At 36.6% G+C, this 72089-nt stretch overlaps 1 protein-coding gene and 1 pseudogene across 1 annotated transcript; both read left to right on the forward strand.

Moving 5' to 3' along the window:
• The first annotated feature begins 8215 nt into the window (after nt 1–8215).
• On the forward strand, nt 8216–10517 carry LOC132060704 (cytochrome P450 71AU50-like; annotated as a pseudogene).
• Nucleotides 10518–22852: 12335 nt separating this feature from the next.
• Nucleotides 22853–24642, forward strand: LOC132061173 (uncharacterized). Its single transcript, XM_059454031.1, has 4 exons — nt 22853–23258; nt 23476–23688; nt 23895–23978; nt 24023–24642. The coding sequence occupies exons 1-4, from the start codon at nt 22853–22855 to the stop codon at nt 24640–24642; spliced, it is 1323 nt and encodes a 440-aa protein (XP_059310014.1).
• The last annotated feature ends 47447 nt before the right edge of the window (nt 24643–72089 follow it).

Below are 72089 nucleotides of genomic sequence, written 5' to 3' on the forward strand. Positions count from 1 at the left end.
GGTTAAGGGACTGTGAGAGTTAGTTCCTAGGTTGCAACTATTATAAGGGTGAGGGATTATAGGAGTTAATTCCTAGTTTGCAATTGGTTGTAATCGGAAGTTGCTCGGTTAGTGGAGTTGAAATTTTATTGGGATAGGTCGTGGTTTTTAATCCCTTGAGCAAGGAGTTTTCCACGGTATTGTGCCTTCTTTGCTTGCTGCACTGCATAAGGGAACTGGTGAGCAACCAGGTCTCTCCGTATTGTGTCTGGTGGACGCACAGCCTACAATACTTGGTATCAAAGTAGGCCCTTTCTAAAAGGTTAACACCTAGAAAGGTTCATTCTAATAGCTGTCTTATCAAACGAAGAAGGAGAATCCAGCTCATCAAGCCTCGGAGCAAATGTATTTTAAAGGAATTAGGGATGCCGTCAAATGCTCTCCTCAAATATGACTTTTTTTCGGAATGAACGTTGGCGGATCAGTTCATGACATGCATACTAGATTCACCTCAATCATAAATGAACTTCACCCTCTGGGGTCAATCATGGAGACAAGGCTTCTGGTTCACAAACTACTTGATGCACTTCTAGAATCTTGGTTGAACCAGGTGAATATCATTACTGAAACCAAGGATCTCCAAAATCTGACCATTGAAGAACTCATTAGCTACCTCAAGATACATGAGCTTACGAGAAAGTCAGATTTGGAAGAAAAGGAGGCAAAGTAAGAGAAAAAAAATGGTCTGGATAATGAGAGTAGAAGAGATTCAAGCTACAATGATGGAAGAGATTCAAGCTACAATGATGAAACAGAAATGGAGTATCTCACTTGCCGGTTTCAAAGATTGATTCAAAGAAGTGATAAATCTCTGAAGAGAAGAAACCATGGCAAAGATCTCAAGCAAAATCACCATAAGGACAACAGTGAAACTTCAACGGATGAGTCAAACTATATTTCAAGTGAACAATCTGACACTAGAAGTAAAAGAAAGAAGGTTGAAGTTAATCCTTTTGATGATCAAGTGAAGACAAAGGGATGTCCCCATAAGATATTAGTCTCCTTGATAAGAAATTTTTAAATGAGCATCATGAACTCATTGAAGAAAAGAAGGAGATAACTAAAACTCAACAGTTCCGAGCAAGAAAAGGATGATATGGTGGTGTGCATTATAGATCTGAGAGAACAATTTGAAGAAGCTACAAGAGAAAATCAACTCCAGAAAAGCCTGAACAAGGTGAATATCTTGCAAGAGACCCGTCCCTCAACCATATCTATGGATCTCTTGAGTACAAAAGACGGACAAGGGCACGGACTTCAGAAGATTGGCATCTCCAACTATCTACACAATAAAGACACTGCCAAATAGAAATTGGGAAAGGAGGAATTCTTGCTGCATCAAGAAGTAGTAAAATTCCCTGAACAAGAAAAGAGGAGTTCAACTCACTCCACTCATTATTCCAAGGGACCCAATCTAGAATGTGGTCCCAAGCTGAGTCAGTACTTGTAATGGAAGGCTCGAGTGTGAAAAGGGGAGGAGATCAACAAAAATGAATATTGTTTTCTCACTCAAGTAACTGCCAAGAAGAGGGTGTGTCACTGGAATTAGAAAACATAACAATACACCCTTTGTGATTCAGAACACAAGATACTTCTAAGAGAAAATGCGGAAGTATTCTCAGTAGATATAGAGCAAAGCTCCAAACGTGTGTCGTTTGAATGCAGAAAGAGCGTTGCTGAAAATGGCTAGGTCAAAAGGAGTGGTACAATCCTGTAAAAAGTGTTTTTAGTGATATCTAACTCACTTCTATACTGTTACAGGTATACACACATAGATGTCTCAGAACAACGTAAGCAGAAGTGACATGGCACAATTCGAGCCTTTCTTGGAATAATCTCGGGACTGTCTCTATAGCCTGTGTTAGTAGCCTTTTCAGCATTTATATAAAATTAAAAATGTCTTTTAAGTGCCAAGTCAGCTTTCTGAAAATCCTTCCCAAAACGCTACACCTTCTCTATATCGACTCGACGCATTCGTCCCTGTTCCTTCTTAAATACCAACGACTGCATTCCCCTTCTCCTCACTTGAAATTGAAAATCCAAACATATCTTCTCACCTCTCCTCTTTGATTGCAAACCTGCTCTCTCTCATTCTCTTAAAACTCTTCCCATTCCTTCTCAAATCAAACCAACGATAATGTCAAGAGAAGGATTCACCATTCAAAATCCTCCTGAATTAAACTAGCCCATGCTCTACTCTAAATCCCAAACCTCCATCAATATAAATCTTGGTACCTCCTCCTCAAAATCTTCTGTCTCCAGTCAAACTCGCAGAAAAATTATACCCTCTTCAACCACCTATGTCCAAATTGAAAAACCTGACTCCGTTAGCAGTGGGTATACAGTATCAGTGTCTAAGTACCTTCAAACAAATGACGAAAGTGAAGAACAGGACAATGGTATAAAATTTACTAGTCAACCCTTCGAGAACACAGAGAAATTAAATCAAGCTAAATAGGACCTGGTCTCTTCAGGGTCCGTTGAAGGAAAAGCTACGCTTGACAAAGAGGAACAAACCACTCGGATTGACAAAACAATGTGGAAAAAGGTAACCCTTTTCTGTTGATCTTGGTGAAGGAGTAGAGGAGTCAATGGATGAGTCTCTCATAAAAGTAGATGGTACTATTTCTGGGATTGGTCTGAGATATTTTTGTAGGATGAGTAGTGATGTTGCAACTTTATGGAAGAACTTGCTCAGACCATGTGTACCATGAGCGAGTTAGAAAATGTCAAGTCTTTACAAGAAACAAATAAGAGACCAGTTCCCTCTTCACGAGGAACCCTTGAAACTAGACCTATTACAGCTCTTGTGTGGGATGAGGCATCAGGGTTATCTAGGAGAAATCTAGACCTGATCCTAAGTCTTGAGCTTGTACCTCATGATGTCGTACCTTTTGCTGAGATGTTTAAAATAAAGAAAAGGTCAAAGGTCAAAGAAACCAAAGGATCCACATCCTCGGTGAGAACTACCATTGGTTGAACCGCACCAAGAACCAGGCAGAGTAAGCATGCAGCTAAGGCAGCCCTTAAATCAGCTCTTCAAGCAAGTAAAGCCAAAGGTAGAAAAACAACTAGGGGTTCTCAGACAAAGAGTAGATTGATTGATGAAATTGAGTTAGTAGATGTGGAGACTGAAGTTGCCAAAGGTAATGATAAAGAGAAAGAAGCAGAAGCGGAAGATGTCTCACTTGTAAGGAAAATTGCTAAGAAGATGGAAAAGTAGAGGAACAGTAAGTCAAGGGTCACACGAGCTAAGGATGATAAGTCGACAAATGAATCAAACCCTTCAAAGAAGAGAAAGAGTGATATGATTAAGGAATTCGGTTCCTTAAACGAGCAAACGGTGAGCAAAATTGTTGCTCAAAGTGAAATTGAGAGAAGAGAAACTTTGGGAAACAAAAGGTGTTGCTAGGAAGGGTGTTTGACCACACGAAGTTGCAGAAAAATATGGAATGAAAGAACTGATTGAAATTGTTGAATTTCAGGAATGAAGTCATCTTTTTGCTCCACCTGTATCGAGTGTGTATGAGGAACAGGTTTCTGAATTCTATGCAAATCTCTACTACTCCGAGGACCTCAGTACACTAATTGCATCAGTTAATGGGACTAAATTTGTGTTGGAGGAAAATATGTTGGGAGAAATTATGAAAGTTCCTACTAAAGGGTTGAGAACCATAAATGGAAAGGCAGAGGCTTCAAGTGACTTCAAGGTTATGATAGTCAAGAATGGAGTAAAAGATGTCAGGTCAAGGGCTAGACTTTTGAAGAAAGAGCTGAAAGGAAAGTTTTAGCTCATGTTTGAAATGGTGAACAAAGTCCTACTTCTAAGAAAGTGGGGTCGCACCAAGACTTGTATCAACGACCTGGTCATCATAGAGGCACTGACTAACTACCAACATATCAACCTTCCTGCTATTATGATTGAGCATATCATGAAGGTAGAGAGGGAACCAGGGGGTCAACATGGGCTCCCATATGGTTTTCTTCTGACCAAAGTATTTGCTCACTTCAAGGTCAGGACAAACAATGCTACTGCTGGCATTAAGAAGGATATGTTTTCCCTGGGAACTCTGGAGGAGTGTGAGTGCATACCTAAGAAAAGTGGTGTGGGAAGTGTCTCCACAATCTCAAAATTTCTTGAAGCTCGAGATGCATCTTTATTTGAACTACAAAGGGTAAAGGTGAGAATCTTTGTCTTCAAGCTCGGCTATCTGATAAGAGAAAGAAGTTGGTTCTCAGAGTGCTTTGAAATTTGCAAGATTGGAAATTGAGCGGCTCAATTCAGATAATGAAAGGCTGACTTTGAAGGTGGATGAGCTCAAGGATCAGATGATCGGGGACCAGAGAGTCAATGGTGAACAAATAAATAATTTCCTCAAAGCCCTGGCCAAAAATTCACAGAAGCCCAAAGCTCTTTACTTGTTCATGTCAAACTCATCTTCCTGTGCCTTTTTTAATCATATTCCCTATTTTCTGTTTTTGTGTGATAATGTTAAACGCACTGATGAAAATTTCTCCGTTATGCATTTTCTGATTTGGCTACTATGCTATGTATACGTATTAATGTTTGGGCTTTCTACTCTGTTGTGTGCCGATCTAATCACAATGTTTCTCTTACTTCTCATAATAGTATTTCCCTAGTGGTTCTGAGTTCGTAATGCTGAACTTCTTTTTCTTGTACCAACTCCCCTTTTCGATGATGCCAAAAGGGGGAAATAAATAAAATAGTGTTCTTGTTGAGTGTGCTTGTTAAAAAAGAGATACACATGATGTGATTAAGGGGGAAGGGAATAAGGGGGAATAACTGGAAGATAGATATGTGCTAATTGGAGGACCCTTCAGTGGGTGACCTGGTCTTCCGGTGTATGTGTACTTTGTTGCTAACATTATCGATGCCTTGAAAATGATAGTCTGCATTGCATGGGGAACAAGTGGGATCTGTCTCTCAGGGGGAACATCGTCTAAAAGTTTGTCATCATCAAAAAGGGGGAAATTGATAAGTCCAAGTGCATTCGTATTTTTAAGATTGTTAAACTATTTGAACCCGGATAGAGACACAGTGCATGATGCGCTCTCTGTGCACCTTGCATTGTCAGCAGAGACAGTTATAAAGTCGAGCTACTCACTGCACACAAGTACAGCAGTTGAGTTAGCCCATGCTTTAGGTCAAATATTGAAATAGTGGTCTCTATCCATCCCACATGCTCCCACTATATATACAACATGTTGCAACATATTTGGTATCACTTTGAAAAACCTAATCTAACTTGTGCAAAAGTTGCCGCCGCAAGAATTCAAGTGATCGCAAGAACAAAGTTACTTTCAAGCTGAAAAACCAGATCCTGATATGAGTTTCGTCTATGTTTTTTAGGTTGTCATAAATCTTTGTTCGTTTGTACTTAAATTGTAAACCTACTGTTCTTGTTTAGAAGTTGTTTGTAGGTGTTTTAAATTCTCAAAATGTGCTGGTTGGAAGTGTGTTTCCACAAGCTTTTGAGTGGTACACTAGGCTAGATTTAGTCTAGGTGTATTAGTTTCCTTTGCTAGAGTTAGTCAAGTGGAGGTGTTTTGATCGGTATAGTGCAAAGGTTGAGGGACTATGAGAGTTAGTTCCTAGGTTGCAACTATTATAAGGGTGAGGGATTATGGGAGTAAATTCCTAGTTTGCAATAGGTTGTAATCGGAAGTTGCTCGGTTAGTAGAGTTGAAATCCTACTGGGGTAGATCGTGGTTTTTAATCCCTTGAGTAAGGAGTTTTCCACAGTAAAATCGTGCCTTCTTTGGCTATTGCACTGCATAAGGGAACTGGTACACAACCAGGTCTCTCCGTATTATGTTTGGTGGACGCACAACCTACAATAATTTAAATAAAAGCCAATACCCAAACTTGAAGCTAAGAACAACACAGTTAAATTGAACACACGTGAGGAACCAGATAAAGATAAGACAACAGAATACGAGTCATAAAATCACACTATGCATCAGGTTCAAAACCAACTACTCCACAACAACAGATCTTGACACAAGTTACCAGCAGAAATGTGAGAAATGAAGAAGACATACCAGTTGGTAGACCAGATCATCTGGTAGTTTATAATCCAACCTTCATCTTCAACAAGATTCAGATTTGTCATGAGATGAAAACAAGCAGTTTACCCTAACTAAAAACCCCTAAACACCTAATATCTTTTTCACTTCAAATAGGGGGGCAAATGAGTGGTTTTGGTTGGATTTGGGCAGGTTGAAAATGGTTTGAACAAAAACGTGTTGGGTTTCAACCCGTCCATATTTCATGTGGGTAAAATATGGGTTGGGTGATAAATGAGTGGTTGATTATGGGTTAGCACATATTATATAAACAATATTATTTCAATTGCAATGTCTATAATTTTTTCTTTTGGTCAAATTAAATTAATTTTTTTGCATATATTTATAATTAAATATTATGAAATAAAATATTTTTTTAGGGGGGGGGGGGGGGGGGGGAGTGGGGGGGGGGGTGGTTGAGAGAAAATTTCCCACTTTTTATAAAAAAAATTATAAAAGATAAAATATATGAAATAGAAAATGTAATGGCGGGAGGGGGTAGGGGTCGGAGTGGGAGGTAAGAAAAAAAATTCTCACTTTTTATTATTTTTTTTATAAAAGTAAAATAAAATATATGAAATAGAAAATGTGGGGGTGGGGTTTTGGGTAAGAAAAAACATAGAAGTAAGATAAAATATATGAAATAGAAAATGTGTGTGTGTGTGGGGGGGGGGGGGGGGAATGGGGTGGTGAGGTAAGGGTCGGGATGGGAGGTAAGAAAAATGTTTCTCCTTTTCTGTAAAAGTTTTACAAAAGTAAAATCAAATATATGAAATAGAAAATTCGGGGGAGGGGGCAGGGTGGTGGTAGAGGGGTGTGGGGGTAGGGGTAGGTTGGGAGGGGAAGAGGGAATAAGAGTGGCGTAGAGGTGGGTAGGGGTGGTAGGAAGCAGTGGTGGGGTGGGATGTCTGGGTAGGGGTGGGGGTAGGTGTAGGTGGTGAAGGGTGGGGTGCGTTGGTGCGTTTTTTATCGATCCGGAAAATGTTTTCTCTCAAATTTGTAAGGAAAATGTTTTCTCCTATTTCGACGAAATAAGTTATTGGGTCTAGTGAGTTCATATATGGATACCCATATTTTACCCGTATTTGCCCATATTTTTATAGGTTAAAAAAAAGACTTGAAGCTCATATTTACCCAACTGATATATAAGTGACCCAACTCACTAAAATGTGGGTTAAATGGGCTAATTTTCTAAATATGAGCTGAAATTGCTAGCTCTACCCAAATCTAAATTCAGATCTGGATAAAATGAACTCCGGCCAGTAACTAGATCTGAAAACACAAATTTGTAAACACGGGTTTAAAAAAATGCAAATCGTTTATCCGGTGAGGAATGGGGCCCGGGTGTGGCTGGGGACATACAAGAGAGCAGAGGAAATTTCTTCATCATCGAAAAGGTCGTCAATGTCACCAGAGAGTTCTTCATTATCGTCGCAGGTAATGTCATCTAGAAATGCATCGACAAAGTGGACGATTGAAGAGTTTGTGATTATGTTATCGTTCAACATTTGGATTTAGTTGAATGTATTATATTTTGGAATTAAAAAGGCCGAAAATGAAATCCATTAAAAAGTATGCGAAATTACACATGGCAATGCATGTATTTCACTACCTACCAAGAATTTGGTTCTTTATGTCACGTCAGCACTTGGTGATATTTATTCTGTTTTAAAAAAGTTTAGGGGTCAAAGAACCTCATAAAGATAAGGTATGTCTCTAAAACATTCGATATAGCTCAGGGGGATCTTAGGCCTCATTTCTAGATTTTTAAGTCTTGTCAAGTTAAATTGACCAGTAACATGTAAGTAGTCATAGTCACTCTGATATGGTAACCAAAAAAATGGAGTAATAGTGTGATATGAACTATTAATTGTCTTGCTAGTGTTAAAAATTATATTCTCTGTGTATATAATCGCAATTTGGTTTATATTAAATAAGTTATCAACTATTTTGACTTCCTTCTAATTTAATAAATATTTACCTTCAAAAAGGATCCATCTTTGATAGTCTTCAAAATAATAGAGCGGTTGAACTTATCTTTTTTTGCTTTGAAAAACCAGTGTAGACTGGATTTGTTCCTTCCAACTCAATGACTTTGATATGGGCAACTCTAGCGGTTGCTCTATTTGTATATGCCATGTATGAGCTGCTAATTTCCTCCAGGTCCAAAAGGGCTTCCCTTTATAGGACATCGTCATTTGTTGGGCAAAAATCCACACCAAGATTTGCAAGAGCTAGCCAAGAAACATGGCCCTATGATTTATGTGCGGGTCGGGCTAGTACCTAGAATCGTTGCCTCATCTGCTGATGCAGCCGAGAAGGTCCTCAAGACATATAATCACATCTTTGCTAGTAGGCCTCATCATGAGGCATCTCAATATTTGGCTTATGGCCAGAAGAATTTGATATTTGCAAAGTATGGAGAGTATTGGAATAACATGCGCAAATTGTGCACTGTGCACTTGTTTAGTATCCACGAGATCCATTCATTTCAATCCATGAGAAAGCAAGAAGTTGAACTTCTGATTGAATCACTTAAGAACGAAGCTCATGATCATGTATCTGTTGATCTTAGTGCAAAGATTTCGTCCTTGAATGCTAACTTGACTTGCTTAATGGTATTTGGAAAGAAGTACATGGATGGGGAATTGGAAAAGAGGGGATTCAAAGCTGTAATTCAAGATGTTATGCATTTAGCAGCAACACCAAATCTTGGAGATTTTTTCCCCTTTCTTGGTTTGATTGATCTTCAAGGACTCACCCGCAAGCTCAAGGATCTTTCAAAGGTTTTTGATGAGTTTCTTGAGAAGATTATTGATGAACATGTTGAGTATCATGACAAGAAGATAACTAAGGATTTTGTGGACACCATGATGGACATTATGCAATCAGGAGAAGCAGAATTTCAATTTGATCGTCGACATATAAAAGCTATCCTCTTGGTATACTTCTCATCCATTTTGTCATACTAATATAAGCTTAAGATACCGCAAGCCTTGAGAATGAAATGGTTTGTACTAATAAATTACTCTGTTTCTTTTTTCTATACAGGACATGCTTCTGGCTGCAATGGACACTTCAGCATCATCAGCGGAATGGATACTCACAGAACTTCTTAGGCACCCTCAAGTAATGAAGGAACTCCAGAAAGAGTTAGAAGAAGTTGTAGGCCTCGAAAGAATGGTAGACGAATACGACCTGGAGAATTTAAACTATTTAGACATGGTTGTAAAAGAGGGCCTGAGGCTGCATCCCATAGTGATGGTGCCACTACTGTATCATGAGGCCATGGAACATTGTATAGTCGATGGTTTCCACATACAAAAGGGATCCCGAGTCATGATAAACTGTTACGCAGTTCAAAGGGATCCAAATGTTTGGCCTGAGCCTGAGAAGTTTTTGCCAGAGAGATTTGTTGGGAGCAGTACAGATTTTCGTGGACATGAGTTCCAACTTATACCATTTGGCTCTGGGAGAAGAAGCTGCCCCGGAATGCAGTTGGGAGTTACCGTAGTCCACTTTATGGTAGCACAATTGGTGCATTGCTTTAACTGGGAGCTTCCAAATGGTATGCAGCCTTGTGATTTAGACATTGATGAGCAGTTTGGGTTAGTAAGATGTAGAGAAAAGCCCTTAATGGCTATTCCTACTTATAGACTAAACAAATGATGCAAATAGATATTGCCGTTTAGATAACTCATATTCTGGTTGTACCTATTGATACCTCATCTTCAGGTTCCACTCTATTGATTTTGTGATGGTTGGGTTCTTCACCTGCTATTCTGCAAATAATACTGTGATAATATATCCATGCCTATTTAGATTCGTACTTTCTAGTAGTCTCACTATATATACAGTGGTTTCCCTTTTTGAATGTGTGTTGATAATTCAAAAGATAGATGTTGCAAAGTTAAGAACTTGTGTGTTCAAAATTAATGCAGCATGTGCTGAAACTATCATACTTTGAAGTCTCATTTTGTGCAAGTATTAGCCTCTTGGTGATTGCTTCTTGCTTGCAGTTTTCGGACACCAACATAAGCCATATATTACTATGCTTACTAGTTTTCGGAACTAGAACAAACGTTTTACAAATATTATGATAGTGTGCGATGAATTGCACAAAAATTGAAGAGGGGAAATGTAAGGTCAAACTGATAAGCTTATTCGACCGATATGCATTGTCATTGCGATGTGTAATTATATTGAAGAATTGCTATCGAATTTAAAGCATAATGTTTGACCTGCTTCAATTATGCAATTCTTGTAATATATCAAACATTCAAGTTGACAATAATTTATTATTTTATGTCAACAACACATAAGTTAAATGTGAATTCGAAGAACATCGGCTATGATTACAAATGTTTCAGGTCATAAAGTTATTGCTTTTTTTTTTTGTTTTGTTTTGTCTTTTTTTTTTTTTTAAGTTGAAGCCTCCTCTTTTTTACAGCTGCATACATATCAAGAAGTTGTTGTCGAATGAAAGTAGTATTTTATAGAAGTTGTACATAAATGCGCCCAATCTATGCCTTCCTTAGGATGGTAGTAGATCATTGTCAATCTCATGTTGTACACCTATGCAAGAATTATACAGTAATTATTTATGATCGAGATAACATATATAGTTGCTGAAATATTTAATTGATGTATATACATCATAATTACACATATGTATATGTATCCTTTGTCTGATTCAAAGTTATGTGTCCTTTCATCTGTAATTTAATAAAATAAATAGTAGTTAAATAATATAAATATAATTGTATTATAAAAATTAACATGCACTAATTATAACCCTGAAAGAATTCAAAATAGTGATGTAAAACCTTCAAACAATTTAAAGAGAAATCACAAATTATAGACAAAATTGGCGCACAAAAAAATTGAAACAAAAAGATCTTCTAATATAATAGGAAAACTAAGATATGGGAGAAAGTTAACATGTAAATATTTAACCACAAACAAAATAAACCGTGAAACATGGATAAAAGACATCAATAATGGAGATCAAATGCACGACAATATAAAAGAAGAATCGAAATAAAATAAATTAACCTGTAATATTGTCGATAGTTGTACGGCAAGTGGATAAACCAACGAATCTTTTGTGGAATAGAGCATCTTTGATAAAATAAGAGAAATGTGACACAATGTGGATAATTGGATGTGCCTTTTATAGTGTGAATTGAAGAATACAAAAAATCTTGCAAAAAGTTTTACCACCGTTGAAGAAGAAAGAACAAAATTAAGATGTGCTCTTAAATACTCCATGATTATGAAAATTTATAGCTGAAATCAGTTTCTTGTTTTCGTGGCTGAATGTGGAACATTAAATTTGGGAGAGCTGCTAAATGACATACTTATTTGGCCCAAATGTGATCACACTTGTGAAAAGACTATCATAACCTTCTGTTGACTTTGCAATGTTTTCATCCAAAACACTCTAATAAATACAATGATTTATTCCTATTCCCAAACCATTTGACCAACTAAAATTGATCCATATTTCCATACAAATGAAGATGAATAGTCTCTATATACTTTTTGTATTTGAGGTATATAGCAAACTATACGGTTTATTTAATTTAAAAAATTATACACTTTACTTATTAAAAAAAAAAAAGGGTCTACTCAGAATAAATACTGCTTTACAACTTGTTTTCTAATCTATATTGAGTATAATTAGTGTCAACGTAGATAAATACAACATGTGGGTTTTTTCACTTTGATATAATCAAATATTCTACTTAATTAATATTTATTTAAATTACATGTGAAATTATAAGTAATAATTTGTTTAATATGAATTACTTATACTAGCTAGTTTTGGTTACACACTTATATATCAACCATATTAAATCTTTAACATTATAATTTTAATAACATAAAAAAGTGTGATAAAATATCAAATAAAAGTCACAAGAGATACAAGACCCTTTTTGTATATAAATCATATTAATTTTATTCGTAAATACAATGTACAATTTGATTTATGATAGTGAACAAGTTATTAAGATAGTAAAGGAATATTACAATGTAAGACTTGGATCTTCCCGGGCAATTGCCTTTTTCCACAAGATATTTCTCTCCTCCCCTTCGATCAATCCAACGTTTTTTTCCTCACGATAGCGATATTCCTTTGCTACTTCTTGGAAAAAAATGTAGTTATTTTGAAATTTATATGCTACTTTTCACACATTAATTAGATATAATTTCATTATTTTTTAAAGTTGGAATTTACAACTAGTACTTACTCCATTTAATAAGAATTGGACTTAGATACCAACCATATTAACATCTTCCTCAGCAAAAAAAAAAAAAAGAAAGATACCAACCATATTCAAATTTTTAGTTTAATTTAATAAAATAAAATTATGTAAAACTAATATGAATAATAATGTAAGCGATAGGAATTTTTTGCCTAAAACTTTCTGCTACAAAAATTAGTGACAAATTTCATTTTAATTGCAAATTCTTCATTATTTTAATATATTTTGTTCTGTTTATTTTCTGATGTAAATAAAAATCCATCATTATTCCATTATATTATGTAGCTACAAATGTCATTAAACTTATTATTATTAATTTATCAAAACTAAATGCACCAACACCACTGCAATGTTTATCAATATATGAGAACTTATTTTAAATTGAATTCTTAAATATATGAAATTACTTTTGATTACTTATAAAAAATAGTTAAGGATACATAATATGTCCACAAACTTTAAAATCTTCAATATGATATTTTCTTTGAAAATGAGTGCTTAATAGAAATTATCTGAAAATAACAAAATACCAAAAATACGTAAATATCTTTACAATAATCAATAAATAATTGATTTTACATACAAAAATGTTATATTATTTTTGTTACATATAAAAGTAATAAGTTGCAATAAAATAAATATGAGCTTCATAAGTCTTGAGGTTACAACTTACAAGTACATGTACAAATGATGTATTGCTAAAGATTACCTTTTTCATTTATTTGAATGTTAATTGATTCTTAGGAAAACGCCCAAAAATACCCTATGCTATTCGAAATAGGTCAGCTTTACCCTCCGTTATAATTTTTAGCTCAAAAATGCTCTTGCCGTTATGTTTTTAGCTCAAAATGCCTACCAATTATCCAAATAGTTCAAAAATACCCTTCCTATTAATGGCTGTTCCAAAACAAGAGAAAGGTAACCAATTTTGCCCCTTTTTTTCTCTTTTCGGAGAGGAGAAGAGTGGGGTTGAATTTGTGAGAAATATAATAATAACATATGAAATAAGTAGTATAAACACTTCTAGGTTTAACAAATACGTAGTATAAACAATACTCCTCCTGTCCAAAAAGAGTGTCCACTTATCAAATCAAGAAAGAATTAACCTTATTTTTTCGGATTTGTCCTTACTAAGTGTTAAGTGACAAAATCTCAATACCTATTTAATTAGGGTAATTTAGTCAAATTACCTATTTTTACCTAGAAATTTGTATTTTCTTAAGGGGTGTGCAAATGGCTAAGTAGACACTCTTTTTTAACCGGAGGGAGTAGTATTCACAATGCACCCATGTCCGCCTGTTGTGAGGCAAAAATTGTTACCATCCTCTTTAACTAAAATTACACCTTAAAACTGATAACTGTCTCAAAAGAGTATTGTGGTCGTAAAATATCCAATAATATTATAAATACTAAAAAATATCGACGTACTAATGTCTGTTTCATTAGCAAGCAAGGGTTGCACCCTATTTACATTTTATTGTCCATATTTTCTCCTAAAAATATATTATTATTTCTTTAGGAAATGCAAGGACATTTAAAAATAAAGAACCACAGATTAGAAGCTAAGGTTTCATGTGGCGAAGTAAGTGATTTCAGTCTCGAAAAAGCGTATAAGAGCTCAAAATTTCATCTAAATAAAATGTCAAATAGCTAATTAGTTAAAAAAAATCTTATTTTTTTTCATAATTAAAATGTGTTTTTCTTATAAATTCTCATTTCTTGTTTATCTCTTCTCTTTTCTTTTATTCTTCATTTTTTTTGGACGAATTCATGTTTCTTTTTCATCTTGGTCAACGTTGCCCAACAGTTAATTAGCTTTTCAACTTCTTCGTCTAGTTCGTTTGCACCGATCTAGCAAGCACCGAGACAAAAAAAAGTCATAATTTTGAAGAAAAAAACTCAAATGATATAAATATTAATTATTTGAGAATCTCCATGTATTGGGAAAAAACTAAAATTGAATTGATGAGAGAGAGTTCATGCAACTTTTAAATTAAAATGAAATTTGGAGGGAAGGGTAGCAATGTCATTAAATTAATATAAATGAATGCAATTTACTTTACTAACCTCATTTGGGCCATTGTGATCAAATTTAGTGCGGTAGAAATACCTTTTTGTAAATTTGGACTGCCGAACTTCTTATTCACCCACTTTTATGCAATTTAAATATCATTATTTAATTAGACATTTAATTAGGTTGTGATTCAATGCAACAAAATTCTTACCGTTGCTGAACTAAATTAACTTTCAGGTAATTAAAATATTACTATTTAATACTTAATTAAATATGTTATTACATTTTAATTTACTGTAGGGTTAAAATCGTAATTCAATTTTGTAGGTAGGAGCTTCTCACTTTTATTATTATATGATGATATGATAGGATGACTCCATTTATAGCAAACTATACATGAATTTAAGAATTATAGTTCACGGTTCATGACATCTACTCATTTTGGTTAAACAATCTGTAAGATACAATTGCTACAGACGTAGCTTCAAGTGCCTCTGCAAAGTGCAGTAATTTCTCCGTGTTGACATTACAATTGTTATTTTTCTCCATGCCAAACATACCCTTAATCAGTTACACCTTAGGGGTCGTTTGGTAGCCGGACAAGAGATAAGTTATTCATGTATTAATTTCTACATTAACTTATACCATGTTTGGTAGCTATTAAAGAGACATCTTATTCATGTATTAATTTATGTATGCTTATACCGCGTTTGGTAGCTAGTTAGGAAGTAAGTTATTCATGTATAGAATTGGTACGACGTTTGGTTTATAATTTAGAAACCCGCATAACTAATACATGTATAAATTATGATGGAATCTATGTATTATTTTATGCGGGATAGAAGATGGAATAACTAATATATGAATAAAAAGTTGAAATGGCAATATTAACCTTATTATTCCCCACTTAAATACTTTCCTTCTCTAAACCATATTTTTATATTATATTTTAATATTTTTTAAATAAATAATATTTTAATTTTAATTGTAAATACTTATTTTAATTTTAAGAAGTATATAGCATTTATTAACTTTTAATACAACAGACCAACATTCAAATTAAAGAAATAATTTATTCATAATTAAATCCTGCATAACTAAACCCTGCATAACTAATACTTACATTATCAATACCTGCATAAGTAATACCTGTATTAGTAATACCTGCATTACTAATACCTTCATTATTAATATCTTCATAATCCTAATCAGCTACCAAACAACCCCTTACTGTTGTACCATGAAGGCATGAAAGTACAGTTGTTAGAATTGGCTCCCATGCAGCTAGTTACAACACATTAGTATGGTTGAGGTTGACATCTACTAACTGTGCAACTGTAAAAGTTGGACTCATTGATTAGCTAATAAATGCAACCATTGACCTGATTTTCATGAACTCCCAACACCCGTTGACGATGTTCTCTGATTAAATGCACACCTATCTTTCATACAGAATCATACTCTCCTATATCAATTTATTTAATATACTTTTCTCTTTAATTTATTCAAAAAAGAATGATATATTTTCTTATTTAAAAATAATTTAATTTTAAATTTTACCTTTTACGCTTAACGAGATGATCTATAACCACACAAATATCTTTAGCTTATTTTAGACCACAACATTCAAAAGTCTTCATTTTTTTTTCTTAAACTCCGTACTGAATCAAACTATATCACATAAATTGATACAAAAGGAGTACTATATAATATAGTCAACTCACAACAGGGAGAAATTAAATGATTGAATAAGAGTATTATTTTATTAGTCAATTGTATTATTGATACATATTTGGGTCACTACATCAATTATAGATTTACATTTCACGGTTCATGACATCTATTTAGATATCCCACCCTTTATGAATAGTATTTGCCGAAAAAAAAAAAACACGTTCATATTAATCAGAATGATTGTAAAAAAGGATCATAGGTGACACCTACATTGTAGGCTACAAGTATTTCTAATGAGGTCATTTGAACCTTAAACAAACATACGTCTGTGAAAAGAAATTATTTAGGTATTGAAGTAAAATATTTTATTTATAAACTGATAGTATCTCTTCAATTCTCCAATAGCTAGTAGCAGCCCTATTTATAATAGTATGAAACTTATTTTTACTCAAAACATAAAAACTTATTCTTATACTAATTTTACTATAAATCCTAATTAGACTATGTAATCTCTCAAAGGGACATAGATTGCCACATAAGCTGTGAAGTTTGTAAGTACTCTACAGGCTGCAATGCCACAATGCTCAGCAGTTCAGACATGTCCAAAACACACTGCTGAATTCTATTTGGGGGCTGGGATGATATATGCTGATAATAAAAAGTCCTAGAAAAAAAACTTCTAGATGTAGTGCTAGGCCTTTGGGATCCTTAGCGTGTCGTTGGCTATATTTGCAATTACCATCAGCTATAGAGTTAGCTCAGTGAGACGAGCCTGATATAGAAGGTTTAAGCTCAGGCTCGGGGAAGCACTCTCTCTATCACGCCCGCTGCTTGGGTGATCTCTTTAATTTCTCTTTATCTACATTTGTATACGGATTAACAAGCCTTTCTGTACTCTTTATTGAATGCAATTAGGATACTGCAGAAAGAAGCCTGAAAGTTTTCTTGATTGACTTGACTTGACAATACATTTTATTAGATTTTCCAGGTCTAATTCTTACACCATTCTTCGTCTAATTCTTTCCGGAGTTTCTACATAACATGGGGTGCCGGAGAATTTACTAACTGACATTTCAGTTTTTTTTTTCTCTGTGTGTGTGTGTGTGTAAATGCTGGCATTATCTTTTTGCTGGTTCCATATTCTGATAACACACATAATAATACAATAGTTTTGGAATGTTTCACCAGATTGCATAAAGTACTTAGACATGGTTTGTAAAAGAAGCATTGAGGCTCCAATAGGGTGCCATTAATGCATCATAATTATTGACATGGAGATGACTCCACGAATGAGACGAATGCAACAACACTGTAACTTTTTGTGTTCCACGAGTTAACCCTTCTGCATTGGAATTTGGCAGTACTCTTCAGCCTAAATTGCATAAGCATATTGGTCTTTTGTGCAAGTGAACTCTTTTATATTTGAACAAGTATACATTGTGCATGGATGGTCTCATACTCTCGTTAGCCAAAAGTTTATATTGCAGCTTCTTTCTATAAATGAGCTTCTTAAGAGAGCCAACATTTATGTAATGCTGCTAATGCAATATAAGGTCCTCCCTTCTTTTTTTATTTTGAGTCTGCAGTGCATGAAAAAAAGATTCTAGGGAAAATGGTTACCCTCCATTTGCAAATGGTTTCAAATATGCCCCTGCTGTTAATAAAATACTAAGTCATATCTGGCCTTAAAAATTAACAGACCTCCATGCATGTCATTCTTTGACCCATTTTAAACTTATTTAATTTAATTGGTAAAACAAACTGCGAAGGTGGAATAATAGCTGGATGATTATACCTCTAGACGAACCTCTAATTCTTTGGATATTTCCTGCCCAACTTGGAATAACAGGAACTTCATCAAATGTTCCTATCGCTAGAATTGACATATTCAAACTCGATGAAAAATTTACAGGTCGAGTTTCAACTTTTATGAGTTCAAACTCCAGAAATTTTTCATGGAGTTTGAGTTCAACTGTATAAATTCGAACTCCACAGTACTTTTACTTAACTTCATAATATGGTGCTAGAATTTCAACCGTATAAGTTTGAATTCCAGTACATAGTGCTAAACTTTCACTTATCGAAAAAAAATATGGCAAGACTTGTTCGAATTCCTATACACGGTCATGGAGTTTCAAAAGAGGTTTCATCAGTGAAATAATCCATTACAGATTATTTCTCTTACCTATTTCACTCATGACACCTGTGAATACCTAATTTTTGACCAAACTTAAGTTTTTACATCATTTTTAGCGTTTAAGTATTTCTTTTAGGTTTAGTTAAATATTTTTAGTAAGTCTTCCTTTTAAAAATTAAAAACTACAAAAATAGAGCCACATTAGGATATGTTTTGTCTTTATTTTTCAAAAGAAAAGGAAGTTTACAAAAATATATATTTTCTTTTCGTTTAGAATTTAATAAATAAGCTAGTTATTTTAATCTTTTTCTTAGTTATAGTTTATTTCGGACTAATTAGTCAACTTTCCTACATTTTCAGTAGCCTAAAAGGTTAGTTAATATTTTTATTATATATTTTATTTTTATCTTTTAAAAAAAAAAAAAAAGAATCAAAAACCAAAAAATCTAAAAAAAAAAAAAAAAAAAGGAGAAAAGCTAAAAGATTCTAACTTAAATACTAAAAAATCTGCACCCTAGCTAACCCAACTAAAGCTCCTCCTTCACGTTTATTTTTCCCTTAAAACCCAAAACAACCCTAACCAAACCCAACTCCCCATAACTCACGTCTCTTCCTCAATCCCCCTTAAACCCCTATATCCCTTAAAAAACTCACCAGCACTCCTTCACATCCCTATTTTCATGGGCATACACAATTCTATATAAACACAAAAACAACGTATAGAGGATAGAAAAAAGAACAACATAGAAAAAAACAACATACACAAATACAAAGAGAGCAAAAATAGTGAATAAAGATGGTAATGACACCATGCAGACGATGGAAAATGTCATTGATCCTATTCCAATCAAATCAGTCGAGATAGTTGAAGGAGAACATGTGGTGGAGTGGACAGAAGCAGAAGTTGATCGTATGAACATAATTGAGAAGCTCCAATATGCTGTAGTTGGTAAGTTCTCATATGGCTGGCCGGAACTTGAAGAATTGAGAACTCAGATCCCATTGCAGTGTGGGATTAAAGGAGATTGTCGTATTGGATTGTTTAGAAATAGACATATTCTTATGAGGTTTGAAAGGTTTGAAGATTATCTACAGATGATGGCAAAGACAGCTCATTACATTAAGTCGAGAGATGGAGGAATGTACCAGATGAGGCCCTTGTTATATGATACTAGATTCAAAATTGATGAGGAAACTACAATGGTGATGGCTTGGCTATCCTTTCCAAATCTATTGCCAACTTTCTTTGTGAAGAACTCTTTATTCTCTCTATCATCAGCAGTTGGTAAACCATTGCATCTGGATATGGCCACTATTAATAAAACTCGACCAAACTGTGTTAGAGTTAAAAGTTATAGTAGATCTTGCTGCTAATCTCCCAAAAGTAGTTAACATGAAGATCACAGATGAGAAATCTAGAGTTTCTAGGACTGTCAAGGTACAAATTCAGTATGATGTATTACCCAAATACTGCACAAGGTGTAAGTTGCAGGGTCATAATGAAGAAGGTTGGAGGATCTTATATCCAGAACTGAGAGTGGTACATTTACAAAAAGAAGACAAGGGCAAGACTGCAGAGACTCAAGATGCTCAGCCAAATAAGGGTCATTATAGGAATTTTAGAAGACCAGGGGTGAGATATGGTGGAGGCCCTGAAGATTGGAATACTGTCAAAGATAAGAGGGTGTTTACAAAAGAAAAGAATCCAGACAAGTTTATAGGTGGGAGACTTATAAATGGGAATCTAGCAGAAGTTCAAACTCAAAATGCTTTTGAAGCTTTGCAGAATGAAGGGGTTGTGGAACAAGAAGTAGATCCTGTGGAGGATGAACTATTACTGCAAGTAGAGGAGGTGGAAGCTAACACTATGGGGTCGAATGCTAATACAGTGGAAGATAGTTTTCCTGCAACTGAAGTTAAGGAAAAGGAGGACAAGGTTGAAAAGTTTGATATAGTAACAACTTAACGCAACATCAAGTTCAAGAAATCGTACCACCTATGGAAGACATCCAAGGGAGGACAAGGAGGAGGGGATCATAGTACATAGAGAGGAAGCCGAGAACAAAAGGAAACCGGAAAAGTTCGAGTAATCTAGAGGAGGTGCTAGTAGATCATGGGTATATTAGAAGAATCATTCTCCTTCTAATAAATGGGGGGACAAAGTGATGAGAAAAGACAAGATGTGTGGTGAATGGAGATAGTGTTGTCATAGATGATCCAAGTGGAGGTGGATTCTATTCGCCTCAACCAACGTCGAAAATGCTATTGTTCTCAACTTAACAGCAATAAGAATCGAATCCCTATCGAAGTTATATATATTGTTTCCCACAAATGTTGAAAGTAATTTGGAGGATAAAGAGAATCACATTAATGAGGATGATCATGTTGAGAAGAAGCTTGAGCAGTATGCAAACAAGTAGATGTTTCTCCAACATCAAAGGTCAAAAAGGAAAGAAGAAACTGGAAAAAACCATTGGTTCCGAGTAATCTCACAAGTCAAAGTTTTAAATGATGATTAAAACATTCATTTGGCATATTAGATCATAAAATGCTACATAGACACCACGGGTTTATATAATTTTTCAACATGTTGAAGTATAAAAATTCAAAAGTAATCACTCTCCTTTTAATAAATGGGGGAAGTATAGCAGAAGTGGATGGGAAAAGACTATGGAAGGAGATATGGTGGAGTTCATGGAAATAGTGTTGTCATAGATTTATTTGATCCGAAGGGCGGACGGGGGATGGATTTTGAAACATTGGATCTTCTTTAACTCAACCTGCGAAAATGCTATTGTTCTCGGATCCGATCATGCATTTATCAATTTGGGTGAAGTTCATACTCGGTTCAAGTTTTTGAAATTTTGGAGCTTTTTCTTCGGACATAGTAAGTTATTGTCACGACCAACCCAGTGTTTCCCCATGCGAGATTACATGATATTGTTTAACTATAATCGACCCCACAACTAGCATTATAAAGAAATATATAAAAGTAATTTGGAGGATAAAGAGAATTGTCACATTAATGAGGATGATGCGGGAGGAGTATGTTGAAGCGAAGGTCTTACATACAACATCCCAAGACATATATACATACGCAAGCGAGTATGCAAACAAGTAGATGTTTCTCCAACATCAAAGGTCAAAGGTGGAAGGAAAAGCAAGATACAGATAGAAGGAAAGAAACCATTAGGTGCGAAATCCACAACAACCTACCGGGGTTGTGCTAAAGAGATCGACGCCGTAAAGTATTAAGTCAAAGTTTTAAATGATGATTAAAACATTCATTTGGAATATTAGATCGTTATAGGACTTAGTGACACAACAAGCTATATTCGTGTACGGCCTTCAAATGCTACATAGATCCCCGTATCATCACATCATGTCATTATTATGATAATATACCTTAATGGAGCCTTTTCGGCATGTGCAGAAAACGTGATGCAAAATTCAAAAGGAGGAGAAACGTATATATAATCATCTTTTAAGATTTCGATAGATAAGTAGACAAAACAACGCTCGAGTATCAAACGATAGTCATAAAGATTTTTGTTCATTATAGGATCTTTGTAGGAACTTTTATGAATCAGAATGTAGATGTGGAAATTCTATTTGATACGCATAAAACATGCTCAACCCACGAATAGAATCACCTTGAAATTATTTCTTCGGGGAGCACAATATATTTCTTATAACAACTTTGGTCTATGCTAAATGTATTAAGATGAAGTAGAAAGAATGCCTCTTTGGGATAGTATTTATCGCCGGATAACTTGCTCACTATGACATGCAACTTGGGTAGGGGGAGATTTTAATGTAGTGATGAATGAAGAAAATAGGTGGAGTTCTTTTCCTTCCAAATTCATGAACTATACCACCCACACGTTACAATATTATCCATATAAACGCAAGACTATATTAACATCATATTAGCTTCTACAACAAAACTCAAACAATTACTCCAACTTGAACCATTAAAACCCTTCATTTTCATCATTATCCATCAACTCATGATTTATTTGAAATAGGTTTTAAAAAACAACCCTTTTACCATAGTGGAATGGCTTACCTTAAACACTCGGACTAGAACTTGTGCCTTGAATTTAATACTTGTTCTTGGATGATTGTATATTTGAAAGATTGGACGAATCTTCTTTAACTCAATCATCAATTTTCATTTATTTGTCATATGTTGGAGCATTTATCCGGCCGAGATCAAATGTGGCCATCTGATCATGCCCCACTTCTTATCAATTTGGTGAGGAAGTTCAACTACTTTCTAATCAAATTAATCCCTAATCTTCATTAATTTTCCATGAAAATTTATAAGCAACTTTGAAATAAAATCGGAGCAAAAAGATTTCTTGGACATAGTATGTACAAAAAAATACGGATATAATTGGTCGAGGAGTATTGGCAATCCTTTTTTTTTTTAAATAGAAGATCAAGATAGTAAAAGGGGCTCTATCTACTTGGAGTAGACTGGCTTTTGGAGATATTTTCAAACAACTTATCATCAGGGAAGATATAGTAAGAATTAAGGAACAATTTGTTTGAAGATGATCCTTACACGGAGAAAATAGAATAGTCTTACAAGCTTACTCAAATTTGAAATGAAGAAGTATTTACATTATGAAGAAGAATTTTGGAGACAAAAAGGATCACACTTGGTTCTCTGAAGGTGATAGAAACACCAGGTTTTTTCACAATTTAGTAAATGGAAGGAGAATAAGGTTACAAGTGAATAGAATTCAAATATCTGATGGTGAGTGGATAGAAGATAAGGAGCAACTTGCAGCAAAAGCAATTAATTTCTTCCAACAACAATTCTCTCAAGAGGATGAGGCTCTAGATTTTGGCATGCTGAAGCGCATTCCACAGATGGTCTCTTCTGAAAGCAATGATTTGCTTTGTGCACTTCCATCCCCAGAAGAAGTAAAGAATGTTATTTTTGAACTTAAAGGAGAGAGTGCTTGTGGTCCTGATGGATTATCAGGAACTTTCTTTCATTTCATGTTGGGACACTGTAGGAATGGATGTATTTAGAATGGTTCAGGCTTTCTATAAAAGTCATACTCTCCCAAAATCAATAACTCATACTAATTTGGTGTTGATCCCTAAGAAATCAGAAGTTCACACTTTTAGGGATCTCGCACCAATTAGCTTGAGTAACTTCATAAACAAGGTCATTTCAAGAAGTGGTTCATAGAAGGCGATAAGATTCTACCATGTTTGATCTCTACTAACCGATGCAGGTTTTGTGAAGGGAAGAAGCATTATTGAGAATGTGTTGCTCACTCAAGAAATTGTCACAGATATTAGAAAGAGAGGTAAACCTGCAAATGTGGTGATAAAGTTAGATATGGCTAAGGCATATGATAGAGTGTCTTGGCTATATTTAACTAAGGTGCTGAGAAGAATGGGATTTGCAGAAATCTTACGGATCAGATATGGAGTGCAAATAACTGGTATTCAGTTTTGTTTAATAGCCAATCTTATGGTTTTTTCCACTCTACAAGGGGTGTGAAGAAAGGTGATCCATTGTCATCTGCTCTATTTATACTTTCAGCAGAAGTGTTATCTCGAGCACTTAATTCTTTATTTGAGCATGATCAGTATAAGTGATTTGGTATGCTTAAATGGAGTGCAAACTTTAATCATCTTGCTTATGCAGATGATACCATCATCTTTGCATCAGCTGATAAACTATCATTGGAACTGACTATGAGTGTTTTGAGAGATTATGAAAAGATGTCAGGTCAATTGATAAATAGAGAGAAAATTTTCTTTTACATGCATCAGAAATCAGCACGCCGCTATGTCAAGAAGTTGAGCGGATGCTTGGTTTTACAAGAGGCATGTTTCCCTTCAAATATCTTGGCTGTCCTATCTTCTACTCTAGAAAAAGGAAAGTTTATTATAATGATCTAATTAAGAGGGTGAAAGATAGGCTGCAGAACTGGAAAGGAAGGTTGTTATCATTTGGAGGGAAGGTAGTTCTTATCAATAGTGTTTTACAAAGTATGCCAATGTACCTTCTATCTGCAATGGCACCTACTAAGTACACACTAAATGAACTGCATAAAATCTTTGCAAGATTTTATTGGAGTAACAATGAAGAAGGCAAGAGTAGACACTGGTCAGCTTGGCTGAAAGTGTGCGTTCCTAAACAGGAGGGAGGATTGGGATTTAGGTCCCTTTTTGATGTATCAAAAGCTTTATTCACTAAGCTATGGTGGAGATTCAGAACTTCTGGTACCCTGTGGTCAACATTCATGTGGAATAAGTATTGTGAGAAACATATTCCAACCAGGGTTCAATGGAAAGGAGGCTCACAATTATGGAAGAAGATGCTAGAATCAAGAGATGCTATAGAAGGGGAGATCTGGTGGGAACCAAGAAATGGTTCTGCTAACTTTTGATTTAACAACTAGACTAAAATTGGTCTTCTTGCTCAGCTTATGCTAGCTAATTTCCCTATGGATGATAGTATTCAGAAGATTGCAGATGTTATGGAGAATAGGACTTGGAATTATCAGACATTGCAACAAACTGTGCCAGAAAATATTGTTGATCATATAAGAAAGGAGATGCACATTGACAATCCCTCAAAAAATATGGATAAGGCCTGGTGGATGCTCACTAGTAGTGGTGAATACATTGTTAGTAGTGCATGGGAAGTAATACAACAAAGAGGTGCCTCAAACTGGTGTTATAAGCAATTCTGGCCAAAAGGTTTGCCTTTCAAGATTGCTTTCTTCTTGTGGAGAGTGTGGTAGCAGAAGTTACCTCTTGATGATGTACTTGCAAATATGGGGATATCTATTGTGTCTATATGCAGGTGTTGTGCTCAGCCCCACCAAGAAACAATGAACCAAATGTTTGTGACAGGTCAATATGCTTGCGAGATATATGGAAGATGTTCTCGGCAAGAGAAAGTGTGCAAGGCCCTTTTATTCAAGTTAATCAAACTATCAAGAAATTGTGGGACACAAAGTGCTCTTCAAAGCTGAAACCATTATATCAAGCAACTCCTGCAACCATACTTTGGCAACTTTGGAAAAGAAGAAACACAGTTTTGCATGGTGGTAACATGTCTAGGCATAGAGTCATATATGAGATTAACCTTAATCTCATTCAACTAGCCAAAACTAGATATCCATGGATGACAAATTTGCCAAACTCTTGGTCTCAGCTAGTACAACATTTGGAAAAATATAGGCCTCAGATACAGTACATACTAGTTCAATGGATTAGCCCTCCTGCAGGATGGTTCAAATGTAATAGTGATGGTGCCTCCAGGGGAAATCCTGGTCCTAGTGCATCTGCATTTTGTGTGAGAAATCATGAAGGAGAGTTCATTCATGCTACTGCTAGAAGGATTGCAGATACAACTTGTCTGTGTGCAGAGGCAAAAGCAATGCATGATGGCATCATGTCACGACCCAAATCGATGAGCCATGACGAGTGCCCGACCACTACTGGCCAAGCACTTCTATGCTTGGATTTACTTCTCACTGATTAACCTGGGCCCATACACAATCCATAACTGAGCTATACTATCTCCTGAATAATCAACACAAGAAACACCGTCTCGAGAACTCACGGCCAACGTATACATATAAACATAAATACTGAGAGTAACAGCGCAAACCGATTTGGCCGCTACATATACTGTACAACAAAACAAGCACCGACGAGGCTGCATAACATCACGGCTACCTATCACTGTCTACAGACCTCTATAAAATACAGACTGTATAAAAGACAGGAAAAGGCCTTGCCATACCTAAATATGTACATAGCAAGATGGCATACCAAAAGGGCTGAAGCTCCGGTCCAATGGAGCTCACTGGCGGAGACGGAAGAGAGATCCTACTGGTCTGGCTCACTCGGCTGGCTACCTGATCCTGCGGGCATGAACGCAACGTCCAAAAAGAAGGGACGTCAGTACGAGTAATGTACTGAGTATGTAAGGCATGAATGATAACATGATAATAAGTACGGAACATGAACAATAACATAATAAGGAAATACGAAGACATAAGAAGAAGGTATAATCAGAATCGCTTGCCCTTTAAGGCGAAATCATGCATGCTTCTTTTTACATCTTAACCATATTACCAATTCATACATAAACTGTCTGAATCAAATAGCATCATTAGCCTGCGTCCGGGCCTCCCGCGTCCGGGGTAATCATCTCACGCCGCCCACTAGTGGTGCTGCCCGTGCCATTTAGACACGGTGTTATTATCATTATCCATAAGCCGCCCACTACGCCCACCGTAGTGGTACTGCCCGGCCGTATAGGCACGGTGTAATCATCCATAAGCCGCCCACTATGCTCACCGTAGTGGTGCTGCCCGGCCGTATAGGCGCGGTGTAATTTTTATCACATAAGCATGCACAAGAGCCCAATCAAAAGCTATGACTCTATTGAAGCGACGTAAGGTCGGTAACCTCCAATTGTGTTATGGAATAATCATGACCGTCATGTCTCACCTTGAAAGAACTAGCATTATGAGGTGAGACTATCAATGAAGAATAACATCAAGGGAAGACATAGAGTAAGATCATAATTCTAATAAAGCGTCAATTTATACACTTTGGAACCTTTTGAAAAAAGAGTCATCATCAATGAATAAAATTGAGGATCAAGAAATAGTTCAACATTCTCATGTTCATATTCACATTGAACTCATAAGCTTGGGACTTTTAATCATGAAATCATCATCGTTGATCATAATCCTCATAGAAAACATCTTTTCCTTAGTATCATAAGAAACTTATTAAGAATCGTGATTTTGAAAAAAAATATTTATGGACTTTCGGAGGTAAGAAGAGCATGGAAATATATTAGTGGAGTCACAAACATAGGAATCATGCCTTTGAAAGAAAGGGACGGGCCTTAACATACCCGTTCGACCTCCAACTACCTACGCTTATCCGTCCGACCCATAAATCTACATATAAGACCATTCACACTATGATTAGGCCCGTTGTTATATACTTATCCTAAGCCTTCAATTAAATCTTTCTAAAATTTGCCAAAATTTTGGCAAAAGATCTCCTCTGTTTATATGCCTAGCCCAAAATTATAATCCAACAACCAACAGCAACAACAACAATACCAACATCACCCATAATATTCTCAATGTCAAAATATTTCATAAACATCCCATATTTCCACCAACAAAATCATTTTATAACTATTTAACAGCTCCATCTCCGTAAATAAACCAAGATTAACATTAATAACAAGAGACTCATACCTTTCTCTCGATAAAATTGCTATATCTTCGCTTCTCCACCTTGAGTTTGTGCCACTATACGATTTTGTAGTCGCAACTATACGCTATCCGGACCAAAATTCGGGAATTATACCTGGTTTTGGCTTAAAAGTTGGTGTGGGAAGCTTGGGGAAATTTCTAGAAGATTAGAGGGAGTTTTGGGGTGTTTTGAGCTGAAAAATAAGGGGTAGCCCCTTTATATAACGGTCCAGGTTCTGCCTGGACCGACTTAAAATTTGCTCAGCGTGATCGCGCTGCCACGTGGCACGTTCGCGCTGAGTTACAGGGTCTTGCCCTGCGCGTTCGCGCCACCTTCTGGCGCGTTCGCGCAGGGTTAATTTCCTGCCCTGACAGCCGATCTTAAAACGTGCATAACGTGTGATTCCGATATCGTATGAGAGCCCACGACCTATGGTTGGAAAGCTATTTCAATTATCTACAACTTTCATTCTTGGTGTTTTTCCAAATTCCAAACTTATAATGGCGCTTTGTCCTCTTCAAGTCAGATCGTCCAAAAACATCTCCTTAAATCATCTTTTTGGAGGGCTTATGCCCATATTTGGCTTAAGGGGTCCTTCTTAAGACTTGCTCAACTTCCCATGTACTACTCATATAATATAATCTTTATCCTTAATCCTTGTATGACTTTACTCTTCTTTGAGCTCATACTAAGCCGTCTACAATCTTGGTAGCGCGAAATTTTTTCGGGGTGTAACATCCTTCCCCCTTAGAAACATTTATCCTCGAATGTCGTAGTTTGTAAACCCACGATATCATCTATGATTCCCCAGAATGGTTATCCTCCCCTTAGAGTCTGATTACCATGTGTTTATACTATAAATTGGGCCAGTCTCTTCTCGTTCTTCCTTAACTCCTTTATTGAACTTATTTGTGAATTCCATCGCCTTTTGTCCTCATGTACATAATCGAAAATCAACTTCCTTCGTATCCCGTTCTTATCTTGTCCATTTATCGTAGTAAATTTTTCCTTACTAGGTCGCGACTAGTTGCCATCGGGCTCTCTAACCGCATCCTTTCTCTCTTCATGCCTTTATTTCCCTATTAGTGGGCATGTTCCTTAAGCTCCTTACTCGAATACGGCGTCTTCTTTGCATTTACTCCTTCGGTGCTCTCTCAGGCTATCTTTTTTGTACCCGTTGACCTTAGATATACACACTTATTGAATCGTTGTAGTTCATTAGTCAGGCTCTCTAATCCTTTACATCCTTGTCACAATCTCTCTTACCCTTACATTCTAAATGTTTATCCAACATTACTTTGTCGCTAGTGAACATAATAGTTATGTTCCTTAAACTATTCTCCCCGATTGTTGTTCCTTTACAAGACCGAGTTATATCAATATCAAAATACGTATATACATAATGTTTCTTCGCCATTTTCGCCATTTATTATCCTTACGGCAAACCATGGTCTAGAAATGTCGTAGTTCAAATATAACTTTTTGCCTATACTTGGTTTTCATTTATGGCAAACTCATAATCTGAGTTCAAACTAATTTCATAGCTCAAAACAACTTTGAGCTCCTGCCACAGCTTTTTCTTTAACTTCCTTCCCTCAAATCTCACGATACAATCCCAGAAGCATAGGACTACGACAATTCTTACTCCATTACGAATCTCTTGCAACATAAGTATATTTATCTTCATCCATTTCCTTGTCCAAAAAGGCTCTCAAATATTACATAAAAGTGAGATCACTTCGTCGGAGTCAATTATTCCTTGTTGGCTTTTCGGAGTAGCCATCTTACAATTGTAGTTAGGCATAACTTTCCGTTGATGGTTCATATAATTCCATAGTATATGCTCTCATGTTCAGTATAATTAGTGATCCGTGAAATGTTTTCTAATATCCGGTGGCACGACTTTCTTTCCATTCATAAGAGCAGCGTTCTTTCTTTCTTCGAAAATTGCCAAACTACCAATCATTGTTCCTTTTGTTACAATTGTCATCCCTTCCGGCGCTAAAATTCCCTTTTTGTTGTCATCCCAAGCGTCCTTTGGGTTCGTCATCCTCTCTATCATCCTTTGTGAATTTAGCTTGAAGACCTTTTTTGCTCTCTTTATTACTCGTTAGGACATGTCGTTGCATACTTAGGTACGGCGCAATCTTTCCCGATGTGAGGGATTCAAACCATGCTCTAGAAATGTCGTAGTTCATGTCGGCGTGATGCGCTCTCTTGAGTTGTTTTTCATACTTTCTGGCTATACCTGCTTCATGGCACACTCGTTTTCAATTACCCGTTGCTTTCTTTTGCTTCTTATATGTATATAAGTATGCGATACCTATCTTGATATGCCTTGTCGGCCTTGTTTGGCTTCTAATACGCCTTGAGCTTTATGATAAATTTCTTATTTGTGTTGAGCTTTTTCTAGAACGTCATAATTCCACTTCAAACCTAATATGCTTCGCTCTCCCCCACCCCCCCCCTAATAAATTTCTTGTTCTAAGGTCAGGTCTTATACACCAATAGCCTTTGAGTATCCATCGTCTTCGATAATTATCTGCCGCCCTTCACAATCTTCTTAAGGCCGGAGTTCCTTCATCGTATGGTTTAACTTATCTATCTTTTTACTAGTTACCATTTTGTATTCAATCGGAATACTTATAAGGGTCAGATTCAATTTCGATGCCTTCTTTTCCGTCCTTCCATACCTCTGTCTTTTATGACTAATGATTTTCTGGACCGACAAGTTAATGGGGACATCGGGATTCACTACGTCCTTTATGAAGTGTTCGATTATACCTTACTCTTTTATCCCTCGGTCATGGAGTTGAAATAAATGAAAAAAAATGGATTTTTGTTCAAGAATGAAATCTTATTCTAAAATATCTTTTGTTTCATTTCCGTGAAGTTCTCCTTCCATTTATTATGGATCTATACCATTCCATTCTTCTTATCAAGATATTCCTTCCCTTTTCAATCCATTTTATCAATATTCCATTCCACTTCCGTCCTTCCTCCCCATTTAGCTCATTTACTCGTAATTCTTCTTAATTACGCGTTTGTGTTCTTGTTGTGCTTCAAAGTTTTCCTAGTGTCCTACTACTTCTTGCTCTTAGCACAGAATTCTTACAATTTACACTCTCTCCATCCTCGTTCATCTTATCTGTCTTTCTGATGCTACGGTCGGGTTGTCCTCCATGCACGTTCCTTACATTTCATTCTATTTCCTCTATGATCGAATCTCTCGTCTTTATAGAAATTCTTGCTCCATGTCATAAATTTTCTAATCAGTTGTGTCGGCCTATCATCCTCGTTCTTATCTCGATGATTGATTGGTTTCCTACAGCCAAATCGTTACAGTATCTTTCTTACTTTCGTAATTAAAGATTTCCAGTTACTTTACTCCTAAATGCTCTCCTCTTCCTTCAATCAGCCCATTAGTATGTTATACTTTCATCCTTAACCTTCCTTGTTCCTTCCTCCTCGAATATTCTCATCTTGTTATTTACGAGTATCGACCACAGATTCGTGAAATATTCCTTTAAACGTGCAAATCCGTTTTATTTCCAAATCACCGTTTAGGAGAGCTTTCTCCCTTTCCAAAGTGATTATGCCTACTTAGCCATGCCTTTATTTCTCTGATTGCCTCTCAAAAACTGGGAATCCCTTAACATTGTTACCGAACCTGCGTCACTTCCCCTTCCTATTCTTGGTTCCTTCCGCTTCGAGTCCCGTTTACTAATATTTGTTCTTCCAATCTTGCACGTTCATTTCTTGTTCGTGCTACCATACCTATTCCTTTCACATACCTACTTTCAAATTTTATCCAAATAGTCCCTTGCCTTGCCCGTCGTCTCTCTTGGAAGCTTCACTCTTACTTCTCTTTTTTTTTTCTTTTTTTTTTCCTCTCTCTTTTCTTTTTTCTTCCTTTTCTCAAGACATTCTAATCTCTTTACTTTCTATATACTCACTTTCTTCTGATCCCTGATGTTATTGCATTAGGACTTTTCAATTCTAACCTGTAGTGAAAATAACATCAATTTACCTTGTAACATTTGTACCACTTGAACTTCACTACCCTGTTCGATTAATGCCTTCCATATACCGCAAGGTCGGTTGCTGGGATACACATACCCGTTGATACAGCCACATATGGGATATCGTACGCATATATATATATATTTTCTAACGCCTCGCTTACAAAGTACTTCCGAATTCTTTTCAGACCTATCCTAATTCTAAAGTTGTGATGCACCTTCTTTCTCTTTGCAGGTCTAGTCCGCCTCATCCTTCGTGATCTTTTAGAGTTTCCAACCACTCCGCATACTCCAATTTCCCTTAGATTACTCTAATTTCCCATCTGCCTCTTATGTATGACTTTGTAGGATTCTTAGTACACTTCCCAGGGGTCACCCATCCTAGTATTTCTCTCACTCCAGCGCGCTTAACCTTGAAACTCTGATGAAATCCGGTGCGTTAGTGCAGGTATGATCGCACACACCTTACTCTTGTGACCTTCATCACATAATCTAGAGCAAGTTGAAGTCTTAACAGATTCCAAAACATTCTCATAATACATCTCCCTCCGAATTAGAAAGGATCTCTTACTCATCCGACTACACAAATACTATTTTGGCCTTTTTCAATCCTCAATATTCACCTTTCATCTGTGTGTATGACTACCTTCCATCCTAGATTTCAAGATTCCCAATGGTGGCGAAAATACCTTGGTCACCGTTACTTATAAATACTTGGTTATCGGTCCCTTTAGGATTTCCTCTCTTCGCTAAGTAATAATCTACAACAAATGCACATACATAGGAAATTCCAATAAAGGCTCATATACCTGTAGCCGATCGATCCTCAGCCTAATTCGGTGGACTATAAAGCGAAGTGCGCTCTTCATCATGGTCTTCCCACCATCTGCTCGTCTGGCCTTCATCATCTCTCTCATCTGAGTCCGAGGGATATGGATAATCGGGCAACTTCTAGTTTACCGACGACCAGGATAGAGGGTTAGAGTAATTCGTAACACTCACCGGGGTAGCTGGTCTAACTTAGTGCTCTACCACGGGATCGGTTTGGTATGGCCACGGGAATCTCCTCCTCGGTGTCCCGTACGAATCCTCGGATGGATCCAGTGTCTGCTTGTCCACCGAGGGGTCCTCCTCCCCAAAGTCAAAAAACTGCGGAGGAATCGTCCCGCCGGGTCCTCCGAGCGTCGGTTTGAATGGAATAACTAAGGCTTCTCTGCTCGGCCTTGGAGCACTGGGGTCCTGGATCTACTCTAGGGGTCTTCTTAGCACCCCCACTGTCTGAGGATGATCTCTTCATCTTTATCAATTTGTGCTTACCTACAAGAAAAGAGGGTCAGAAATAATCTTTCCTAGACTCTGGCTCTAACGCACGATCTAAGATAGAAAGAAAGGTCAATGATTCCTAAATGCCCTGCAGCCTTCTATTTATAAGTGTGGCCGGCTTCACACCCATAAATAGGACTCTACTGGACACGGTCTATAGACAATCCCTAGGACGAACTGCTCTGATACCACTTTTGTCACGACCCAAATCGATGAGGTGTGACGAGTGCCCGACATCATTGGGCCAAGCACTCATATGCTTGGATTTACTTCTCACCGATTAACACAGGCCCATACACAATCCATAACCGAGCTATACTATCTCCTGAATAATCAACACGAGAAACACCGTCTCGAGAACTCACGGCTAACGCATACATATAAACATAAATGCTGAGAGTAACAACGCAAACCGATTTGGCCGCTACATATACTGTACAACAAAACAAGCGCCGACGAGGCTGCATAACATCACGACTACCTATCACTGCCTACAGACCTCTATAAAATACAGACTGTAGAAAAGACAGGACAAGGCCCTGCCATACCCAAATATGTACATAGCAAGATGGCATACCAAAAGGGCTGAAGCTCCGGTCCAATGGAGCTCACTGGCGGAGACGGAAGAGAGATCCTGCTTTGTGCCGGCTCACTCGGTGGCTCGATCCCGAGGCATGAACGCAATGTCCAAAAAGAAGGGACGTCAGTACGAGTAATGTACTGAGTATGTAAGGCATGAATGATAACATGATAATAAGTACGGAACATGAACAATAACATAATAAGGAAATACAGAAGACATAAGAAGAAGGTATAACTGTAACTGCTTGCCCTTTAAGGCGGAATCATGCATGCTTCTCTTTACCTCTTAACCATATTACCAATTCATACATAAACTGTCTGAATCAAATAGCATCATTAGCCCGCGTCTGGGCCTCCCGCGTCCGGGGTAATCATCTCACACCGCCCACTAGTGTGGTCTTTGCCGTGCTATATAGACACGGTGTTATTATCATTATCCATAAGCCGCCCACTACGCCCACCGTAGTGGTGCTGCCCGGCCGTATAGGCACGGTGTAATCATCCATAAGCCTCCCACTACGCTCACCGTAGTGGTGCTTCCCGGCCGTATAGGCGTGGTGTAATCTTTATCACATAAGCATGCATAAGATCCCAATCAAAAGCTATGACTCTATCGAAGCGACGTAAGGTCGGTAACCTCCAATTGTGTTATGGAATAATCATGACCGTCATGTATCATCTTGAAGGAACTAGCATTATGAGGTGAGACTATCAATGAAGAATAACATCAAGGGAAGACATAGAGTAAGATCATAATTCTCATTAAGCGTCAATTTATACACTTTGGAACCTTTTGAAAAAAGAGTCATCATCAATGAATAAAATTGAGGATCAAGAAATAGTTCAACATTCTCATGTTCATATTCACATTGAACTCATAAGCTTAGGACTTTTAATCATGAAATCATCATCGTCATCATAATCCTCATAGAAAACATCTCTTCTTTGGTATCATAAGAAACTTATTAAGAATCATGAACGTCTAACTTTCGGAGGTAAGAAGAGGATGGAAATATATGTGGAGTCACACATAGGAATCATGCCTTTGAAAGAAAGGGACGGGCCTTAACATACCTGTTCAGCCTCCAACTACCTACGCTTATCCGTCCGAGCCCGCAAGTCTACATATAAGACCATTCACACTATGATTAGGCCCGTTGTTATATACTTATCCTAAGACTTCAATTAAACCTTTCCAAAATTTGCCGAAATTTCGGCAAAGATCTCCTCTGCTTATATACCTAGCCCAAAATTATAATCCAACAACCAACAACAACAACAACAATACCAACATCACCTATAATATTCTCAATGTCAAAATATTTCATAAACATCCCATATGGTTTTTATCCCATATTTCCACCAACAAAATCATTTTATAACTATTAAAAGCTCAATCTCCGTAAATAAACCAAGATTAACATTAATAACAAGAGACTCATACCTTTCTCTCGATAAAATTGCTATATCTTTGCTTCTCCACCTTGAGCTTACGCCACAACGCGCCGCTATACGATTTTTTAGTCGTAACTATACGCTATCCGGACCGAAATTCGAGAATTATACCTGGTTTTGGCTTAAAAGTTGGTGTGGGAAGTTTGGGGAAATTTCCAGAAGATTAGAGGAGGTTTGGGTGTGTTTTGAGCTGAAAAATAAGGGGGTAGCCCCTTTATATAACGGTCCAGGTTCTGCCTGGACCGACTTAAAATTTGCTCAGCGTGATCGCGCTGCCATATGGCGCGTTCGCGTTGAGTTACAAGGTCTTGCCCTACGCGTTCGCGCCACCTTCTGGCACGTTCGCGCAGGGTTAATTTCCTGCCTTGACTGCCGATCTAAAAATGCACATAACGTGTGATTCTGATATCGTATGAGAGCCCACGACCTATGGTTGCGAAGCTATTTCAATTATCTAGAACTTTCATTCTTGGTATCTTTCCAAATTCCAAACTTATAATGGCGCTTTGTCCTCTTCAAGTCAGATCATCCAAAAATATCTCCTTAAATCATCCTTTTGGAGGGCTTATGCCCATATTTGGCTTAAGGGTCCTTCTTAGGACTTGCTCAACTTTCTATGTACTACTCATATAATATAATCTTTATCCTTAATCCTTGTATGACTTTACTCTTCTTTGAGCTCATACTAAGCCATCTACAATCTTGGTAGCCCAAAATTTTTCGGGGTGTAACACATCATATTTTGTGTAACACAGCAGCATCTACCACTGATATTGGAGACTGATTCACTTGGATTTATGAAGATAGTAGAAGGGGACTGCGAAGTCATGGAGTATTAGTGTGGAGGTGCAGAAGATTAGAGAATGGAGGAAGAAGGGACTGATACAAGTTAGACATGTGCTGAGAGAGGGCAACCAGCTTGTTGATTTTTTAACTAACTATGTTTTTGATTTTGCAGGTACTCTTAACTTTGAGCTATTTACTGAACTACCAACCGTAGCTAGGAGACTTCTAAACATGGATAAAATGCATTTGCCAAGCTTCAGATTTAAAACAATAATTCCTAGGGAGCCATATTAAAGCAAGCAATTCATAGGTTCAAATGCAGCAACACTGAAAGCTACAGATCATTGTTGACAGGAATATCAAGGTGGAGGTATTTCAAGATTAAGTTTATCCGCTTCGAGTCATTTGCTAAGCACATTCTATCCAATGTGTGGTATTAACTTCATGTTCAGCCTGTTGGAAGAATCTCCTTAGTGATATAGGATAAGTGCAGATAAACTGTCCTATTCAAATATTTTCATATCAAAGTTCAGGAGACTCAGATTATATACAGCTTTGTGTCACGTCCTTAGTCTTCAACTAAGCGCACGTGCAGCACTTGACAACTCACTCACGTTCTTGCACAACTTGCTCACGATCTTGCTATGCCATTTCAACCTAGATTACTATACTCAAGATCGCTAAGGGAATAGTAGGTGAATAAGATAAGAGAAATTTGCTAGAAGGAAGCTTTTTATTATAGAAGACTTAATTGATTTTGCTTGATGATTTACAAATGAATGACCCTCCTATTTATACTACTCACCTAGGGACTAGTATGTAAATAATAATTATTGTACAAGTCCCTACATATTTACAAATAAGCCCCTATTCTAGAAATCTCTACACAACTAGATTATTCCAAGGACTTTCCATGCAATTCTATAAGGTTCTAAAGGGTTCCATGAGAAATCTCCATATTTCTCTAGAACCTTCTCACATAAGCTAGCCTCCTTTCCATGTAAGCATCCACATAAGCTTCCTACATGGCAAAAATAGTTCCACGTGGTGCCTAGGTGGCATGATGACGTGGCGGGTCATCACACTCTCCCCCACCTGATGTTGCGACGACCACGGCGCACTGCTGTTGCTTAAACTTTTGACTCTTGTTTTTAAATTGCCACAAGTCTTCGTATCATTCACATGTGGCCTCTTCCGGTGATTGCCCTTTCCAATGCATGAGGAAAATGGCAGTGGCTTCTTGCCCTTGTTTCCGCCTGGCCTGGTAGTCAATGATAGCTTCAATCTCCCTATCGTGTGAGGCGGTGACGGTAATCGGTGCATGACTTGACCCTTTCCCGGTTCATACTCCAACTCAATCTTGTGATCCAGCTCACGCCTAAGAGGCAAGCGTTTAGGTAGCTCTTTGGAAATACCATTTTTGTTTTCTTCGAGCAAATTATCTTCCTCCAAACTTGTAATGGTTGCCATGAATGTTGGCTCCTATTTCTTGAGCCCCTTGACAGTTAATGGTTGAAAGTTGTGCATGGCCCTGTCCATGCGACATAGTCACTGTAGGCACTATGCAAGCGCCTTTTCGCTCCATGACCAAGAGACGTTGGAGGTAGGGATCGATCATCACGTGGCAATTTGTAAAGAATTCTTACCCCAAAACAATGTCAAAAATATCCATAGTAGTGGCGGTAAAATTTGTCATACCTTTCCAATCGCCCAATTTGACACTAACGCCATTAGCTACACCACGAGCATTTTCTGGCTTAGCATTCACGGTCTTGACGAGGGCGTTAATTGGAGCAAGCTTCAACTCTAGTCTCCAAGTTGCAACCTCGATCACAAAATTGTGAGTCACCCAGTGTCCATCAGTGCATGAGCAGGCTTGTTGTTGATGGTGAGGTCCACATCCTGGTTTCTATTCTCGTTGGTTTGGATATCTTGCTTCGAGATAGGTACATATTCTAATCATCCCCAACCGTGCGATTCCCGTACTCGTGTTTGCATACGCTCATTTCTTTCATGTACCATAGCGCTAAGCTCTTCGGTAATTTTTGAGTAATCCGCATAAGTAGCATCCCTTCTTCTCGTTCGTGCCTTCTTCGGCATAGCTCCCACGACCATTTGACTTCTTGCCGTCGAACCTGTTCTCATTTTGAGTCTTAGAGTATTGTTGATGCGACTCCTTGCTCTCGCCACGGTCTCCCCCACCTTTGGCATCGCTACCTCTTAACTCATTGCCTTGGCCTTTGTGGTGCTTGTCATGCTTGAGGTCCATCAAATACTCGGCCTCCACTATGGCCTGGTCTATGTTTGCAACTCAATGGCGTTGCAACTCCTGCTTAGCCCAATTTTGCAACCCGTCAATAAAGTGAAACAATAAGTCATCATTAGTGAGGTTAGGAATTTGAAGCGTAAGGGTGGTGAACTCCTTAACATAGTCTCGTATGCTCCCTATTTGCTTCAACTCCCTAAGTTTATACCTTGCCTCGTACAAAACATTACTTGGTAAGAACTGTCGCTTGAAGTTGTTCTTGAACTGATCCCACGTGCTAATTGTGCATAGACCTCTCTCAGCATCGGCAACCTTTCTTCTCCACCATAGCATGGCAATCTCTGTTAGATACAGCATAGCGGTGTTGATCTTGGCCTCATCATCCCTCACTTTGCCATGCCTGAAATAGTTCTCCAAGTGCCAAAGAAAGTTCTCCACCTCTTGTGCATCACGAACCCCTTTAAACACTGGTGGCTTGGGAGCCTCGATCTTAGCTTCCCTCGTCACAACAACATTGTTAAGTTTACTAAAACATTGACCTTAACTCTTGAGTGCCACTATCTTTGCCTTATATATCGATAGTACTCAACGCATCCATGAGTCTGCACTCTAAGGCAGTGATAGTTTGCTTTACCTTAATCTCAGCCTGCATACGCTCCTCCAAGTCATTTTGGATGCTTTCAATCTCTTCAAGAGTATGCCCCTCAAGAACGCTAAGAGTGCCCTTAACCTTGCCTAAACGTTGGCCAAATATGTCGATGGCATCCATCCTCACATTAACCTTCATAACCCACTCTTTACCAAGCGAGATATCCTCGGACAGGACCTCCACGTCATCCTCGCTTGCCTCAGTGGTAGATGGTTCTTGGGATGTAAGCCCTTCATTTGGCACAACCTCTGGCAGCACCTCCTGGCTCTTGTTGGTGACATTCCTATTTTTGTTATAGCCCTTCTTGCCAGCAGCATCCTGGATGACGTTGGCTTGGGTTTTAGCAACGTTGATTTCTCCGTCGTTTGTTATTCCCTTAGTCGTAACCTTCGCTCTGATACCACGTTGTCACGCCTTAGTCTTTAACTAAGCGCACGTGCGGCACTTGACAACTCGCTCACGTTCTTGCACAACTTGCTCACGATCTTGCTAAGCCAAGTTAGCCTAGATTACTACACTCAAGATCACTAAGGGAATAGTAGGTGAATAAGATAAGAGAAATTTGCTAGAAGGAAGCTTTTTTATTATAGAAGACTTAATTGATTTTGCTTGATGGTTTACAAATGAATGACCCTCCTATTTATACTACTCACCTAGGGACTAGTATGTAAATAATAATTATTGTACAAGTCCCTACATATTTACAAATAAGCCCCTATTCTAGAAATCTCTACACAACTAGATTATTCCAAGAACTTTCCATGCAATTCCATAAGGTTCTAAAGGGTTCCATGAGAAATCTCCATATTTCTCTAGAACCTTCTCACATAAGGTAGCCTCCTTTCCATGTAAGCATCCACATAAGCTTCTTACATGGCAAAAATAGTTCCACGTGGCGCCTAGGTGGCATGATGACGTGGCGGGTCATCACATTTGGCTAGCATAAAAGGCCTGATTTTGCACAGTTGCAAGTTGGAAGGATACTTCTTTTAGCATTTGATTACATAGCACCTGGTGAGAGCTTGAGGTGACTGAAATGGCATCAAGCCAAGGCTTGGAATGGTCATGCATACATTAGGCTAGATATAGCTACTTAAGCTGTTTTCCCTTTGATTTTTAGGCACTTTTGGCCTTTTAATCTTTCTTGCTTGTTGCCTTTTTGCTTTCTTTACAATTTATGTATAGAACTTTATCTTTATAAAACTCACAACTATGCCTAGTGCTAGTTGTTTTATTAAAATAAAAAATAAAATAAAAAATAAGAGCAAAAATACAAGGCAATTTAAGAGTTCCAAGTTTGGAAATTTAGATTGAGTTTCGAGGTTTCGTTCGAGCTCTTGGACGTGCAAGTTAGTTTTGATAGCTTTGGAAATTCATAGACGATACGATGGTTTTCGTTTGCTTATCGAAAAGAATTTGAAGGTTGGTTTCCATGGTTACTTTTCTATTTCACTACTTTATATGAATCAAAATTTTATTGAAGGATGTATCATTTAAGATGGGTTGAAATCTGTTGACGTTTTGTACTAGTTTATTATAATGAAGTACTTGTCAAAGTTATTTTAAGGGTTGAAATTTGTTAACTTGTTTAGATAACAGATATTGTGCATATTATGGCTAAATGTGGATTTTTTTTATTTTTTTTTTTATTATTATTATTATTATTTTTTTTTTTTTTTTTTTTTTTTGTATAAGTCTGGTTCTTCTAATGACTGTTTTATCGATTACGGAAAAGTATTTTTTGTTGATTATTGACAGTAATTCGTAGTACAATTTAAAGGATAGGATTGCAATTTTTTTTATTTTATGTTTGGTGGTCTTGTAGCTCTCTGTATGTTGGACAAAAAGCTTGACATAATTTTGAGATAGGTACAAATTAAATAGATTTTCCCATGCATGCAGTAACAACTACTTATATAGAAGTAATAATAATCGTTGAGCCTATTATACACCAAAAATTTAGGGTTGGATTTACTTTTTTGACAATAGGTACGTACTATTTTTTTTTTCTCTCTCAAACTATATATTTACACATGGTTGAGAATCCTTATACATATTTATTTTATATTAGTTCACGTCTATTGGCAGAAGAAAGAGTGCAATTGGAGTAGTATTTAACACAAGCAAACTTACACTCTGTTTGGATAGTTGTTTCCCGTGGTTCATTAATATATACAGTACGGTATGGTACAGTATAGTATTGTATTGTATTGTACTATATTAATGAACACAATGTTTGGATAGATTGTATTGTTTGTTGTGGTTTAATAACATTTGTATTGTTTAGTTTGACTGTATGGCACTGTATAATAACTTTTAAGTTTACTAAAATGCTCTTAACTCTTAATTAGAAATTAGTTTTTATATATATCAATAAAACTCAGGTAAAGGATAAAATAGGAACTTTAAAAAATAAGTAGGTGGTGGATGGGGGTGGTTAGGTGGTGGAGGGGTGGTTGGTGTGAGGTGGGTGATTGTGGGATGAGGATGGGGGTAGTGGGTGGTAGCGTTGGGGTGAGTGGTTGTGGGGTGGGGTGGGTGGTGGTGAGGGGTAGTGGGTGTGGGTGGTGGAGGGGTGGGTGGTTGTGGGATGAGGGTGGAGGTAGTGGGTGGTGTTACGGTCACTTTTATGCGGGTGCATAAAAGCTACTTCGAGGTTGTTGGTGCTCTAAAATGAATTTTAATAGTTTAGAGTCGTCACCTAATTTATTTAAGCAAAACTAGGAAAACCGGATTAAAAAAAAATTCAAGAAAGAGAGAAATCTTTTGGTACCAAAGTTTCAAGGTGTAAAATTTAAACTAAGATCCCCTAAGGAAGGTTTTACGCACCCTAGTATTAAAGATCCATAGAATACGGTTGACCTACTAGTTTCAATGTGTGATTATTGTAATTATTTGCTTAAAGATATTTAAGTTTCCGCAAAAAAAGTGTCATTTATTCATATCATAAGTTCAAGAAAATTTCGGCAGAAAAGTCCCCTTAGGAAATGGGGGTTTTGGTTTAAAAATCAACATAAGTGTTCAACTCACTTCATTGCCAGACTAGGACACACCCAGGATTTCTCCCGATTAGAGTCGCTTATATTCTAGTACTAACAAAATGAGTTTAGTTCTTACGGGTTTTATTATACATATACATACATATATATATATATATACATATATATATATATATATATATATATCCATATATCTCTGATTTTATATGTATATATAGAGAGAGAAAATAAAAGTTTTGTATTTGAATCCACTTTATTTATAGAAGCCCACAATGCCAAGTCTAGATTCCATCTTATCTCAAACAAAATGGCCCAATAAATTTTGTTTCACGTTTCCAGTCCAAACGGGTTCTGGGCTCCCAGGCCTAAACAGTCCCGAATTTCCTCCAATTTCACAAATCTAGAATCATTTTTAGTCTATGAAAATATCCAAAATATGGTAACCTACTATTTCAACAAATTAGCCCGAGTCTAGCAAGTTGTTCCTTTACCATCATAAAAGCATTTTGAAGTAGTCAACTTATTCTTTCAAACCATATTCGGTTTTAAATGGAAATAATTAACATTTTTATTCCTTGTTACGGCTTAAGGTCCAACAAATATTTAGTAGTTTTTATCAACGATCGAAAGTTCAAAATTTGCTACTTACTAGTTTTTTTAAAAAACATTTATATTGACCCGAATTCATACTTAGGTGAAAATCCCATTTTATTTGCTAATTTAACTTGATCATGTCCTCAAAAACCAAATTCCTTAATTCCGAGTTTAAACATCAGGTAAAACTCCCATTTTTCTTTATACTAAGTTAACCGTGTTCAAAAAATAATTTTTTAGGTCGAATTTCCTAAAATACTAAGCATTTTCCTAAGTTCTAACATATATAAGGGTTTCAATATTTCACATAGTTTGTTTACATATACAATACAAATACATATACATAGATAACATATAAACATAAATGAAAAGGAAGAAAATTAAGCTGGTGGGTCTACCAAACCCACCAGCCTCCATTTTTATCTATGGATGGACCTTCATTATATTTGCTTCCCTTTCTATCTCTCGGACTCGATCAGAGAGAAGTGTTTTCACCCAACGAAGTATTTAGTGGCCCAAATGGCCCAGTGAAATCCCATGCAACGGAGAGGACAAAAAAGAGAGAATAAGTTAGCAAGGTATCTATTCCTAAATGCTTTCAATAAAATTTAAACTAAGTGCAAAAGGAAGTATTTATATGTGCATACGCATTTCTCTATAACAATTTATATCTAGCTTTGGGTAAACTAAAATAAACAAGGAACTAAAGGTAAACAAACAAACATCTCTTGGCCCAAAACTGAAAGAGTTCATTTTATATATATATATATATATCCGGCCCACAATGACTTAGTATAAGAAAATGACATTATTCGAAGGGAAGAAATAACTTGGATCTATAATATATATATATATATATATATATATATATATATATATTAATATATTTATATATATATATATATATATATATATATAATCCTTTTTCAAATATCTTTCTCAACTTCACAAAATATGGTAATATTTTGACGCTACCATATATATTCCACTCATGACTCATTATATATATATATATATATATATATATATATATATATATATATATATATATATATATATATAAACAATTAGTTCTTTTAATCTTTTTACCTAACCATTTCATATTATTATCCTAACTCTAAAATGCCATGCTAGAATTATACGGCTTACGCTCACCGAGGCACGTTAAATTAAAATTATAAAGTGATAGTAGTTTAGTAGAAACAAGCCATTAAACCATACCTTTCTTGACATACACTTAAGGCTTTCCAGATATTTGAAAACAAAACACCATGGATCAAAGACACAGTTTTAGTTAATTTGAAAAAAAGAAAAGAAAAAGAACTAAGGTATCCCATAAGATTTATTCTCATATAGGGGAACCCTAGCAACTTAGAAGGAGGATGACAAACTGAGTTTGACTAGAAACTCTAAGCTTGTCCACTCTCTTCTAAGTCCTAGGTAAGTCACACATATACTTTGAATAAATCCTTAAATGACACCTTCATTGTCACCCTCCAACATCACAGAACCAATACATAATGCCACAACACAAATTCAAACTTCATGGTTCACGGAAAACAACACATGAGGCTAAGTACAACAGATATCAAGTCATGTAGAACAAACTGATCCCTATCAATATTTTAACCTATTCCCAATTTTAATCTTGTTACAATTCCTAGGTCTTATCCTCTTACATCAGACTCCAAATGTGCACAAGTCAACGGTCAACAAATAGTTTTTCTCAGCAAAAATAAAGTTCAATTCAAACCAGAGTCACAGAACCTTAATGAGCCATATTTGAACATCAAAGCAAACTTTAAGGCTTATAAATAAACACTGGTTTTAATTTTAGACCATTTTCAGTCCTATAAGCAGTGTCATGAATAGTCTAGATGCTTATTGTGACTTAAGTATTAGACAGGAATCAAAGCAACATCAAAACAGAACTAGGTAAAACTGGACTGATATTTTTCTACCATTTTTATATATGTGTACAATATGTATGACAATATTCCAACTTATATTCCAGTGACACAAGTCTTTGAAAGCAAAAATACAGATTTGAAAACAGTGACTCCTTAGACTTATAATGAGCAAGCAGACCATTAATCTATCATAAAGACCAAAGACTCAACAACTCATATGGATTTAAAAGAGACAAAGACAAACTAAACAATCCAAACCATTTTATTTTTTATTTTTTTTGCTTTTCATAGTATAGATCAACTCAGACCCCATATGAACAAACTGTGATCCTTTAGGCCAACAGAGGGTAAACCAGTTGAAGCAAACAATACTTAGTCATATTGTGTTTTATACAAGTTATTTTGAACCAACAAAAGACATCAAGAAGCGATTACATAGGGATCCTAGATCTCCAATCTCATTTTAAGTTAATATAGAACATGATTAATGTAAACTAACTTCTAACTTATCCTGGATAACTAGATACTACTTATAAATAAGCTAAGCTAAAGACAGTTAGCAGACAAAATAGCCTTAAATAATATTAACTCCAACAGAACCATCTATACAAACCAAACACAGTTTTGTACTTACCACTACTATACTAAGCTACACAAAGACAATTGAATTGAAATAGATTAGAGACAATCCTATATCAATATCATGTTAAGCTAAAATATAAAACCAAACATATTAAGCATGATATTACACTAAAACATTATACTAAATTAATCAAAGCAACTAAAGAAAAATAAAATAGACTAATCACACACTAGCTATAATAACTAAAATAAGCAGAAAAACAAACAGAATTAAACACATAATAATTAACACATGAGATAAGCAAATATAAAAGACTGACCAAATAAATTAATAAAGAAAAAGGGTAAGAATATTACCTTTCTCGTGTGCAGCCTCAATCGAGTATTGGACTTGGAGATTCTTCAAACTCCTTCACCCACGACTCAGCCACACGAACAAAAGAGAAAATATTTAAGAAAACTTTAACTTAACTTAGGACAATTAAAGTTTAAAAGCAAATATGCCAAAAAACTTAAGTGCTCCGAGTTTTTATGTGAATATCTGATATTCGGTCCTTTCAAAATGTAAATTTTTGGGGGTTCTATTTATAGAACCCCAAATTTGAGAAACCCTAATCTCTAAACGATGTGGGACTTCTCAAAATCGGAGAAATTCTCCTCTATATCAACATGCAACGGCTAGGATTCAAGGTAATCGATATATGAAGTATCAGATTTACCCTTTTATCGATCAATCTAGTTTAACCTTGATGAGCCAATGAGAGATCGAGATTCAAATGGGTAGAGACAAATCCATGTACTTGTAAAATTAAAAAAAATTAAAAAGTAAGAGGGAAAAGAGATTTTACCGTTTTCGTGGTGGTTCCGTGGTAGGGGAGAGGAGAGAAGGTGAAGGCATTTAATGCCTTTTCCTCAAATGATTGAACACAACCTGGCAAAAAAGTTCTTCACTTGAAAACTTACTACTTTTGTTGATGATGACGATGAAGAGAGAGAGAGGGGGTAACATGGCGGCGGCAAACCCTAGCTGAAGAAGCAAAAATGACAAAAGGCATGTTTGGTTGTTGAGGCGAGGGTTTTATATCAAAGGGGATTGGGCTGGGTCTGGCCCTTGTTGGGCTGGACTCGGTCCATAAAAAAAAAAGAACTAAGGCCCGCTTATGTATATATACATATGGTATACTAAACGTATATCACTATATATGTATGTATATCGGGCAAATTTGCCAAGTAATAAATGGCCAAAAATTTAAAAGGATTACTAAAGCATTTCAATTATAATCAAATTAAAAACTAATTAATCAATTAGTTTAAAACAAGATCAATTTTATAATATAAACCGAGTTTGCAAACATCGCCTTAATTGAACCAAATCATGAGATTGATTATTTCAATTATGGCCTCAATTTGACTAATCAATTGATTATTTCAATTGTAGCCGTAATTAAACACTTAATAAGCAGATTCACAAATATAACCATAATTAATTATTTAAATCAATTATAATTAATTTGAGAATTGTCAATATGATTTGATTATGCAGAAATTAAGTTGAGGGGCAAAAATGTTTATTTATTTTAATTAATCAATTTCCTTGAATTAAATGGAGTAAAATACTTGCTAATTTGGGCAATTAATTAAACAAGGTAATTGTTATAAATTGCTTTTAATTTTAGCAAATACCATAATTGTTGCAATAATATGTAAATTAATTTCCAAATGAATTTATAATATTTATAGAAATTATTTTACCAAAAGAGAATGGTAAAATATTATCTACATTTTGACTTCTAAAAATACATATTTCACTCTGTTTAACATCCAAGGACTCAGGGTAATTAAAATAAATTATGAGAGGTCAAAAATTAGGTGTCAACAGGTGGTAGGGTGGCGGTGAGTGGTTGTGGGGTGGGGTTGGGTGGTGGTGAGGGGTAGTGGGTGTGGTTGGGGTGGTGGGTGGGTGACAGAGGGGTGAGGTAGTTGGGGGTGGTGGGGTGGTGAAGGGTGGTGGTATAATGGAGAAATGAAATAAGTAACCACGCAAAAACCACCAAATCCGTGGTTACAAAAATTGAAATTTTTCATGGTTATATAACTACGAAATTACAATGGATTTACATCATCATACCACATAATTTTAAGAACAATGGATATAAACATGATTTCATAGAAAATCATACATTAATGAACCACGGGAAGCAAGCATCTAAACAGGGGGTTAGAATATTTTATATTAACATTGGACAAAAGAATTGAAACTCTAGGAAAGAGTTTGCAGTTGTTTAGTTGGATGTAAAGTTTGGCAGAAAGGCATCTTCATTTTTAAATTTGGAAAACCATGCCGTGTTAAAAAAAAAAAAATAATTAACTTTAGTTGGTTTTGGATTTGTTTTATTAAATGAAATGGTCTAATTTTGGATGGTCCTTAAGTGTCCTAGGCCGAAAATATAGTCACAGTTTTAAGTGAATTAATTGGGCAAACTAGTTAAGAATTAAGGAAAGCATGATTTTATTCAAGATTAATTTAAGCCAACTATTACTCAATTAAAGCGACCGTGCTAGAATCACGGGGCTCGGGGAATGCCTAATACCTTCTCCCTGGTCAATAGAATTCCTTACTCGGTCTTTTATTTTCGTGGAACAATAATAAATAGAGTCATTTCCTTTTGATTAGGGATTCAATAAGGTGACTTGGAACATCAAAACCAATTCCAAGTGACGACTCTGTAACAAATAAATAATCCCTTTTCAAAACGTCCCTTCAAGTGGAAAAATCCTTTTTAATAAATAATTAATAATTTATTTATTTCATGAAAAAAAGGGGTGTGACAAATGGAGATTCTGCTAGGGATAATCAGAATTCGAGCTTTATATATTTACTTGTATTTGACTTTTTTTTATTTCTTGGATATTCCTTGTTTGTTGGCCTAATGTGCTATTTGCCGCTTATTTAACGCTTTGATATTATGTGATTGCATATATAAACTGTCTTCTCTTGAGCACCCCTTTGAGTCTATGAACACATTCACCACTGTTCACTGTGTGTACGGATACGCTCTACAAAATTTGTTGTCTGAATGAGCCTGTGGGCCGTTGATAACGTCCAAATCCACTCCTCAAAGAAAAAGTGTACACGGTCGTCCCAATATAATTTACCCAACTATGAGTCGGGGTCGAATCCACAGGGAACAATATAAAGATGATTTAAACAAGTAAAGAATTATCACCAACTAGGCTAAGCCAAACACTTTTTCAATATTTGATTTTTGGTTTAACAACTAACAAAGATAAAACTAACTAGAAAGCGGGTAAAATGATCAATAGCCACAAGTATGGATACAAAGGAAATTATGCTCAAGTAATGATCCAATGTATTTCACGATTTTACAACTAAGAGCGAGTTTATGTTAATAGATAATGATTTCTAAAATCTCATCAAAAGTCTCTCGACCAAATTGATGAATGTCATTACTACGCTTTCTCAAGCCTTAGAATGTAGAAAATGTGAACAATCAATATAATCTCAACTAACTTTCCTATCTCTAGCTCAAGTTATTAGATGAGGTTTAAAGCCCCAAATTTTTGTTAATTAATCTTTCCCAACCTCAATCTTCCTCTCTCGAGCTCAAATCGAAGTAAATGGGCGGGTCGTAGGGTTAGTTAATCCTTTAAGAAACATTAAAGAACAAGATTAATTAAAACAACATTAACTCACTTCATTAGTAATAAAAATCATTCAATACATAAGCAAGAGTTTCATCCAACACTTTAATCATAGAATATTTCCATAAACAAGTTTCAAGCATTGAAATGAAAAACTAAACACTTAAATAGTCAATACAAAGCAAGGAATTGAAGAAATGAGTAAAAGAGTAAGAAATTTGTCATTTAAGTCTTCAAATCTTCAATCTCTAAGTGTGGGCGTTAGAACCCCAGCTCTCAAAAACTTGTAAAATGGCCAAACATGATGATATTGGCCTTCAAGTCTTCCTTTTATAGTTGCACAGTTTTCCAATAAAAAATAAGACCAAAACAACCCCATATTGTTAGATTTTACAAAACTGTCCAGATTTTGCAAATCTGACCCATTTTTGCAGTTTTAACCATTTTTGTCATTTCTTCAATTTGGCCTCTTTTTGGCTTGTTTTTCACTTGGTTTCTTCCAAAGCTCTTCTCAATCATATGAACCTATAAAATGGAAGTAAAAGACATTAAATGCACTATTTTCTCAATCAAAACATAGCAACAATCTAAGATTAAAGAAGAAATAAGTTGGTAAAATACCAACTTATCAAACCCCCAAACTTAAACTATTGCTTGTCCTCAAGCAAATCAAATCATACAATTTCCTTCAAAGGACTCCATTCAAAAGTGCACCAACATCATACCAAGTCAAAAAGTCTATTTTAAACACAATTACATGACTTTGATTGGTACCACCAATTAATCCAAAACATATGAATTACCAACTTCTTCAAAAAAACTTCATTTTCATTTCAAGTGCTCAAACACCAAGTTAATCAAAGTAGCAATCAAGTCATGATACTAAAGCTTCAAAATTTGCCTCATTATCACAAAACAAGTTTCTTTTGTTCATTCCTCTCAATTGAAAAATGGAACAAATTCACAACTTAAATTCTCATGTGCCCTCACACTCAAGAGAGAATCCCACACTTAGAAAATATAATTCAGAACACAAATGGGACATCAAATAGAAAGAATTAACTCTCTCTCACACAAAGATGTTCAAATGCACACAAGTAGTACCATAAGCTTGCCCTTCATGTATTTCTCCGCTAATGTAGACATACTTGGTTCAAAATCAATTAAGACTTAAAGGGTTGTAATGTAGGCTTTTGGTTAAGGTAGGGCACAATTTGGGTAAAAGTGACTCAAAACCTCCCTAAGCACTACACTTTTCAACATTCAAAGCACACTTCCTTTGAAACTTTTCCACCCCTTTCTTCATTTTTCATTTCACCAACTAGTCTTCCCTTTATGCACAACTCTTATTATTCCTTCCTTTGTTTGTTTGTTTTTTTTTTTTTTTTTTTTTTTCAAAATAACAAGGAATTTTCCAATTTTTGTTTCTTCCTATTCTACTACTTCATTTTTTTTTTCTTTCACCTTTTCACCTTTAAAGTAACTCTCACATAACAACTTTTTCCAACCATCACCCCCAAACTTAGGCTTTTAGCCTATGTTTGCACTTTCAACGCACTTAAGGAGGTAGGGTACCAAAAGATGGATCAATGAAGAACGGGGTAAAGCTTGTAACATGGTTGTCAAAGAAAGGTTAAAGGGTCAAAAGGGGTTGACTAGGGAAAATATGCAAGGGTAGGATATTTAAGGCACAAAAGCGGTCCAAGGAAGGCCTAACATCATTTTTCAAACTAAGTGTAGTCTAGGATTTCCCCTTGAAACTCATTCCGGGCAAGTTGTAGACCACAAATAATGCAAAAGAACTCACAAATAAACCTCAACACACACGGCACATGAAAACTCAAGTAGAATATGTATCCAAGAACCAATTGAAACAAATGAACTCAAAAAGTCACTCATAGCCTAAAGAGACTAATTCGTGAAAGTAAGAGCCAAAAATTGAGTCTAAAGGTCACAACAAGAATCCTTACTTCAATCGTTTTTCTTTTTCAAAAATCAGGAATTCATACGCCAAGATTTAAATAAGTTGGTACCAAGCAAGTCAAAAGTTAGCCAAGGGGCAACAAATTACATCCCAACACCATTTTTACTCCTAAACTACCTAACTATGAACGGAAATAAGATAATAAAAGTGACTAATCCGCAACATGCCAAAAGAAAGAAATTTTCAAAAATATGAGCAAGTTCCATTTGTAACTACGTCTATCCATAGCCGCACCAGTAGTATAAAAAAAATCCCCGCAAGGGCACACAATATCCATACATAAGACAAAAGCCCGACAAGGGCACAAATCAAGCATAACCAAAATATAATGTGCTACCACATGCCACCCCCAACTACAAACATTGCAGTGTCCTCATTGTTCATAATCAAAACAAAACATAAAATAGTTTGAGGGATTCCTTGAAGTCTGCATCAGACTAGCAAAAAAAAAAGTATTTTTTTTTAACTGTCAGCACCTGCGAGACGCAGGCATGACCAGATGTGATGTCACCTGTTTTTTTTTTTTTTTTTTCGGCAAGACTCGCGAGACACGAGCATGACACCGCGAACCACAGGTGATGTTTGCGATTTACACTGTACCTAAAACCAGATTTCAGCAGCAGCTACTGTTTTGGGTTGCTCCGACACCTCAACCTTCTCAAATCAACTCCAAAAATTCTGAAACTTTATGGATTAGTCAAAAATAACCTACTAAGCTATTCTAAAAAAGAAAATTTCAAAAACGACTTAAAATTTTGAAAACGATGGGCTGCCTCCCACAAGCGCTTGATTTAACGTCGCGGCACGACGGTTGTCAACCTTACCACTTTTTCTTCCACTTGGACGATATGAATTGTCGCCCCAAATTTGAATCAAGATTATGATGACGCTCATGGGGCGGTGGTAGAAAAGCAACACGGCCAACTTTCAGGTATCGCATTTTGCACTTTTTGGCCTTTAAGGAGGGATGTCATTTTATCTTCTTGGCATAGCAAACTTCAAAATGAAAACACTTTATTCTTCATCTCCAAAATTCTCCATAGCCGCGGTTAGTTCAACTTCTATTTCACCGGCCAAGCACAATGTTGAAAAATGGTTAGAATGTGGTCTAATGCGCTTAAATTTCAAACTTGCATAAACTTTGACATCCTCACCCACAAATGAACTAGAGTCCTCAAAAATTATTTTGTGAACCTTTTTATGCAACCCTAGTATCATTTCTTCAACTTCGGCATCTTGCATTATTTTTCGGTTGGTTGGTTGGCAATCCACCATTATCTCTTGAAAATCAATCTTGACCTCTTATTCATTGGAAACCAACTCAAAACTACAATCTATGGCCCTTTGATATTGAGCATCACATGCCTCAATCTTTGCATTCAATTCGGCCTCCAATTTTCGGATAGCAATTTCAAGTAGCTCCACTTCTTGACTTTGCTCAACATGCATTTTTAGAAATTCTTCCATCATCCGTGAAATGCCTTCACGGTGATCCCCATAGACTTCAAGTTGTTGAGCTTGATTCATTAGCCAATCTTGGCTCACAATTTCCATTTTTTCAAGTTTTTCTTCATTGTGAGAGTCATCCAAAGCTTGTAAAAATCCATCCATGGTGAGAGACACCTTTTGGATAGTTTTGATCATCTCCATGTTGAACTTCTTCCCACAATTTGCTCAAGACTTGCCCATATTTTTCATTCCACCCCATTATGCTTTTCAAAACTTCCTCAACTTCTTCTTTTTGAGAATTGCATATTTCTTCCTCAAGATTTTGCTCTTCTTCAAGTTGAACCACTTCTTCACTTTCACAACTTTCGTTGTGGTCACAAGAATTGTCGGGCTCATCTTTCAAATTTGAAATCTCTTCTTCAACCAATTCATTTTGAGGAGTAGACACTTCCATGACAATTAGAATTGGTATCCTCAAATGAATCATTCATTCTTTTCATAGCTTCTCCATTTTCTAAAATGGATTATTGGATGAGTTTTCGCTCTTCCTCCATTTTAGCTTCCCTATCTAAGTATGTTTGGAGCATTGCCATGATGCCTTCAAATCCGGCACTTTGTCCTTCACTTGCCATGTCATTGTTCCTATCAAACTCAAAAGCACAACTAGAATTTTCGTTAGAACAACATGAGGGAAGGGGAGCAAATTAATTGGGACACTCACCCCAATGTCCACCTTGACCACCACATATATCGCAAATATTCCCATCATAGAATTGAGACGGTGCATACATCTCTCTACCGGGAGAATTTTCACAATCTTGCCAAAAGTGAGGTCCTCCACAATATGGACATGGGCTATCAAAATATGGGTTGCAACCATCAAACCCATTTTCATTCCATGATGCCATAGTAACACAAGCAACAAAAATAAATAACAAAAATTTTTTTAAAAAAAAAATAACACAAAAAAAAAAAAAAAAAAAAAATCACAAACACATATTCACAAGTTTGGACCAAAGCAAGCAAGCTTAAATCCCAAAGTAACCCAAATACGCTAAATTGTTCCCCGACAACGGCTCCAAAATTAATAACGTCCAAATCCACTCCTCAAAGAGAAAGTGTACACAGTCGTCGCAATATAATTTACCCAACTTTGATTTGAGGTCGAATCCACAGGGAACAATATAAAAGCGATTCAAACAAGTAAGGAATTATCACCAACTAGACTAAGCCAAAAACTTTTTCAATATTTGATTTTTGGTTTAACAACTAACAAAGATAAAACTAACTAGAAAGCGGGTAAAATGATCAATGGCCACAAGTATGGGCACAAAGGAAATTACGCTCAAGTAATGATCCAATGTATTTCACGATTTTACAACTAAGAGCGAGTTTATGTTAATAGATAATGATTTCTAAAATCTCATCAAAAGCCTCTCTACCAAATTAATGAATGTCATTACTAAGCTTTCTCAAGCCTTAGAATGTAGAAAATGTGAACAATCAATATAATCAAGTAACTTTCTTATCTCTAGCTCAAGTTATTAGATGAGGTTTAAAGCCCGAAATTCTTGTTAATTAATCTTTTTCAACCTCAATCTTCCTCTCTCGAGCTCAAATCGAAGTAAATGGGCAAGTCTTAGGGTTAGCTAATCCCTTAAGAAACATTAAAGAACAAGATTAATTAAAACAACATTAACTAACTTCATTAGTAATAAAAATCATACATAAGCAAAACAAGAGTTTCATCCAACATTTTAATCATAGAATATTTCCATAAACAAGTTTCAGGCATTGAAATGAAAAACTACACGCTTAAATAGTCAATACAAAACAAGGAATTGAAGAAATGAGTAAAAGAGTAAGAAATTTCTCATCTAAGTCTTCAAATCTTTAATCCCTAAGTGTGGGTGTTAGAACCCCAGCTCTCCAAGACTTGTAAAATGGCCAAAGATGATGATATTTGCCTTCAAGTCTTCCTTTTATAGTTGCACTATTTTCCAATAAAAAATAAGACCAAAACAACCCCATATTTTCATCTTTTACAAAACTGTCCAGATTTTGCAAATTTGACCCATTTTTGCAGTTTTAACCATTTTTGTCATTTCTTCAATTTGGCCTCTTTTTGACTTGTTTTTCACTCGAACCTAGAAAATGGAAGTAAACGACATTAAATGCACTATTTTCTCAATCAAAACATAGAACAATCTAGAAAATGGAAGTAAAATACGACATTAAATGCACTATTTTAATTAGCGAGTCACACATGTTAGGCGGGTTGGACCACCATTGAAGCCGAAAAGCTGCGCTGCGGGCGGCCTACCGTTTTCACCTTCTCCTTTAGATGTTAAACCTAGGCGAACCCTAGTAGGCTAACTCAACGTTCACAATATAATATAGATAAGTGCGTCTAAGAAGTGTCCAAAAAGAATCCCATGTTCACTAGTATCCGTATTTATTTGAAAGGCTTTTGTCATGATTAGGTGTCAGCATTTTAGCTAAATTCGAACCTTTTCCAAAGGCGAACCCTTAACTCAACGTTCACAATCAATAAAAATAATAGAAGAAGTAATATGACGTAAGTCTCACAATAAATATGTCTCAAATCATGTCTTGAAAGAAAAATCCGAATAACTCGTAAGACATAAAATGTCTCAAATCATGTCTTGAAAGAAAAGTAAGACATAAGCGAGAGTCTTGGAGGTCGCCGGACGCCATGCTTACCCTGGAAAACTTAAGTAAAAGCTGAGGAGTCGATCAGCCACGAGTTAGAGAAGTAGATCCGGCCTTATACTCTGCATTCCTAAAAGAATGCAAAGAATGCGGGTGGACGGACAAACAACAAGATCGGTAGGCATCATAGGCCGACTAAGCCTAATTATCACAATTCAGAAAATAATGCAGATAAACAAGTAAACCAATCACGCATGGAACAATATAATCGTAACCGAGTATCCATCAACACCTATGTAAGTATCTAACCCCAATATAATAAGTCTGAGTATATCTAATCCTGGAACAATCAACACAATAGAAGCAACAACACAATCCATCACAATACAATCATCACGATATCTCACTCAAGTCATAATGCAATGCAATGCAATAATGGTATGAATGTGATGCCATGCCATGCTATGCAAATGAGATGTACACATATACTCCGGACGGAAATATCAACGTCTCGGCAGCACAACCCAGTGTGACTCGCAAACTCTGAGTGCCACTCGTCCGGCATCTTTACCAAACAGACAGATCGGTCCCTGGCTAATTGCTCACAGGGGGAGTCTCACCGACACCACTCTGGGGGCCCCACGGAGCCCATGCACTACAATTGATTCCGGGATAACATTGAAATCGTCCATGCAACAACGATGGCTGAATATAACCATCGGACATCGGCCTCCTCACAATCACTCAAAAGAGTTATCAAATATCAATTTCATAAATCAACAATTCCGAAATTGAACCTCGGACATCGGCCTCCTCACAATCACTCAAGTAAAAGAGTTTACCAAGTATCGCCTTCATATAAACAACGATTTCGAACGGATCTTCGACATCGGCCTTTTTCACAATCACTCAAGTAAAAGAGTTTATCAAATATCAGTTTCGCTTAATCAACGATACCGGATATCGGCCATGCATGATAATATGAGAAAATACGTGCTATGCATATGTAAATCATCAACAAGAAAGCTCAATATCCCAAGTACCTCAACGGGGAACGCCAACAATGTATCTCATCACAATACCAACAGTGGGTATGTCAACATATATCAATAACTCAAGTACCAATAATGGATACGCCAATATGTATATCAAAGTACAAATACCAACAACGGGTATGTCAATCCTATTTGAATCAGGACAACAAGTGACATTCACTATCTACCAACTACACATGGCATCAAGCCAACACAATTAAACAATCAAACACATATAACGGGGTGGCTAGTCCCAACACACATCAGGGCCCAACCTAAGGAAATATCCATCCCAACTTCACACCCGAAGGTTCACATGCTGTCTCCGACATCATAATCTAAATATGTGATTCACTATACTAAGTCTCACCAAAGATAAATCATAACCTACCTGGACTGTCGAATCGCAACACCAACAAGTCACTCTATCGCCTTGCCCTTCCTCTGAAGCTCGGAACCAATGTAGTCTAAGCATAATCGAATTCTAAATTAGAAATCATGAATAATGATACTAATATTGCTATGATATCAATTAGGTCCAATTTAACCCTAGAAATTAGGGAAACGGGCCCCCAAGGGCGAAACAGAAAATTCACGAGTAAAATACCAAATTGAATCCTAGGGTAATAATAACCCCATCATTAATTGTTGATTTAGGTCAAGAATTATCCCCAAATCTGATTTCTAGTAAAACCCCCAAATTGGGTATGAACCCTAATTCTCCAAATCCAAAATTCAACGTTAAAAGTGAAAGATATATGATGACTAAGCTTAGATTCACCAAGCTTTATCATCAACATCATCAATTTATCATATAGGACCCTAAGGAAAATCTCTCAAAACCCTTCTTCAAATTCCAACTCTAAGGGGTTGTAAAAGGAAAGGGGGAATTCTAAGATGATTGTGATTAAGGAAGAGTAAAGGATTGGGCAAGGTTTACCTCCAAGAGTTTCTTCAAATTATCTCCAAGAACAGCTTTCCCAAGCTCCAATATCGAGATATGATATAATGAGGGTCTAAGTCTTATTTAAGACACATTAAATGAAATAACACTGCCCGTGACTGCCACGTTGGAGGGAGTGCCGCTACAGCGGTGCCGCTACGGCGGCTGGTCTACCACCGCAGCAGTATGGCCTATATTCCCCATCACCGCCCGAGCGGTCATCACACCGCCACAGCAGTGCCGCTGGGGCGGCTCGGGTGCCGCCATTGCGGGCACCAGACACCAGATTTCCCGAATTTCTCTTAGTCTTCAATCTGATTTTCGGGTTACTCTCGAGGTTATCTGCTCACAATCCGACCACCTAAACCCATACAAAAATATGCTATGAACGCACTCGTGGTCTCAAAATTTCCAACGGAGGTCTCGTTAGCCGAGTCAACCGACGGTGCCTACTTCCCATTTCCCATCCAAAGTCTCGGAATGCACCAAAATGCATTGAGAACCGAACCAATCATACATACAGGTTCTAAACAACCATCCGGACCTCTTGGAGTTGACGGAACTCCGGAAAAGGTCCGTTTGCCCAAAGTTAACCTCGGGTCAAAAGTAAGTTAATCAATGCTCGGAAGTGGAGAAAGTGCCAAAAGAGCCATAACGACCAAACGGGTCATCCCATTAGGAAGAATAAGAGAGAAATAATTATCCTTCTTTCTTTCTTTCTTTTTGTCGAAGATTGTTGGTGTCAAAAAAAAAAGTTTCCAAGAGTCTAAGCTAGTTTCACGAACTACGCACACCTGATTCTCACCTCGATGAGATATGTTGGCAGCCTTTCTCGGGTTCGGTGATCCTTATTAAAAAATTCAAAACAAAAGAGTTTTTCTTTTTGTTTTGGAAAATCCAAAAAAGACTACCTTATTTTTTTAGGGTTACTCTTTGTATTAAATTTAAACATTAGATAAAAATATCAAAAATATTTTCTTTTATTTTCCTTTAGGATTCATTCCTTCGAAAAAGTAAAAAAAAAAAAAGATTTTCTTTTGCATTTTAGAGTTTTTTTTTTTAAGATGAAAAAGAGAAAATTCAAAAACAAGACTGTTCATTATCTTCATGAACTACATAATGATCTGATTCATGTTTAAAATGATACGTATGCAACCTTTAATAGGTTCGATCTAAATGCCTAAATCACTGAAAGAGAGAAAAATAAATAAACAAAATAAGAGGAGTGTTGAAATGAATTCACCCAAAAGCAGGGATGAAGCAGGAAAGCCTTCCGAAGTTCATATTAGACATTAATAATTTAGGTGCATGGCATAAAACGTGTGATTAATATCTAGACATTAATAATTTAGGTGCTAAACTCTAAACCCTAACTTGTTTGTTCTTGTCTTAAAGATAGTTAAAAGGTGGTTGGTTTGTGGTTGAACTAGATCCTCACGAATACAACACAAGGTCTAAAGGAAAGGGGATAATGGCCCATAAGGATGGAAACGAGTCAGAAAGTGAAGAATCCCGAGATCAATTGGTTCAACATGAATCAGCATCAAAGAGAGAAAGTAAGGATGTTGAGGCAACAAATGGATGAACTGTACCAGGCCTGGATGAAGGAGCAAGCTCCGCCATCTTCAATTCCTGAATTTTCGGATGTGACTGTCTATTCCCCCTCAAACCCAGACAAGTGATCCACTTTTCCCACCCGGGTTTGCTCTGAATGTTAACACATCCAACACTGATGGAACTTCCACTGTGCACCCTCCAAATGCACCCCTCAGAAATAACCCATTTTTTCCCCACTGTACGAACTACTACAGTCCCTCAACTAACATTGGTACAGAAGTCCAACAATAAGCCTCCATCCAAAGGTCATCACGATCAATATTATTCTCCTGAAATAACTTTTAAAGTCCCAGACTTATGTAACCCCTTTCAGCAGTATAGTTCCCCCACCGAGATCGAGAAAACTGCTAAGAACGAGGAATAGGAAGAAATGGCCTAGAAAATAAAGAGTCTAAAGCAGAGTGTGAGGAACATACAAGGATTGAGAGATCAGAAAATCATCTCATTCAGAGATTTATGCGTGTTTCCTAACGTCCATCTACCCCTTGGGTTCAAAACTCCAAAATTTGAGAAGTACGATAGCCATCGTGACCCCGTAGCTCACTTAAAGAAGTATTGCAATCAACTAAGAGGTGCGGGGAGCAAAGAAGAATTGCTCATAACATATTTTGGAGAAAGTCTAGTGGGAATCGCCTCAGAATGGTTCATCGACCAAGATATTTCTAATTGGCCTACGTGGGATGATATGGAACGAGAATTTGTGCAACAATTTCAATATAACATTGATATTGTGCTTGATATCACTTCCCTTGCCAACATGAAGAAAAAACCTACTGAAAGTTTTAGGAAATATGTTATCAAGTGGCGAGAACAAGCTGTTAGAGTCAAACCGTCGATGAAAGAGTCAGAGGTTATTGATATTTTCCTCCTGCAGGCACAAGAACCTGATTACTTCCACTACCTATTTTCCACAGTAGGAAAGACCTTTACTGAAGCAATTAAAGTTGGTGAACTGGTTGAAAATGGCATCAAGTCCGAAAAATTGTGAGTCAAGTAGCACTCAAAGCTACCACCCAAGCAATTCAAAATGGGGTTGGTGGTTTTGGAAATCAAAAAAAAGAAAGAAGAGGAGGCCATGGTAGCATCGGGATTCCAAAGAGGTCAAGGGGACAGCCCACCCTTATTTGCAAGTTCAACATGGACAATCTTGTTCTCAAGTCAGGCAAAATTGTGAATCAAGTAACACTCAAAGCTACGACCCAAGCAATTCAAAATGGGGTTGGTGGTTTTGGAAATCGAAAAAATAAAAAAGAGGAGGCCATGGTGGCATCGGGATTCCAAAAAGTCAAAAGGAACAGCCAACCCTTATGTGCAAGTTCAACAGGGACAATCTTGTTCTCCTTATCGTTACTATACACCCCAAGATCCCCAATACTCAGTTGCACGGCAGTATGCAATATTCAATACTCAATCATATGCCCGACCTCCCAATCACCAATAAGTGTGGCCCCAACTCTAAGGAAACTTCATCCACAACAACAGAACTCTCAGGCATCCTACAATCCTTGCCCGAGACATGATTATGGGAGAGAGCAGGCGCAAAATGTCAACTTCACTCCAATTGGTGCGTCATACACGAGTTTGTTTCATAAATTGATGCAGTACGACATGATCACACCAATTGCTCCAAATCGTGTTAATCCGAATTCAAAGGACTTTCGTCCCAATAGCACGATGTGAATATCATTCTAATGCGCAAGGACACAGCACGGAGAATTGTTGGACACTAAAGAAGGCAATAGAAGATATGATCCCGGATAAGAGAATTGTGGTGCAAGAGAGATATGATCCAAATGTCATTAACAACCCGTTGCCAACCAATAGTGATGTACACTTCATTGAGATGATCTGTAATGACAAGGAATATGAATCTTTCGAGAAGTTAGTTGCTATGAAATCTTCTTTGCCATCAGTCTTGAATCTAGCAGGCAATGTTGACAATGAGTTGGTCAAAAGAGACGAGAACCTGCTCGTTGAAGTTAATGACTTTGGAATTGAAAAATATACCGGTGACGCTGATGCTCAAATTCATGGCTAAGATGTCAAGCTTGGCGATTGAAAAGACGCTTTTTTCTTTGCTAGGAAGGAGTATTGGCACTTTGTTTTCTCGTCATCTGGGTTATTTTAGGGTTGTAGTCCAGATTTTATTTTCTTTCTTTTACAGAGTCACTCTTCTATCCTATTGTTATGTCTGTTTTATGAGTCTTGGCAGTTTGTTCAGTCCTAGTTTCGTAATTTGGGTTATTGTAGGGTTGTAACCTAGAATCTAGTCTAATTTTCTTGTTGTCAAACCCTTTTATCCTTTATTTAATGTAATGCAATTCTTCTTCTACTCCATTTAAATTCATTCTACATAGTTTTTATTATATATATATATATATATATATATATATATATATATATATATATATACATTTTTTCATGTTAGTTGTAGTAATATGACATGCGCGCGGAATTTTTCGGCCTGATTATAAAATATCCGTCTGATCTTTAAATTGAAAAACTAGAAGAAAGAAAAAGACACTTTGAGGACAAATAGAGAGTTGAAACTTTTTGAGAAGAAGTACGTCAAGACCAAACATCGAGTAACAAAAAAGATGATCCAAGTCTAAAGCAATAATGTGTGTTCAAGATAATTTGAAATGGTTTAATAAGTATTGAAACACATCCTTCCACATTAAGACAAAGCCTAGGGAAAGTTTGCTCCAAATTGACAAGGATCATTCATTGTGAAGAAGGTATTGCCCACAAAGTGTTACACTTTATAAGACCAAGAAGACATGTACATCAATGTCGAGGTCATGAAGAGATCTTTTGTTTATGCTTGGCGTTCTTGAAGCTAGGAGGCCCTTTTTCTGCTACCCAAATAATTTATACCCTTTGTTACCCCTTTTGAGCCTGTGTCACTTTCTTTGACCCCCTCTTTTGGAACCAATAGACAAACGAAAAAGAGAAAAAAAATTTATTGCATCCCCAGAAAGAAAAATTGGTACATTTTGTTAAAAGAAAAAAAAAGGTTAGAAAAAAAATGAGAAAGAACAAAATAAAGAAACAACAAAAAATATTTGCTGTCGTTTTTGAACTACATTCGACCTGATTCCTTTAAACGATAAGTAGGCAACCCTACTCTAGGGTTCGGTCCCACCAAGTCAAAAACAAAATTTCCCTAGTATCAAAAACTAGGGCATAATTTTTTTTTTAAAAAAAAAAAATAGTTTTCGTCAAGAGTCAATTCCAAAAGTTGTAAGTGTATAACCCTGTCATTTTGAGCCTTCATGCAGTCCTTTCTTTCTAACCTCATCCAAAAGCCTTCCGAAGAAAGACCTCCATATTAGTGTTTGAGGATGCCAAGAACAGTAGGCCATGTATTAGTTGTCATAAGATGAATAGGGAAAATGAGAGAGTCTTATTGGTGAAAACCTTCACGGGCACTGTAAGTCAATAGTGAGTCGAGAGAAGATAAAAGATGAGAGAGGTTTGTTGGTGAAAACCCTCCGGGGCACCACTAACCGAATGTGAGCCATGAATCTAATACAAAAGTTGGATCGTAAGCCCGACTTCAAAGTTTGAAAATTAAACAAGAATGAAGTTTAGATTGATTGGAAAAATCAGGTCACGTAATTTAAAATGCATATCATGATCATTAAAGTTGGCTACCACATTCACTGGAGTCACTTCTTTCCTTCCTTTTATGAATTTTTGTTTGAGTTTGTCTTCACAAAATAAGCAATAAATGACATCAAAACCTGCTACTAGCTTTTCAATTGTACAAAGCAAACTCTAGCTAGTGCATCAAAGATGACGTAAATCAAGGAACAACATGCACAAAGAGTTGTTGCAGTTGACAGGATCTGAAGATTCATGCGTATGAAGGTCCTCAAATGATACTTTAATTTTGTCGTTCTACTTGATTAGAAGCAAGTAGAGAAAAGGCCAAAAAATTGGTCATGGATCATCCGTAGTTCTGAATAAAGACTATTGAGTATACACAACATGGACAAAGGCATAAGTCAGTTGTGATTTCCCTGACAAACAAGTTGCTCAAAAGCAAATTATAATTTCGAGATGCTAGAAAATGATTACAAAAAGCAAAAACATGGTTTGAAACTAAGACTGGGAGCACCTCAGACACAAAAATGGGACTAGATATTAAAGTCAATTCTAAGAGACCGGGGTCGCTTGAAAGCAGAGACAAGAATCACTGAGTACCTTGGTCAACCACCAACTAACGTGCTAGACGTAAAGTCAAGATTCCCAGGACGTTAAGGCCACAAACCGACCACCATTATTGACAAACTCACAAAGTTTTCTTTGTTGAAACAGGAACAAAGCGGCACTGCAAATCAGTTCGCAAAAGAAGAACACCATGAAGGGAAAGATTTTCGAATCTTCACCTTTCCTTCTCATTTTAGCATGCAATCATGTCATTAGTCTTGGCGTTTAACCTTAGGGAACAAACACCCTAGAGGCATTTTAGGGAATAAACACCCTAGTTGCATTTTGACCTTAGGGAACAAACACCCTAGAGGCATATTAGGGAACAAACACCCTATTTCTTTCAAAGATAGGGAACAAACACCCTATCTTCTTCCACCTTAGGGAACAAACACCCTAGAGGCATTTTAGGGAACAAACACCCTATCTTCATTCAACATAGGGAATAAACACGCTATCTTCTTCCATCTTAGGGAACAAACACACTATCATCTTCCATCTTAGGGAACAAAACACCCTAGAGGCATATTAGGGAACAAACACCCTATCTTTTTTCAAAGATAGGGAACAAACACCCTATATTTCTTCCACCTTAGGGAACAAACACCCTAGTTGCATTTTGACCTTAGGGAACAAAAATGCCTACGTTTTTTTTATGACTTCACTCGGTACAACGATCCCTGGTTGCTTTATAGGGCATAAAAACTCCTACTTTTTTCATGACTTCACAGGGTACAAATATCCTTGCTCATGTTTTCAAATTTAAGTTGACTGCCTCCAAATACAGTCATATTTTAAAATTTCAGGTTAACTTCCTCCAAATAAAGTCATATTTTTAAATTTTAAGTTGACTACCCCCAAATACAGTCATATTTTTAAATTTCAGGTTGACTACCTCTGAATAAAGTCATATTTTTAAATTTTAGGCTGACTACCTCGGAATAATGTCATGTTTTTAAATTTCAGGTCAAATACCTCCGAATACAGTCATATTTTTAATTTTCGGGTTGACTATCTCCGAATAAAGTCATGTTTTTAAATTTCAGGCTGACTACCTCCGAATATAGTCACAAGTGGTTTATGATTTTGCTAACACTAATAAAATTTTCCTAGTACAAACTGGGGCAGAAAATTTTTGTTCATTTTGTTTGTCTCTGATGGCTTGCAGGTTTTCCCGCAAAGCACGAATTTGATGGCAAATGAAGTCACATCTCCGAATAGAGAAAAAAAGATTGCATCACATCTCCGAATAGAGAAAAAAAGATTGCTCAATTGCAAGGACAGTTAGAGTCAGCTTTCACATATAAAGCAGCCCAACGTCTCAAGATTCAGCTTCTAATCAAGAAACAAGCATTTGAGAATATTCTACAAACTATCATTTGGAAGAGCATCAACAATGCATTCCAAGTTGCAAGTTCGAGTCTCAAATTCTAATTTCAGGATCAAACTTCGAGATTAAGGTACCCACCGAAAGAAGGTGAAGTGATAACTGAAGATCCAAGTGAAGGTCTAAAGGAAGGCGCAAGACAAGTAGAGTAGATAGGATCTTGTCTTTTCCTTTCTCTTTTATTGTATTTTTCATTTTTCTTATGTAATAACTAGAGCCACGGACCGGAACCTCGACGGGACCTCACTCGACTCTCCAACTCATCATTCCATCCCTCCATCCACCTGAACTACACGTGACCTGATTTCCTTATAACTCGAGATATTTAGGATGCTCAAGCCAGGGCTCGGTCACACCTTTTTTCCCTTGCATTTAATTTCGTATTTTAAATAATGGTCAGATAAAAAATCAATCACAGTGTACACTTCTTTGCCTGAAAACTCTTCATGTTTTCAATCAAAGAGGGGCATCCTGTGAACACCTAATGTTTTACCGAACTTAAGTTTTTACACCATTTTTAGCGTTTAAGTGTTTCTTTTAGGTTTAGTTAAATATTTTTAATTTTTTTTTAATAAGTCTTACTATTAAAAATTAAAAACTGCAAAAATAGAGCCACATTAGGATATGTTTTGTCATTATTTTTCAAAAGAAAAAGAAGTTTACAAAAATATATATTTTCTTTTCATTTAGAATTTAATAAATAAGCTAGTTATTTTAATCTTTTTCTTAGTTTTTATTTCGGACTAATTAGTCAACTTTCCTACATTTTCATTAGCCTAAAAGGTTAGTTAATATTTTTATTATATATTTTATTTTTATCTTTTGAAAAAAAAATCAAAAACCAAAAAATCTAAAAAAAAAAAAAAGAGAGAAAAGCTAAAAGATTCTAACTTAAATACTAAAAAATCTGCACCCTAGCTACCCCCAACTAAAGCTCTTCCTTCACGTTTATTTTCCCCGTAAAACCCAAAACAACCCTAACCAAACCCAACTCCCCAAAACTCACGTCTCTCCCTCAATCCCCTTAAACCCCTATCCATTAAAAAACGCACCAACACTCCCTTACATCCCTATTTTCATGAGCATACACAATCTATCTATATATAATAAGAGAAGAAAAAGCATGATGTGATGACAAGTGTAATTACCAGAAAAATCAAAATTTAATAATATAAAAAAAAAAAAAAAAAAAAAAAAAAAACTGCAAGGCAAATTACTCAGCATATAGGAGAAGAAAAAAAAACTGCCACATAGAATGTTACAAAAAAAAAAAAAAAAAAAAAAAATGCTCCATCTTTATAGCAACTGCTCCTTTATAGCAACTACAAGATCAATTTTTGTTTTGGTTTCATTCCTTTTTCCAATAGTCTTCTAATCTCTCCGCATACCCTTTGATTGTCGCTGTTGAGAATTTGAGTTCGCTGACAGATTAGGGTTATGCTATTAGATTTGGTGTTCTTTCACTTGAGAATTAGAGATTATTTGTTGATATCTTAAATCAGAAAAGACACGTCTTTCTACATTCTCTGGAAACCATTCCAAACAAATTTCTTCTTCGCTTCCAATTTCAACTTGGTTCAATTCTAGCCACACTAGAAATAGTGTAAATCAACAAAAAAATCAATAAGCAAGTTCAGTTTTAACGCCATCAAAAATAGAGAAGAAATCAACAGTCCACAGAGCAGAAGCATTGAACCCAACAAACCAATGATATTGGGTTACATTATGGATGACGGAAACATACGTGTGTAGATGGTGGCTGTGGCCTGTGAGGCAGTGAAGAAGCAGAGGCAAGAAAGACAGTCGAGTTTATAATCGTTGTTCAGTGAAGAAGGGAAAACTAGGTTATTTTGATGAAGAAGATGAATACGTGGGTGAATCCAAAAGGGTGAATAGTTCTCCAACAAAATGTTAATGAAAAATCACCCAAAGTCTCACAGGTAAACATAATTTTTTCTCCATTCTTGGAATAATTTATGTATTATGGTTTCTGCGTTTGTGGTCGGATCTGAATGTACTCCATGGAGTTCTCAGAATTTATTTGTTCTTCGTATTTATGAGTTCCGGTGAGTGTTATTTCATCTTACAGTTATTTTTGAACCTCGATCATCATTTTGCAATCACTTCTCCCTGGGTTCTTTTATGCTCTGTCAAAATTTCTCACAATATTGGTTGTTTTCTTATGAATACTATGAGTAATATAATATTACGACTCATACTGCACTCAAGTGGTTTGATAATATGTCTGAAATAACTGAAAATTTTCAATATATACGTTTTTCCACAAGTATTCTCTAGCATTCCGCCTTATTTAAGTAAACATATTTATGCAAATTCGCCGCACTTCTAAGCACTTGCAAGTGGTGTAATAGGCTGCATGATGATTTTTAGCCTTTGTTATGCTTTCCAGAACTTCTTACAACTTCGACATTTATATATTATCAATATTTAGACTGCTTCCTTCTCTTCTTTCTTGATAAAGATTGATTTGTTGTCCCATTAAATTAGATTCAATCATTTGCGGATCCAGCATTTAAACTTTATGAGTTCAACCTTTTATGATTTTTAGCTTAAACCCATTGTATTTAAAAAGTTATGAGTTTATGTCTACTATTTATTGCAATATTAATAAATTTTTACACATAAATTTATGTTCTCGTCGAAAGTTAGGGGTTCAATTTATTTTTATAAAAACAGCACAAATTTTACATACAACTGCATCTTAACTTGGTGAAATCCAAATTGTCTTGAAGTTTGTCTTGGTTATTTCTAAGGTTCATTGGGTTAAATCATTATTCTAATGTTTATGCATTCAATTGGAAATGCTCATAGCTAGATGTTGAAATGGTGTATTTGACAGGTAACTCATCCAAACATGATGGATTTTTTTCTCGAGTCTTATAGTTGATACGGAGAACTCCCATATGTCATTTTCAGTGAGCTTGGACAAAGGTCATGGCTGCGAATGCTGTAGGCAAAATGGATTTCTGGTCTGTTTGCATGGAAAAAGAATGCGTTGAATCAATACTATTAGCAAAAATTCAAAAAATTATCAGGTTCAAGCAGGAGGTCATAAGGTACCAATATAACTTCTTTATCTTTATGTACTTAACTTCTTATCATTAATCAATTCCATTTCAGGTTGATTTAACCACGATTATTAGAGCACAGAGAGTCTTCTTTTTTTTTTTCTTTTTTTTTTTCATTTGAAGGTCATGCATTTGGTGGAAATGGACTAAATCATTCTACTTTTGCACATTTTCTGTAGGAAAGCCTTTTTTTCCAATGAAGTTTATTTCTCATGAATATTCTTCTACTGCAATGTAGTTACCTTGAGGAACATGATAACAATCCTGAGATTGATCACAATGAAACATTAGGACATTTTATTCAATCAGATGGCTATTCGAAGTTATTTCAGAAAGCATATCTGGTGAGACTAATGTTCTGTCATAGTTCCTGATTTTTTTAGATGTAAGGCAAGTTGCTCATTAAAAAATGAAAGATTAATCTTGCTACAAGCAATTCACACATATGTTTCACAGGTTCCAATATGTGCTTCGATATAACATGTTCTCTACATTCATGGCACAAATATTTGTATTATTGGTTGTTAATACCTTAAAGAAAAAACATGAGTCTTATTTGAATTTTTCATCCAGTGATTGTCAATGAAAGAGGTCCCCAAAATTTGATTTGTCCTATTTGATAACTTTGTTCTATTTCTTTAAAGTTCCTATTTGGCTGAGATTAGCACTACTGGTCTAATTCAGAGCCTGAAATTTTTATGGTCTTCTATCATCACAATATGGAGAAGTAAATGAAGATGTTCCTCTCGCTGATGTTGTTCATACAGTACTAGCAAACTGGTACAATAAGAGTTAATTGGATATGTACATTATTTCTTAAGTATTGTTGGTGTTAGATGTTGGCTTCTGTATATTCTTACAATTCACCAAGCAAATCATCATCTTCTATTATGGAATGATCTTCAACGACCTCTTGAAATAGTACTTCAGGGAAGGCCGCATTAGAGGCTCAGGGATAAGCTTAACAGAAGTTCAAGGAAATTATCCCTATGATCCTTATGATCAGAACATAAAGATAAGATTCTTATAATTATCTCTCTCCGCTCTTTTTTCTTTGAAACAATCCGTGCATCGCGCGGGTACGCATACTATTGAATTCCTCGCATCGACTTCTTTTACCTTCTTATTTGGTTCAGTTATCAGTGAAGTTCATTCTTAGGTGTGGTATCAGTTGTCAAAGATACATGGATGGGCTTCTAAAATTTGATCGGATACTGCATGTTTTCCACATGAGTAAGTGTCTTGCTTCGGTTTGTGGTCGGACATTCCCAAGTCTTTGACAATGGTTTTCTCATCATGTAGGCTGCTTGAATAAGCTGATTCCACAAAGGGACCAGAGAATTATTTTGCTTCGGGTAATGGCTTTGGTTCCATTGTTTCTGTTTTGGAGAAAATTCATTCATATTTGTTTTAGTAAAAGTAACTTAAATCCAAAAAAGGCTGCATATTAGGGATGATGAGAGAGTGTCATTCATGTATATAGTTAAGGCATTTGATGCTAATTCAAAAGTCACAAAGGCCTGTATAATTGAAAATAGGAGAAATTGATATTTGGCACAAATATCATGTTTTGTGTCATTTTACATCCTACTCTTATGACTTTTATCGCTTAATTTGTGATGCAATCGTCGTATTTGAACTTATGTCGTCATATTTCATGTGTATAGGTACGAAGATGACAAACGATGGAAAACTCGTGGTTTAAAGTGAGTGATTTTGGAGCATATGACGATTAGTCGAGATGACGAGTCGAGGACCACAAGCTATGAACAAAAAAGAGAAAGAAACTGAACTGAAGGCCCGCTTTTCATCCGCATCGCGTGAAGAAAGCGGACAAAAATCAGACCTAGAACTATCACGCGATCCTTCCGCATCGCGGAAGGAAAGCGTGAAGCCCCAGAACCTTGCGCCATCCTTCCGCGATGCGGAAGGAAAGCGGAACTCTGCGTGGCTTTCCCGATTCGACTAGGATTTGGTTTCCTTATTTTTTATTTTTACCCTAGACTATATATAGACGTTTTATTTTGCTGAGAACGTGTGCTGGGATTTATTCAAGGATTTGTAAGCCACCGTTCTCTTTTTCTCTCTCTAGGTTTCTTTTATTTTTCATCTTTTTCAACCCTAGGTTATTCATGAATTCTTTTGTCTATGATAGAATCATGAGTAGCTAAACTTCTTAATTCTAGGGTTGTGGCGAAAGACTTGAAAGTTGATTTGATGACAATTATTATCTATTGATTTTCCATATTTTGGGTTGCTTATTTATTCTTGATCTTAATTGTTTGATTATCTGGCCAATAGTTAGACACTATCTGTGGTGCGCGAATTGAACTTGAGGAAGGGAATTCACGTACGTAATAAGAATAAATAGAGTTCGTTTGATTTAATCGTTTCGCTACTGAGGATAGAGATATACCCTTTAGCCCTACTTAGTTGAATACGGAGAGATAAATGCATTCTTGTTACCTCTAATGACCATAGAGATATAGGCGTTATAGTAACATCTACAAGGCTTGTGAGTAGTTCGAGAGAATATCACAAAGTATAATTAACCCGTCAACTAGTAACCCAGGAAATAAAATAGGTGAAATTGTCTGAAGATCAACTGGATTGTCGAAAGCCATGACCCTAGATCTTTCTCTCATCTGATAATTCTTACAATCTTTGTCAAGATATTCCCAGTCACAAAAACACCCATCACAAATTGTTTACTTTTCAGTTTTAGTTTAGTACAATAAACATCTTGATTTTCACTTTCTTGAATAGTTTCATCCGAATTTGAATTAGCTTAACAGTAGGATCTAAGTCTCTGTAGGATCGATATCTGGACTTAACAGTCTATATTACTTGTACAACCACGTATACTTGCGTGTGCGTTTGGGAGCAACAAGTTTTTGGCGCCGTTGCCGGGGACTTAGAAAAATTTACTGTTTTTCTAATTTGAGTTTGTTTTTCTATTCAAGTCTTTACTTTTTTGTTGTTCTACTTGTGTCACTTCAGGCTTCTCTGGTTTATGCCAAGCACTCGAAGTTCGGGAAAACCGTTAGTTGATCTTGATCACGAAATCGAAAGAACTTTTCACCGACAAAGAAGAATGGCTAACGAAGTAGCAAGACTTGCTCTTGAACAGGCAGAAAGGGATAGAGTCAGAGACGGCGAGGAACAGGGTGCAAGAGCACAAGAACAACTAATTCTTTTATCCAGTGATGCTAGGCCTAGTCTGGCAACTATAGCTAAGGCTATTGTTAGGCCTGAAATTACTGAAAATTTTGAGTTAAAAGAAGGAACAAAGGCGGCCGGTGCAATATACGTGCGCATATATGGGTAAGTCTGAAGAAGACCCGCATAAGCACTTGATGCAGTTCGTGGAGTTGAGTAAGAATTTCCAATATAGAGATGTTCCCGATGATTATGTGAAGCTGTCCTTATTTCCGTTCTCACCGGTTGGCGAAGCGAGGGAATGGTTGACGAATCTACCTGCAGGTTCTATCACTTCTTGGGAGATATTATCCAATAAGTTTATCGACAGGTTCTTCTCACCCAAGAAAACAAAGGAGCTGCGAGGAAGAATAGCTAACTTCACTCGCAGAGATTTTAATCTCTTCCACACGCTCGGGGAGAGGTATAAGGGCTATCCGCGAGATTGCCCCCATCACATGCGCCCAAAGGAGATCATTGGCAACTATTTCGTAGAAGGACTTAACCATGAATCAAGGGCCCTATTGAATGCTTCACCAAAGAAATGCCGCCGAAGGCGTATCTTAAACAAAACATATGAAGAGATGGAAGATCTCCTCGAGATGATGTTCGAGGGTCATCATGAATATCACGAGACTAGCCGGTTACCACAAAAAGCCGCCGGGGTTCTTAAAGTTGATGATGTTGCAAAAGATTCGGCCGATATAGGTACTCTTACTAACGTGATGTTGAGGGTGTTTCCTCAAGCTCAGCAGATTCAACCAGTTCAACATATTCAGCATGCAGCATGTGTAGGTTGCGGTGAGCCTCATGATTATAACAATTGTCCATTGAATCCATAGTCCATCTACTTTGTGGGATAACAGAATCGTGGTGGCGAAAATCGGGGAAACTATTATGGGAATAATTACAACACTCCATTTGGGAAGCAGGATTTTCACAAGCCGAACAATTATCAGCAACCTCAAGCTCAGCCAGCGAGCAATTTAGAGGAGATGATGAAGCAGCTCATTGCTCAGAATCAAGTGACGCAAAGAAAGAAAAATCGAAAAATTCAGAGTGAGATGCAAAATCTATTCACGAGCTTGAGCGTCGGATAGGCGATGGCTCTTATGCAAGTTGACCTGTCGGACCTCTCCGGGTGCTCTTCCTAGTGATACTGAAAAGAACCCGAAAGAATGCAAGGCAGTCACCTAGAGGAATGGTAGAGAGCTAGAAGAAGTGCCGCCGAAGAAGAAGAACATAGCAGAGGCAGACCGATCCCCGTCGTTAAGCGAGCCGAACCAAAGCAACAACACAGAGACCAAGCAACGTGTTACAGGAAGTGGTGCGTCCACCCCCTCCCTTTTCCACAAAACGACTTCGAAAAAAGCGTATTCGGCTAAGAAATTTCTTGAACTTTAAAACGGTACACATCAACATACCTTTGGTGGAGCTTTTGCAAGAAGTCCCAAAATATGCTAAATATATTAAAGATGTGGTTGCGAACAAACGACGTTGGACATTATTTGAGATCGTTGCACTTACCGAGGAGGCGGTTCTAGAGTGAGGAGTAAAATTCCTCCAAAGTTGAAAGATCCGGCAGCCTTCACAATTTCGATTACGATTGGCAACATTGAAGTTGGGCTAGCATTGTGTGATTTAGGTGCTAGTATTAATCTGATGCCCACTTCTGTGTTCCGAACGTTGGGTTTGGGAGAGCCTAGGCAAACCACTATTACACTGCAGTTGGATGATCGATCTCTTGCTTATCCTGATGGCATTATTGAGGATGTTCTTGTGAAGGTAGGCCCGTTTATTCTGCCGGTTGATTTTGTGATACTTGATTATGAGGCGAATAAGAGTGTTCCTCTCATCATGGGGAGAGGTTCTTGGCTACCGTTGATGCCGTGATCCGAGTGAAAGATGGGAAAATGTCCATGACAAAAATGGACAAGAGGCGACTTTTGATGTGTTTAAAGCTACCAAGCTTCCAGCCCATTATGAAGAGTTGAAGATGATTTCCGTGGTGGAACCCGAGCTCACTAATGCCGAGTTAGATCACTTTCTAGCTTTGCGAGATCCGTTGGAGACAGCGTTGGTGCATGGGGAAGATCTGCCAATTGATGCAGAAGTGGAGGAATGTCTTAGCATTCTTGTCACTTCATGTGCTTATCTACGAGCACGTACACCAGTTGAG

The sequence above is a fragment of the Lycium ferocissimum genome, chromosome 6 (assembly GCF_029784015.1).
Source record: "Lycium ferocissimum isolate CSIRO_LF1 chromosome 6, AGI_CSIRO_Lferr_CH_V1, whole genome shotgun sequence".
Classification (NCBI taxonomy): Eukaryota; Viridiplantae; Streptophyta; class Magnoliopsida; order Solanales; family Solanaceae; genus Lycium; species Lycium ferocissimum.

Coding starts and splice junctions, on each gene's coding strand:
- LOC132061173 (XM_059454031.1), top strand. CDS start 22,853: ATGAAGAAGAATTTTGGAGACAAAAAGGATCACACTTGGTTCTCTGAA. Junction 23,259..23,475: donor GGGACACTGTAGGAATGGAT/GTATTTAGAATG, acceptor TAACCGATGCAG/GTTTTGTGAAGGGAAGAAGC. Junction 23,689..23,894: donor ATATGGAGTGCAAATAACTG/GTATTCAGTTTT, acceptor TTGCTTATGCAG/ATGATACCATCATCTTTGCA.